The sequence below is a fragment of the Gossypium hirsutum genome, chromosome A02 (genome assembly GCF_007990345.1).
Source record: "Gossypium hirsutum isolate 1008001.06 chromosome A02, Gossypium_hirsutum_v2.1, whole genome shotgun sequence".
Lineage (NCBI taxonomy): Eukaryota > Viridiplantae > Streptophyta > Magnoliopsida > Malvales > Malvaceae > Gossypium > Gossypium hirsutum.
Genome location: NC_053425.1, coordinates 70,020,274 through 70,092,362, shown reverse-complemented (window position 1 = coordinate 70,092,362; position 72,089 = coordinate 70,020,274). Strand labels below are relative to the sequence as shown.

The window sequence follows — 72,089 nt, the reverse complement described above, 5'->3', positions numbered from 1 at the left end:
AAAATCAAGCATTTTCTCATAGGAAAAAATAACACAATCAATATCAATAATAACATTCTTATGTAACATGATCATGACATAATGCACATGTGAGTTCCTACCCAAACCAACTATTGCGCACTACGAGTTCCCCAAAAACTGTCATCCAACCTGCAAAATAGTATGTGCTTAAGCTTGTTGTGGTTAAAATCACCAATAATAGTATGCAGAAAATTCTGCCAGTAATAATGCAGACACACTATTAGTAAAAGTGCGATAAATCGTTGTTCCCCTAGGTACTCCAGGTGTAGTACATTGACTACATGTGTATGCAGACTTAATATGCCACCAGTACTCTACAGAACTCTTTCGTTGACCAAAAAATAACTTGTCCCATTGCACATGCAATATGTCATGCAGTCTCATACATAGCCATAAATCATTACTTTCACATTTTATTGACAATTTCAACATATGCCCTCATTTATCAAGTACTATCAGTAAATGGAAATAATATTCCAACTTTCAATTTACCAATAAAATGGTACCATTCAAAAATCACAATTGCATGTTTGTTTACAACTTTTCTTTGTGTGCACGCATAGCAATTTTTCGAACATATCATAACAAATCACTTGTATGAATATATCATGCATAAGCCTTATTTCGTTCATAATCATGCTATACATACAACCCAAACATATATCAAATTAACCAACCAACCATGACAAGGTTAATCATCCGAACATTCAGTCAAACTAGCAACAATGCAACCATGCCAAATAGTTAGGGCTTAAAACGTACCTGATTCGGCTACATAAATATTAAATTATTTAGCTATTAACTCAAGCCCAGTCAGCAAGCTAAATCATCAATTTCATCATAATATTTATTATTATCAAACAAGTTTTTGAGTTTAGATTCCACACCTTATTTACACTTTTTCGTAGCACATTAGTGAATCTTGCAGTTTCTTTAATATGCTTTATAACAGACATAATTAAATTAAATTAAATTAAATAAATATAAAACTTAATTAATACATCTCTTAAAAAAACCTTAAACACCCACTTATGTGTTCAATCCAAGCATCACAATTACAACTATTTTTCAAATCCAAATTAGTTAGATTTCTTACACTGTTTTGATGCGAATCGTACACATAAATGTCTCTAAGCTTTACTATTGATTTGGAGCGTTTGGGTCAACACCCAACACATTTAAATACTGGAAAGTTAGCAGCTAATATTGATTAAAATCCTTCATTTAGTCAATCTATAACCTTTTCCAAAAATATATGTCGAAACAACAAACTAGTTTACGATTACACACACTTTCTCTTCTTGAATTGTCAGATCTAAATTGTCAGATCTGAATTGTTGATTCACCCTCATTATCACGTTATTAAAGTCTAATTATCAGGGTTTCAAGAACCCAAAATCATGATGGAAAAATATCGGAAAGAATTAAAGAAAAATAGCCCCCTTTCTTGCCCATAGGCGCGCGTACCACCACCTGCGGTGGCCAATTTTGGGGTTGATGTAAAACCACTTTTGCAATTGATTGAAATGCTAAAAAATACCCATTATATATTTAAAAATCCCACAAATTCCAGATCTGAAATTTATGTTTTAATTAGCAATGTTTAACAAGATATCTAAAGAGAAAGAGATCTTACACAAGCTAGATGCTATGGGCGACAATGGAACTTCTTGGCAACATTAGGAATTGATATTGAAGGTTCAAGATTTTAGATTTGGGGATTTAATTAGAGAAAAATGGTAGCAATATGATGGAGGAGATGATGCAAAATCTTGTGGCAAAAAGTGTGACAGCCCATTTTTTAGTGAAATCAGAACAGTGGTTTTGGGACCACAAATCTGACCCGAAAGTTAAAATTTATTTTTATTTTATTATAGAGTCCATATTATGATAGATATGTCGTGTGAAAATTTTGATACGAAAATTTTATCGATTAAGTGTTTAATTACGAGGACTAAATCGCATAAAATGTGAAAGTTGAATTTGTAACACCCCGAACCCGAGACCGACACCGGAGTCGGACACGAGATGTTAACAAACTTTGAAAAATTTTTCCAGACACTGCCCAGTCTGAGTACTAGTCGCTTCAAAAATCATATCTTGAGTTTCACAACTCAAAAATCAGTTTTGTGATTTTTCCCTGAAACTAGACTCATGTCCCCACCTATGGATTTTTTTCTAGAATTTTTGGGCGGGCCAATTAGTACAGTTTATTAGTCAAAGTCTCCCATGTTACAGGGGTCGACTACACTGACCTTTTCCCATTACTACTGGGATATCTCTCTGCACAGAGCTTCAATACTGATGTCGTTTGTTTCTATGGAAACTAGACTCAGAGAGGAATCCATACATATATGGTATGACCCCTAATTATCTCTGGTCAATTTATAGTGAATTTCCAAAGGCGGAACAGTGAATCCAGAAACTGTTCTGGCCCTGTTCCACAAGAACCCGAATATCTCTTTCTGTACTGTTCCTATAATTGTTTCGTTACTTCCATATGAAAGTAGATTCATCAAGGTTCGATTACATAATTTATTCACTATTTAATTCCACTCCTACGAATTCTTGTGATTTTTCCAATCCACACCACTGCTGCTATCAGCTTCTGTTTTCAAAGTGAACCTTACCTAATTTGGGGTTTCATGGACCAACTAGGGCCTTGTCATACATAAGCCCACATATGATCATACTTAGCCATTCTAGTGGCTGATCATTTGCTCAACACTTCCATTCCAACATAGTTACATCATGAAACCATCTATACATTCATAAATACGAATGGTCTAATGCCATACTCCACTTCTACAAGCCATTTTCGCATGGCTGTACACTTATACATTTCATAAAGTACTCGAAAGACAACAACGGGTAGTCCTATACATGCCATAACAAAATTCAACCAAAATAGTACCCAAAAGAGCCTTTGATAGTGTGGGCGACTTCGACTTCAAGATCCCGAGTCCGATAGCTGGAGAACCAAAAATCTATAAAACAGAGGAGCAATGTAACGAGTAAGCAATTTATGCTTAGTAAGTTTGAGCAAGGAATTCCAGCATGCACAAAGAATATCACACATTTAGCTAAACGGAATATTTCATAATATGCAATTTATCGATTTTAAACTTGCTTCACAACATTAACAACCCTTATACACATACACAATAGACTAACTTAGCCGAAGGCCGATAGCTCGTTTATCAACTGAGCGAACATTTATTTGTAAGGGCTCGATTTAATTCAACACATACGTAACATATCCCCATATTGGGATGTTTTTCGAATATTCGCTGGAATTTTACAGCAAGCTCATTCGTTACCAATTCGCGTACCTTCGGGATTTAACCGGATATAGCTCCTCGTTCACATGCCTTCGGGACATAGCCCGGTTTTAGTAACTCACACCATGCCTTCGGGACGTAACCCGGATTTAACAACTCGCACGAATGCCTTCGGGACTTAACCCGGCTTTAATAACTCGCACGAATGCCCTCGGGACTTAACCCGGATTTAACAACTCGCACGAATGCCTTCGGGACTTAACCCGGCTTTAATAACTCGCACGAATGCCCTCGGGACTTAACCCGGATTTAACAACTCGCACGAATGCCTTCGGGACTTAACCCGGCTTTAATAACTCGCACGAATGCCCTCGGGACTTAACCCGGATTTAGTATCTCGCACAAAGGCCTTCGGATCTTAATCCGGATATATTCACTTAGCACAAAGCCTTCGGGACTTAGCCCGGACAGCATTCAATTAATCATGCACATCTAACAATAATTCATAGCACATTCATATTTCATTTTCGTTTACGAAACTCAAACACAAGGCACATATTGTCCTTGCACATTCGGCTCAATAGCCACACATAGAGCATGATTTAATCACATCGAAATTTAAGCTCTCTTACTCAAGAACTTACCTCGGGTGTTGTCGAACGATTCCGCTAGCTATTCAACCACTTTTTCCTTCCCTTGATCGGTTTTATTTCCCCTTTGCTCTTGAGCTTAATCAAACAAATAAATTGATTTCATCATTTTAGGCATCAAAAGATGAACACAAGGCACTTAGCCCATATTTATACATTAGACATTAAAGTCTCATACATGCAAAAATCATGCATCAACACAACATATTAGCTAATTTCTTGCCCTTGGCCGAATATGCATGTCCATTTTTGGGGTTGATTTCAACACTTAATACACACATGTACACACTAGTAAAGCATCCTCCCCCTTTTCATCAATTTAACACATGCATTGCTCATTAACATGCAAAGTTACATTCGGCCTTAGCACACATCTTGCTAGCCGATTCTTCTCCATTTAGCAACCAATGCACATATGTGCTCACACAACAAAAAAAATGCTAAAAAGGAGGTTCAAGAATCATCAAGCCATCATCACATGCATCATTAACAAGCTTCATATTTTGCATGCAATGGCATTAACACAACCTCTACCTAGGCCGAATCTTAACTCATCCTCATGCCTCATCACCACAACATCAAACATCAACCAAGAATGATTCATCCATGGTCAAGTGCCATTTCCATCACATAGCAAGATTTAGACCATGGGTTAGGTAGAACTCAAGCTAACAACTAAAACATGCATGCCTCTCATGGAACATCATCAAACATACCTTAGCCTAGCTACATGCATGGCCGAATCTCTTCACCTTTCTTCTTCTTTCCTCATTAAAATTTTTGGCCAAGGATGAACCAAAGGATGAGAAAATTTTTCTTTGTTTTTCTTTCTAGTTTTTGGCAAGCATGAAGATGAGAAAAGGATGAACAAAATTCCCCCTTTCCCTTGTTTAGCTCACGGCAATGGGGGGACAAACACCACACACACATTTTTTTTTCTTTTGTTTTCCATTTCTTTATTACCCATACTCCTTATTTTATTCTTCCACTAACAAAACATGTTTCATGACATGTTTTGCCCATCATTCTTTGTCATGGCCGGCCACTACTCATTAGGGGGGGAAATTTGACATGCAAGTCCCCCCTTTGTCCACATGCACTAATAGGTCCTCACACATTGACCTATCACATTTTAGAATTTTCTCACATAAGTCCTATTGACTAAATTCACATGAAATCGACCAAATTGAAGCTTGAAATTTTCACACATTCATAATTACATATTCCAGACAATAAGTATCACATTCAAACATTTCGATGACTCGGTTTAGCGGTCCCGAAACCACTTCCCGACTAGGGTCAACTTTGGGCTGTCACAACTCTCCCCCACTTAAGAAATTTTCGTCCCCGAAAATCTTACCGGTAAATAGGTTTGGGTATCGTTCTTTCATCGAGCTCTCGGTCTCCCAAGTTGCTTCCTCGATCCCGTGTTTGAGCCATAACACCTTTACTAGCGGAACTCTTTTGTTTCGCAACTCCTTCACTTCACGAGCTAGGATACGCATCGGTTCTTCTTCATAGCTCATGTCAACTTGAATTTCAACCTCTGATGGGCTAATTATATGCGATGGATTAGATCGATAGCGTCGAAGCATCGAAACATGAAAGACGTCATGAATCTTTTCAAGCTCCGGGGGCAAAATCAATCTATACGCAACCGGACCAACTCGTTCGGAGATTTTGTACGGCCCAATGAATCTTGGGCTCAACTTGCCCTTACGGCCGAACCTGAGTATCTTTTTCCAAGGTGAAACCTTAAGGAACACTTTGTCTCCCACCTGATACTCGATGTCTTTTCGTTTCAAATCTGCGTACGATTTCTGACGATCCGTGGATACCTTCAGACTTTCACGGATTACCTTTACTTTCTGTTCAGCATCTCTAATCAAATCAACTCCGAAAATTTTGCTTTCACCGAGCTCGGTCCAAAACAATGGTGTACGACATTTACGACCGTACAAAGCCTCATAAGGTGCCATCTTAATACTTGATTGAAAACTATTGTTGTAAGCGAATTCAATCAAAGGTAAATACCGTTCCCATGAACTACTAAACTCGAGGATGCAACATCTCAACATATCCTCAAGTATCTGAATTATCCGCTCGGATTGACCATCGGTTTGGGGGTGAAAAGCAGTACTAAAATGCAGCTTAGTACCCAGAGCTTCTTGCAATTTCTTCCAAAACCGTGAGGTGAATCTCGGATCTCTATCCGACACGATAGAAACAGGTACCCTGTATAATCTCACAATTTGATAAACGTACAATTCAGCTAGTTTATCCAATGAAAAATCCGTACGTACGGGGATGAAATGAGCCGACTTAGTCAGTCTATCATCAATAACCCATATCGCATCCTTCTTACTTGCTGACAAGGGCAGTCCGGACACAAAGTCCATTGTGACTCGATCCCATTTCCACTCGGGTATCATGATCGGCTGGAGTAATCCTGAAAGCACTTGATGTTCCGCTTTCACTTGTTGACATATTAAACATCTCGAAACAAAGTCGGAGATGTCCCGTTTCATACCATGCCACCAAAATTGACGTTTCAAATCATTGTACATTTTCGTACTCCCCGGGTGAATTGACATTCGGCTACAATGGGCTTCGTTCAGAATCATCGAAATGAGTTCCGAATTCCTTGGAACACACAAACGATTTCTAAACCTCAAACAATCATCATCATCAATTTGAAACTCCGATTCCTCGTTCGGAAAACACTTAGCCCGTTTTGCAACCAATTCATCATCGACTTTCTGAGCTTCACGAATTTGGTGGGTCAATAATGATTTAGCTTTTAATTCAGCTACTAACACACTGTCTGGTAGAACAGACAAATGCACATTCATCGCTCGTAAAGCAAACAATGACTTCCGGCTTAAGGCGTCCGCAACCACGTTAGCCTTTCCCGGGTGGTAATCAATGACAAGCTCGTAATCTTTCAACAACTCAAGCCAACGTCTTTGTCGCAGATTCAAGTCTCGTTGAGTCATCAAATATTTGAGACTTTTGTGATCCGAAAATACATGGCACTTCTCACCAAACAGATAATGTCGCCATATTTTTAAAGCAAACACGATGGCAGCTAGTTCGAGATCATGGGTCGGATAATTCCTCTCGTGTGGCTTCAATTGTCTCGACGCATAGGCCACGACTCGACCTTCTTGCATCAATACGCGACCCAACCCAAGTAGGGATGCGTCACTATAAATGACAAACTCTTTACCTGATTCGGGTTGCACCAAAATTGGAGCTTCAGTCAAATGAGTTTTCAGTTGGTTGAAACTTTTCTGACATTTCTCCGTCCACTCGAACTTAACATCCTTTTGAAGTAGCTTCGTCATTGGTGTGGCTATCATCGAGAAACCTTTCACAAATCGTCGGTAATAACCGGCGAGCCCCAAAAAGCTCCAAACTTCAGTAATATTTCTCGGAGGTTTCCAGTCAAGTATGGCTAAAATTTTGTTCGGGTCAACTCGAATACCCGACGCGGATACCACATGACCCAAGAAGCTAACCTCTCTTAACCAGAACTCGCACTTACTGAACTTAGCATATAACTGCTTATCCCGCAAAATTTGCAGCACTAGCCTCAGATGCCCAGCATGTTCGGTCTCATCTCTTGAATAGACCAAAATGTCATCAATGAATACAACTACGAACTGATCCAAATACGGTCTGAAGATCCGATTCATCAAATCCATAAATACCGCAGGGGCATTAGTGAGCCCAAACGGCATCACTAAGAATTCGTAGTGACCATATCTCGTTCTGAAGGCAGTTTTGGGAATATCTGGATCTCGAATTCGCAACTGATAATAGCCCGATCTCAAATCTATTTTTGAGAACACTGAGGCTCCCTTCAGTTGGTCGAACAAATCATCGATGCACGGCAACGGATATTTGTTCTTTCTCGTCACTTTATTCAGCTGACGATAGTCAATGCACAACCTCATGGTTCCGTCCTTCTTTTTCACGAACAATACTGGTGCACCCCAAGGTGAGAAACTTGGTCGAGCGAAACCTCTATCCGTCAGTTCTTGCAACTGAGCTTTCAACTCCTTTAACTCGGTTGGTGCCATACGATACGGAGCTATCGAAATCGGCGTAGTCCCAGGTACAAGCTCAATACCAAACTCTACCTCCCGAACAGGTGGTAAACCCGGTAATTCTTCCGGAAAAACATCCGGGTATTCACAAACCACCGGCACAGATTCGGGTTTCTTTTCTAATTCTTTGTCATCAAGCACATATGCAAGGTATGCTTCGCACCCTTTTCTTACATATTTCTGTGCCAACATTGCTGATATTACAGCTGGCATCCCCTCCAAGTCCGCAGACTCAATTCGGACTACTTCGTTATTTGCGCACCTCAAATCAATAGTCTTGCTCTTGCAATTCACAATCGCATCATGTGCGGTCAACCAATCCAACCCAAGGATAACATCAAATTCATCAAACGGCAAAAGCATCAAGTCCGCTGGGAAACAGGAACCTCGAATTTCCAGGGGACATTTCTTACACACTTTGTCGACAAGCACGTAACGACCCAAGGGATTTGACACCCGAATTACGAACTCAGTAGACTCAATAGGTAAAGTCTTACTGGATGCTAAGGTTTCACATATGTAAGAATGAGTAGAACCGGGGTCAATCAAAGCAATTACATTAGTATCAAAGAGGGTGAATGTACCGGTAATAACATCAGGCGAAGAAGCATCCTCGCGGGCACGTATAGCATAAGCTCTAGCAGGCGCACGGGCTTCGGATCTGGTTATATCATCTCTAGATCCTCTCTGACCACCACCAGCATTGCCCATATTTCCAGATGGTCTACCTCGAGCAGTGGTAGCACCCGGTCTCCCACTCTGATTTGCATTCTGTCCCGACAACCTCGGGCAATCTTTAATGAAGTGGTCCACTGATCCGCATTTGTAACAGGAGCGGTCAGGAAATCTACAACTCCCCGAATGCCATTTACCGCAATATCGGCATTTCGTCCTGTCTCGACGTTCATTCCCAACACTGGCGACCGAAGTGCCTCGTGTACCCACAGGGGGTCGATCACGATCTCGTCCAAAAAGGCCCGAAGTGCCTCTAAACTGGCCCGCATCATCTCGAAATCTCTTCGATGTCTGTTGAAGAGACCTCCCCGAGGATCTTTTACGAAACTCTCCAGTTCCCTCATCAACTCTTTGCTTTTCTTTTCTAAGCTCTTCGGCTTTACAAGCTCGTTCAACAAGTACCACGAACTCTTGTATTTCAAGAACGCCAACGAACATTTTTATATCTTCATTCAGCCCATCCTCGAAGCGTTTACACATAATAGCTTCGGACGAAACACATTCCCGAGCGTATTTGCTAAGTCTAACAAATTTTCGCTCGTAATCAGTAACCGACATGGAGCCTTGCTTAAGCTCAAGAAATTCCTTCCGTTTTTGATCAACAAATCTCTGACTGATATACTTTTTCCGAAACTCAGTTTGGAAAAACTCCCAAGTTACTTGCTCTCGGGGCACAATAGAAGTCAGAGTACTCCACCAATAGTAGGCAGAATCACGTAGCAAGGAGATAGCACACTTTAGGCATTCATCGGGTGTACAAGATAGCTCATCGAGTACCCGGATAGTGTTGTCCAGCCAAAATTCAGCTTGCTCGGCATCATTGCTATCCATAGCCTTAAATTCAGTAGCCCCATGTTTTCGGATTCTGTCAACTGGGGGCTTATTTGACCTTATTTGGTCCGTTACCGGTGGTATTGTAGGTGCGGGGGTAGTATTTGTCGGGAATGGAGGTTGTGGAACAGCCATATTAGTTCGAATGTATTGGTTAAACCAATCATTCATCACGCTATAGAATGCTTGTCTAGCTTCATCATTCGAATTACTAGCATTAGGTTGAGAGTCTGCCGGCACTGTCCCTTGTGCGGGAGCAGGCGCTACACTCTCAAGATCATCAGCTACCTCTCGGTCACGATCGGGATCCATTACTATAAACACATTTACAATTTTCAGAAGTCACCACACTATCAAGTAATCACATAAAATGGCATGTATAGCTAGACCCAACACATTAAGGTAGTCCTAGAATCGACTAAACCGTAGCTCTGATACCAATAAAATGTAACACCCCGAACCCGAGACCGACACCGGAGTCGGACACGAGATGTTAACAAACTTTGAAAAATTTTTCCAGACACTGCCCAGTCTGAGTACTAGTCGCTTCAAAAATCATATCTTGAGTTTCACAACTCAAAAATCAGTTTTGTGATTTTTCCCTGAAACTAGACTCATGTCCCCACCTATGGATTTTTTTCTAGAATTTTTGGTCGGGCCAATTAGTACAGTTTATTAGTCAAAGTCTCCCATGTTACAGGGGTCGACTACACTGACCTTTTCCCATTACTACTGGGATATCTCTCTGCACAGAGCTTCAATACTGATGCCGTTTGTTTCTATGGAAACTAGACTCAGAGAGGAATCCATACATATATGGTATGACCCCTAATTATCTCTGGTCAATTTATAGTGAATTTCCAAAGGCGGAACAGTGAATCCAGAAACTGTTCTGGCCCTGTTCCACAAGAACCCGAATATCTCTTTCTGTACTGTTCCTATAATTGTTTCGTTACTTCCATATGAAAGTAGATTCATCAAGGTTCGATTACATAATTTATTCACTATTTAATTCCACTCCTACGAATTCTTGTGATTTTTCCAATCCACACCACTGCTGCTATCAGCTTCTGTTTTCAAAGTGAACCTTACCTAATTTGGGGTTTCATGGACCAACTAGGGCCTTGTCATACATAAGCCCACATATGATCATACTTAGCCATTCTAGTGGCTGATCATTTGCTCAACACTTCCATTCCAACATAGTTACATCATGAAACCATCTATACATTCATAAATATGAATGGTCTAATGCCATACTCCACTTCTACAAGCCATTTTCGCATGGCTGTACACTTATACATTTCATAAAGTACTCGAAAGACAACAACGGGTAGTCCTATACATGCCATAACAAAATTCAACCAAAATAGTACCCAAAAGAGCCTTTGATAGTGTGGGCGACTTCGACTTCAAGATCCCGAGTCCGATAGCTGGAGAACCAAAAATCTATAAAACAGAGGAGCAATGTAACGAGTAAGCAATTTATGCTTAGTAAGTTTGAGCAAGGAATTCCAGCATGCACAAAGAATATCACACATTTAGCTAAACGGAATATTTCATAATACGCAATTTATCGATTTTAAACTTGCTTCACAACATTAACAACCCTTATACACATACACAATAGACTAACTTAGCCGAAGGCCGATAGCTCGTTTATCAACTGAGCGAACATTTATTTGTAAGGGCTCGATTTAATTCAACACATACGTAACATATCCCCATATTGGGATGTTTTTCGAATATTCGCTGGAATTTTACAGCAAGCTCATTCGTTACCAATTCGCGTACCTTCGGGATTTAACCGGATATAGCTCCTCGTTCACATGCCTTCGGGACATAGCCCGGTTTTAGTAACTCACACCATGCCTTCGGGACGTAACCCGGATTTAACAACTCGCACGAATGCCTTCGGGACTTAACCCGGCTTTAATAACTCGCACGAATGCCCTCGGGACTTAACCCGGATTTAACAACTCACACGAATGCCTTCGGGACTTAACCCGGCTTTAATAACTCGCACGAATGCCCTCGGGACTTAACCCGGATTTAGTATCTCGCACAAAGGCCTTCGGATCTTAATCCGGATATATTCACTTAGCACAAAGCCTTCGGGACTTAGCCCGGACAGCATTCAATTAATCATGCACATCTAACAATAATTCATAGCACATTCATATTTCATTTTCGTTTACGAAACTCAAACACAAGGCACATATTGTCCTTGCACATTCGGCTCAATAGCCACACATAGAGCATGATTTAATCACATCGAAATTTAAGCTCTCTTACTCAAGAACTTACCTCGGGTGTTGTCGAACGATTCCGCTAGCTATTCAACCACTTTTTCCTTCCCTTGATCGGTTTTATTTCCCCTTTGCTCTTGAGCTTAATCAAACAAATAAATTGATTTCATCATTTTAGGCATCAAAAGATGAACACAAGGCACTTAGCCCATATTTATACATTAGACATTAAAGTCTCATACATGCAAAAATCATGCATCAACACAACATATTAGCTAATTTCTTGCCCTTGGCCGAATATGCATGTCCATTTTTGGGGTTGATTTCAACACTTAATACACACATGTACACACTAGTAAAGCATCCTCCCCCTTTTCATCAATTTAACAATTGCATTGCTCATTAACATGCAAAGTTACATTCGGCCTTAGCACACATCTTGCTAGCCGATTCTTCTCCATTTAGCAACCAATGCACATATGTGCTCACACAACAAAAAAAATGCTAAAAAGGAGGTTCAAGAATCATCAAGCCATCATCACATGCATCATTAACAAGCTTCATATTTTGCATGCAATGGCATTAACACAACCTCTACCTAGGCCGAATCTTAACTCATCCTCATGCCTCATCACCACAACATCAAACATCAACCAAGAATGATTCATCCATGGTCAAGTGCCATTTCCATCACATAGCAAGATTTAGACCATGGGTTAGGTAGAACTCAAGCTAACAACTAAAACATGCATGCCTCTCATGGAACAACATCAAACATACCTTAGCCTAGCTACATGCATGGCCGAATCTCTTCACCTTTCTTCTTCTTTCCTCCTTAAAATTTTTGGCCAAGGATGAACCAAAGGATGAGAAAATTTTTCTTTGTTTTTCTTTCTAGTTTTTGGCAAGCATGAAGATGAGAAAAGGATGAACAAAATTCCCCCTTTCCCTTGTTTAGCTCACGGCAATGGGGGGACAAACACCACACACACATTTTTTTTTCTTTTGTTTTCCATTTCTTTATTACCCATACTCCTTATTTTATTCTTCCACTAACAAAACATGTTTCATGACATGTTTTGCCCATCATTCTTTGTCATGGCCGGCCACTACTCATTAGGGGGGGAAATTTGACATGCAAGTCCCCCTTTGTCCACATGCACTAATAGGTCCTCACACATTGACCTATCACATTTTAGAATTTTCTCACATAAGTCCTATTGACTAAATTCACATGAAATCGACCAAATTGAAGCTTGAAATTTTCACACATTCATAATTACATATTCTAGACAATAAGTATCACATTCAAACATTTCGGTGACTCGGTTTAGCGGTCCCGAAACCACTTCCCGACTAGGGTCAACTTTGGGCTGTCACAGAATTCTAGTAGCTATAAGGATTAAATAGCTATGGGATTCAAAACTTGAGGTCCTTATATGATAATTAGACCACTAAAGAAAAGTATGCATATTTTTGATGACTCATCAATGGAAATTTAGAAAAAGGGTAAGGACTAAATTGGAATTAAAATAATTTAATCAATTAAAAGATGATAAAAAGAACTATCATCTTATTTTTCTCATCTTCGACCCCAAAATTATATGGAAACCCTAGGAGAGAGAAGAAACTTTCAAGGCTTAATTATGTAAGTTTCCTTGTCCCATTTTTAGTAATTTTAATATTATTGAAACCATAATAGTCTAATCTATCTATTTGGGGGATTAATTTGAAAAGTTATCAAAGTATGGAAAATGGGTCACGGATGTATATGCTAAAAATTAGAAATTTATGGTAGAAAATGAAAGTTTGTTGATAGATAAGCAACTTTTACAAAGTGATTTTTGATGAAAACATGATTTAGGGATTAAAATGTAAACTTGTGAAATTGAAGAAAAATTTTGAATTTTTAGAATACATGTGCTGTAAATTTTATAATGGGATTTTGGTTAGGCTTGGAATAGGGAGTAAACTGCATAAGTTTCATCTTTCGAGCCTAGGGATGAAATTGGAATTTATGGAAAAGTTAGAGGCAAAATGGTCATTTTGCCTAGGACGTAAATTGAGTCCAAATAAATGTGAAATATGTGAAATTGATGTCTAAAGCTATTTATATAGATCCAGACAACAAAAATTCGAGGTTAGACATAGGAAAAGAAAAGGTTTCGAATTAGTAGATTTTATACGCGAACAAGAGTCGAGGTAAGTTCGTGTAACTTAATTGGGCATGTAAATATGTTTAATTGAATGTTGTGTTGTATGGATGTGACTTATATTGATGTAAATTACTTGAATGCTATAATGAGAAATTTAATACATGCTTGATATGGTGAAAAAGGGTTAAGTCCTGATTGAATATTGAATTCTGATGAATATATGCATTTTCCCGAAATGAATAAGGTCCTGCATTTGTTGCGGATAGGATTTAGTTGGGACGAGTAATCCTATTGACCTTGTTATAAAAAGGATTTAGCCCAAACGAGTAATGCGGATAAGAGGTCCTATTGACCTCTTAAGTATACGTTATGATTAGGGTTTAGCCTGGACTGGTAATCCTAATTAAACTCTTTTGAGCATACATTATATAAAAGAATTTAACCTAGACTAGTAATCCTGTTATATGATATGTGGCTCGAGAGTGTGTTCCTTGATTAAGTGCCCTAATGGGTACCTTTGAATAAGAAATTGGCAGATTATTGAATCATACACCTCAAGTGTACTACTTGAGCATCCATCGGAATTTTAATGATTCAGCAGACATAAAACTCTTGACATGGCATGAGAATTTTGAGATGAAACGATAATGACTTGAAAGAATATTGCATGACGAGCTCATCTATGTTTACTTGATTGATATGAAATTTTTGTGACTAACATGCTTGATTGAATGTATGTGTTTAGGCAATTTAGCCAAACAGATGGAAAACATGATATTATACGCTTAGATTTAATAAACGAGATTGGTAAGTTTAGTTTTCATTATATGAACTTCCTAAGTATGTAATGCTTACTCCGTTTATTTCTCCATTGTTTTATAGTGCTCAGAAGCTCGCGAAGGTTGGAGATTATTAGAGCATCGTCACACTATCATCTAGCTTATTTTGGGTATACTTAGTAAAATCATTTTGGTATAATGACATGTATAGGACAACTTGACCATTAGTTGCTTGATAATGATGCTTGTAATCTAGCCATTGGAATAGCTAGTAATGGTTGTTTTGATATACTTGTAATGTCATGTTATGGTAGTTAAATATATGTTAAGTAGTTGATCAAATTATGTCTAATATATGGATTGAATCAAGGTAAGATTGTGAGCATGTATGCATGTAATGGTATGCCATGAAAAATTGCTTAATTTGAATGCTTGAATTGGTTGGAATGTGTTTGGTATGTTTTAGTGCAGGAAAATGGTAAATTTGGGTGACAAATGAGGCTAGGAAATGGCTTTATTTTGTCCACACGGGCGTCTATCTAGACCGTGTGTGACACACGGCCTGGTACATGGGCATGTGGTTAGGCCGTGTGTCCCCTGCATCTTAATTTTGAGAAATAGAATGCTCAGAATTGAGCACACGGGTAGAGACCTGAGCATGTGTCTCAGCCGTGTGTGCTACACGGGCGTGTGTCTTGGTCGTGTGAAACCTGCATCTAATTTTGAATTGAATTAATTAACTAATGGCCTAGCACATGGGCATGTGGCATGGCTGTGTGCACAAGTCAAAGAGTTACACGAGGTCGAACATGGCCTGTAGCACAGGCGTGTCCCCTGGACCACACAGGCGTGTGAGCCTTGTACCTTGGAAAATTTTTGAAATTTTCGCAAAAAATTCTTAGAGCTCCTGATTAAGTCTCGACTCGATTCTAATGCTCATATTGGGCCTCGAGGGTCCAATCAAGGGATGTTGTGAATGGACGTTGTGAATGTTCTAAGTTAATGAATATTAATTTACACAATTTATTTAAAAAATATTTTGAAAGTTTTGGTAATGCTCTGAAACCCTGTTTTGACGACGGATACGGGTTAGGGGTGTTAAAAAAGAAAGAAAAATATGAAAAAACTAGGTGTTATGCGCGACAGCAACAATGGAGGAAGAAAGAAAAAATAAAAATCAAGGAGGGAAAGAGAAATAGAGGGACGACAAGGGTGGAGAATAAAAAAATCAAAGGTGGATTATTTTGTGTAAAATTAACATTTATACCTAGGTTTACAAGTGATAAGGAATGAGACGGATGAATGCAGAAGCAGGTCATAAAGTTTGTCAAAGTCACAAATTTGACTTAGGCTCTAGACGTTCAGAAAGAAACTTGGATTTTTGACACAACCTGAAACACAATAAAATCCAAATTAAATGAGAAAAATTAAAATAAATAACTAAGAAAATTAAAATAGAATAATAAATCTACGATTAGAACAATAAGGAAGAAATTAAGGAAGTTAGATGGAAAGAGAGAATGCGGTATGTAGAAGTCCTAAGAAGCCCTAAAAACACGAACAATCCACAACCCCCTTCAAGCGGCTCTAATTTCCCTCTAAGAAAGAAAACCTGGCAAGAAAATGTTTGAAGATGATCCCTACAATCTGAAAAGATGGTTAAAACTCTTATAAAAAAATTGAAGAGAAATTCTTAAAAAGAAAACTCAAAGAGAATTTATTAACTTAAATCAAAACTTGAATAATAACGAATTGTATCATTTGTGCCCAATGCAAAGGCCTATGTATAGGCTAACTAAATAAATCTAAATAAAACTCTTAACTATACTAGAACCCTAATTAATCTAAATAAGAAGTAGTTTTAAACTAAACTTTCTTGTTGACATAAAACTCTAAATAAATTAAACTACTTAATAATTATTAAAATTTCGAAATAATAAAATAATAATGTAACACCCCTCATGTAACACCCCTTACCCGTACCCGAGGCCGGGATAAGGTACGAGGCATTACTGGACAAACATACAAACATTAAACTAAAATACGGGCCATAAAATTTCATTCATATTTCAAAACGTTCATTCACTTACACATAGTCCCTTATTTGAGTCTACGGAGCCCAAAACATACTTTAAAAAGGGTTTGGGCCGAGAACTTACAAAAATCTTGGAAATTTCATGCTTTAAGGCTCCACACGCCCGTGTACCAAAGTCGTGTTCCATACACGACTGAGACACATGGTCGTGTCTCTGCCTGTGTAGAATATACCTAGGCTATTTTCCAAGCTTTGGTCAACCTTAATCTCTTACACACTTATACATTTATACCAAGATTATCATCTTACCAAATATCGTCAGCTTAATCATCAAGCATTCATATTTAAAGCTAGATCATATCTTTATAAAATACCACAACTCATATGCGCAGAATAACATGTTTGCCTGAAACATTTCAATTCAACTCTATACCCAACAAGCATTACATTGAGACTAGTCATATATATATATATACATGTCATGATGCATATCATTCTCTTTCTGTTTTCTTATAAACACATCATTTATTTCATTATATCAATATTTCATATACCATAGTTTCCATGTATTCCACATATATTTATTTTCCACCTCCTCCTCTCCATTCCACATCCTTAATGTATATATCATTCTTGTAAGTATGATTTCACAATTTACTAACAAATGCTCACATCAAACTGTCCACACGAGTCATAGTCACTTACTTATTTATAATTTGAGCTACAGAGCTCCAAATTAAGATCTGTAAATTTCCCCTGAAACTATACTCACATATCTTTCCACCATAAAATTTTCATAATTTTTTGTTTAGCCAATTAGTACAGATTATTCATTAAACTGTCCCTGTTTCACTTTCTGACAGTTATGACCTCTCTTCACTAAAAATTAATTATCTCACAGTACAAAACTTGGATAATGTTATTGTTGATTTATATTTAAAATATACTCATTAGGGATTTTAAAAATATAAGTTTGAGCCTCTAAATATTTTTCTCCAAATTTTTGTGATTTTCCAAAGTCAGAACAGGGGATCAAGTAATCATTCAGAACCAGTCTCACAAAAACATAAATATCTCAAAATATAGAACTCCTTTGCTTGATATGTTTATTTTATATGAAAATAGACTCATTAATATTTAATTTGATATCTCATTAAGTCTCTGATTAAATTTATACTATTTTTGGTGATTTTTCAAAGTCACGTCACTGCTACTGTCCAAAACAGTTTTATTGCTAATTCACTCTTTCACACTTTCTTTGTATTAACCTCATTTTAACATACATATCACAAATCATTTTCACCACATTTCATACATCACAAGTATAGGCCCATGATCACAAGGTCACCATAAAATCATCCTCACATATAACTTACTTGTTTATAACCTTACCACATCCCGTTCACTTAATGTACACATCATTCACATAACCAAGTTCCTCCACTTATTCATCACAAAACTCACAAAGCAATACATAGAGAGTCTCCCGTTGAACACTTCGGATCAATCCTCGATACTTGGTGGTTTCAGCACATAGCTCCACCCATCATATAGTTCAGATCTCTTGTACACATGGTGAACACTTAGTACCACCCATGTGACCTAGCCAGTTTATCTCGTAGCTCTCTTGTCTACATGGTGTCCTTCACCTGGAACCACGCATGCGACCTAGCTACATATATCCTGTAGCTCTCTTGTCTATATGGTGTACACATAGTACCACCCATGCGACCTAGCTACATCATAATGTCTTGTAGCTCTCTTGTACACATGATGTGCACTCAGCACCATACATGTGACCTAGCTACATACCATCTGTATCATCCAATCTTTCCGAAGGTTCAACCGGGATTTCTCTCTCTTTTCCAAGAATTTCACCAATCAAGTAATTATCAACAAGCATATTTCCAATATTATTATAAAATATCATAATACAAGTAAAATTGATGTATTACTTACATATAAACTTACATCTCATTTAATATCAATGCAATAACATTAAATTACACATTGCCTTATTAAAAATCATATGAACTTACAATTTCCCATAATATCCATAATCATAGAAATCACATTTATGTATGATAATTCAATGCACTTCATGTACCATAGACATATTTTTAAATCAATTCATAAACTGGGCACCATAAACATTTAATTTAACATAATTCAATTAATTCACTAAATTTAACTTTCAAATATAAATTACAGCATTATTGCTGTATTATTATCACACCAACTTACATACTTTCAACACCTCGGCAATCATAGTAAATATATCAATTTTACATTGAAACATGCATAAATTAATGCTTATTATACATAAGAACTTACCTCGATACTAAAACGGCCATTTTACCAACTTTTCCAATTTTCGATTTTTCTCTCATTCGAGGTTCAAATCTCATTTTCCGGGATCTAAAACATCATATTTTACTTATTTAATTAATGTACTATTCAAAACATTCCTTAACTCAAACTTTGGAAAAATTACAATTTTGCCCCTAAACTTTTGCATATTTACACTTTTGCCCCTAGGCTCGGGAATTAAACTTCATCCCTTATTATTATGTTTTATGACATGCTGATCACTTTTTCCTTCTATGGCAACATCAAATTCTCACTCTAACATATACTTGTGACTATTAGGTATTTTTACCGATTAAGCCCTTTTACTCGTTTTCACTCAAAACCGAGTAGCACAAGTTGTCTAACATAATTTAAAACCTCATATTCTTTCATAAAATAGAAAAATAAATACATTTCACCTATGGGTATTTTTCCAAATATGAACCCTAGCTTAAATTATTGCTAGAATAAGCTTAATCAAACTACCGGGATTCCAAAAACGTAAAGAACTTGAAAAACAGGGTTAGAACGGACTTACTATTGAGCTTGGAAAGCTTGAAAACCCTATCCATGGCTTCCCCCATGCTAATTTCGGCCTCCATGAAAACGATGAGTCAATTTTGGCTTTATTTTTCCTTTTTATTTCTTTTAATTACCAAATGACCAAAATGCCCTTCCTTACTAAACTTTCAAAAATTCCATCCCTGTCCAATTTTTGTGCATAACTTAGAAATTGGTCAAATTGCTATTTAAGACCTCCTAATTAATATTTCAAAGCAATTTCATACTAGAAACTTCTAGAATGCAAGTTTGCAACTTATTCAATTTAGTCCCTAACTTCAAATTGAGCACTTTATGCATAGAATTTCTTCACGAATTTTCACACAATCATGCAATCATATCACAGACCTCAAAATAATCATAAAATAATTATTTCTATCTCAGATTTTGTGGTCCTGAAACCTCTGTTCTAACTAGACCCAATTTTGGGCTATTACACCTCACTTGTATTCAATGTCAGAATAGGGTTACAAAACATTATTGAACTTGTCACACATTTAAACATACATTTCTAATACAATTAGTCAATTTAAATACAATTCATTCACAGCCAAACATATTGTCCCTAGTATGAGCCTACGATGCCCATAACATGCATTCGGAGTGGTTCGGGACTAAAACGGTAACTTTAGAAGCTTTTAAAACACTTAGAAGATTTTCTCAAAAAAAGAGGCCACCGTCCGTGTAGCCCAATCATGTCTCTTACACGGCCAAAGACACGCCCGTGTCGGAGGCCGTGTAGACATTTGAAATGGAAGCACATGGCCGTGTCCCAGCCCTTGTCTAACCCCGTGTAACTCTTTGACTTGGGTCACACATCCAACACACATGCCTATGTAGCTCATGTGCCCTAAAAATGGCCACAAACGCCCGTATGCCATGCTGTGTGCTAGGATGTGCCAATCCTATAAGGTTTACTGACTTATGCCATACAGCCAAGTCACACACCCGTGTGTGAGGCCATATGGAGCATACTGACTTGATTTTAATTTCAACACCAGGGGAAACATGGCCGTGTACATAACTGTGTATTACACACAGCTAAGACACAGGCCAATGTCTCTTCCCGTGTCGACAAAAATAGGCTATTTACCAAGCCAATTTGCCACCTAAATTTGAGGACACCTACACCAAACTAAATGGTACCAAAATATATCATAAATGAGCATTTAAATCAACTCCAACCAAGCATAATCCATACCATTTCATTACCCACCAATATAAAACAAAAATACCACAATGTTCCATTCAATTTCATGCCATATTTTACTTTATCAAATCATCAATATAGTCAATTTTTAAACATGCATTGTTTTACCTAATTTCATAAACATGCCAAGTTCATTATTCAATGATTTAGTACTTCTAAATACCAAATACCATCTCTCATCACATATCCATGTTCAAGCACATAATAAGAGCCATATGCACAAATGTATAAATAATCAAACCAACCAAGTTAAGCCAACTTTCATGGCTATATACAAAACCAAACTTTAAATATATACAAGCCAATTAAAATGACTAAATTCATTACTGATACTTACCAAAATGACCCAAAATCCCTATACATGTCATATATTCAAAATACTTAAGTTTAAAAGTACCAAAGTGATAGTAGGATAGTGTGACAAAGTCTTTGACGATCCTTGAATCTGAGCTAGCTTTGAAATCACTATAAAATAGGGTAAAATAAATAGAGTAAGCTTTATAGATTAGAAAGCTCGTATGAATTAAACTCAATTTGATTATAAATATACAATTCAATAAATTGAATATATCAACATGTAACTCATATTAACTAACAAACCTTTCATGTATTCAATCATAAGATTATACGTGTCTTTCACAAATTTCTTCGATTTAAAGCTTATACAGTTCATGTACATACCTGTACCATCTCGTACCATTCTCATACTCAACCACGTCTATCATTTACCTGTTGAACCATTCAAAATACTATCCGATACACAAGAAACTCACACTAAAGTGCCACATACATAACCAATGCTATCACAATCTCATATCACATACATGTTCACTCTCGAGCTACCAACGGGCCTACTCACACAAGTTGTGGGTCAAGACGTAGCTATACGGTGCTGCTCACACAAGCTGTCAAGTAACCACAACACATGCCAGTATACTCAGCCACCGGTAGGACGTACAGGACCAACACCCGAATCACAATATTACCCTAACCCCTAATGACATGTCATTCGTATCCTAATCTATTCTTAAGGTTCAACCGGGATTTTCATGTACCATCATCGATTATTTTTATAGTCTTGTATTCACAATTTATGCATATCAAAGCATTTAAAATATATTTATAATAAAACTTATTACATACGAGCTTACCTTGATTAAAAAAATTGACTCTTTATTCTATTTTATACTTATTTCTTTAAAAAATAAAATGAATAAAATAAAAACAAAAAGAGAAAACGAATAAAAAGAACACCCTTTTAAAATTTTCTTCTATTTTTGATTGCTCTGTAAAGAAAAAAAATACATTGGTTGTTAAGGCTTTTATAGCCTAAAAAAATACAACGTTTTTGCTATATATTTTTTGTGCTGTTGTGCTCATTTTTTTTGTTGTCCTCTTTTTTTTGTCTTTTCTTGTAGGTAGAGGGGGGTTGGGACAGCACATAGAGGCGAAGGCTCGAAGAGGCGGTGGCTAGCAGCTAGGGTTTCTGCCTTCCTTTGTTTTTGGCTGAAAGTTACTTTAGTTGTGGGCCATTCGGGCTTAGGATTTTTGTGTTATTGTTTTGGGTTTGTAATTTTGTAATTGGGCCTGCTATTGTAAATGGACAATTTTTTGGAATTTATTATTTTTTGTTTAAATTTTGTAATTTGGGCCCAGGAAAAATTGGGCCATTACATGTATCATTGGTGGAAAACATTGATATCAGTAGTTTCGAAGGAACATGTCACCTGGGAGTTCTTTCAATCCAAATTTCGAAAGAAGTATATAAGCCAGCGATTTCTCGATCAGAAACATAAAGAGTTTCTAGAATTGAAATAGGGCTGAATGACTGTCATTGAGTACGAAAGAGAATTCGTGCGATTAAGTAAGTATGCTCGGGAATATGTCTTCACTGAAGAGATCATGTGCAAAAGGTTCATTGATGGATTGAATAAAGATATAAAACTGTTAGTCGGGATACTTGAATTGAAGGAATTTGTAGTACTGGTTGATAGGGCTTGTAAAGCCGAGGATCTCAACAAAGAAAAGAGAAAGGCTGATTCAAAGGCAAGAGATTCGAGGAAGAGATCAATGAATAAATCTTATCATTCCTCGTTGAAAAAATCTAGAGACTATTTTAACCGATCGACAACTTCAGCGGGATATCAGAATAGAGATCGCGGAAAGCAATACACCAATCCTAAAGCTCAAGCCATATCAATATCGAGTGTTGGCAATGTAAAAGATGCTAAACATGAGTGTAAAAAATGTGGAAGGCGGCATTATGAAGATTGTTGGGTGAAATATAATAATAGAACTTGTTACAGTTGTGGTTTACGAGATCACTTTATTAAAGATTGCCCAAGGTTACTAAAAAAGATAATGTTTAGAACATGAGACTGAGTAACATTACAGTTAGAGGGAGACCATCCCATAATGTTGGAAATGTGAGCGGTGGTAGAGGTGTGACACGAGACACTGTTGCGAGATCTCATGCTAGAGCATCTTCACCAGCCTACGCTATTCGCACTCACGAAGATGTGTCATCTCCAGATGTTATTACCGGTACTTTTACTCTCTATGATACTAAAGTTATCGCATTGATAGATCCAGGATCAACTTATTCGTATGTATGTGTGAATTTAGTATCCAGTAAGACTTTGCCTGTAGAGTCTACTGAATTTGTAATTAGAGTATCAAACCCCTTAGGCAAGTGTGTTTGGTTGATAAAGTGTGCAAGAACTGTCCATTGATGATTCAGGATAATTACTTTTTGGACGATTTGATGTTGTTGCCATTTGACGAGTTTGATATAATTCTAGGTATGGATTGGCTAACATTGCATGATTCTGTTGTGAATTGTAAAAGAAAGATGTTGATTTGAGAAGCCAGAATAATGAGATTATTCGATTTGAGTCAGATGATTTGAATGACTTGCCACTAGTGATATCGTCAATGTTGGCTCAAAAATATGTGAGAAAGGGTTATGAAGCTTACTTTACTTATGTGCTAGATACGAAAGTGACTGAATAGAAGATTCAATCAGTGTCAGTTGTGTGTGAGTATCCCAATGTATTTCCTGAAGATTTATCGGGTTTACCGCCGATCTGAGAAGTTGAATTTGGTATTGAGTTTGTGTCGGGAACAACTCTGATATCGATAGCTCCATTTAGAATGACACTGACAGAGTTAAAAGAATTAAAAGCTCAGTTGCAAGAATTAACTGATAGAGGATTTGCACGACTGAGTTTCCCGCCTTGGGGTGCTCTTGTGTTGTTTGTGAAAAAGAAAGATGGCACAATGAGAATGTGTATAGATTATCGACAACTTAATAAAGTGACGATCAAGAACAAATATTCTCTATCGTGAATTGATAATTTGTTTGATCAATTGAAAGTGGCTACAGTGTTTTGAAAAACCAATTTGAAATCGAGTTATTATCAGTTGTGTATTAGAGACTCTGATGTGCCAAAGACAGCTTTTCGAACGAGGTTCTCGGATACTATGAATTTTTTGTTATGCCTTTCGGACTAATGAATGCACCTGCTGTCTTTAAGGATTTAATGAACTGAATTTTCAGACCTTACTTAGATCGATTTGTGGTTGTGTTCATAGATGATATTTTGATTTATTCAAAAGATGAAACTGAGCATGCCGAGCATGGAAGAATTGTATTGCAGACCCTGTGTGATAAACAATTATATGCAAAGTTCAATAAATGTGAATCCTGGTTGTGTGAGGTTGGTTTTCTAGGACGTATTGTGTCAGCATCGAGAATCCGAGTCGATTTGAGCAAGATTTCTACGACTATGGATTGGAAGCTACCAAGAAATGTATCTGAAGTCTGTAGTTTTCTGGGACTAGCTGGCTATTACCGACAGTTTGTAAAAGGCTTTTCAATGATTGCGACCCCATTGACGAGATTGCTTCAAAAAGATGTAAAGTTCGAATGGTCTGAGAAATGTTAGAAAAGTTTTGATTAGTTGAAAGCTCTTTTAACTAAAGCTCAAGTATTAGTACAACCAGAATCGGGTAAAGAATTCATAATCTATAGTGATGCATCGTTTAATGGTTTGGGTTGAGTTTTGATGCAGGAAGTCAAAGTCATAGCTTGTGCCCCTAGAAAATTAAAACCACATAAAAAGAATTACCTGAGCATGATTTAGAGTTAGCAGCCATTGTGTTTGCGTTGAAGATTTGGCGCCATTATCTGTTTGGTGAGAAATGTCATGTTTACTCAGATCACAAGAGTTTGAAATGTCTAATGACTTCGAAAGATTTGAATTTGCGACAGCGAAGATGGTTAGAATTGCTAAAAGATTATGAGTTAGTGATTGATTATCATTCGGGAAAGGCTAATGTCGTTGCTGATGCTTTGAGCAGAAAATCCTTGCTTTACATGCAATGAACACTTAGTTAACTCTATCTAATGACGACCCAATTGTAGCTGAGTTGAAAGCGAGACCGTTGTTTTTACAGCAGATTTTTAAAGCTTAGAAAGTTGATAATGAAATGTTAGCAAAATGAACTCAATGTGATTCAAACCCTGCTTCAACGTTTCAAGTTGATACTGATGATTGTTTAAGATTTAGAGGCTGAATATGTGTTTCAAGAAATTCAGAGTTGATTCAAATGATTTTGAATGAAGCACATAGTAGCCGATTGTTTGTTCATCCATGAAGCACGAAAATGTATAACGACTTGAAACGACTCTATTGGTGGCATGGTATGAAACGTGACATTTCAGAGTTCGTTTCTAAATGTTTGATTTGTCAGCAAGTTAAAGCTGACCATCAAGTGCTGTCTGGTTTATTATACCCGATTATGATCCCTAAGTGGAAATGGGATAGTGTAACTATAGATTTTGTTTCAGGTTTACTCCTATCTCCAAGAAAGAAAGATGCGATCTAGGTTGTTGTTGACAGATTGACAAAATCAGCTCATTTAATTCTTATACAAACAGACTATTTGCTTGAAAAGTTAGCTGAGTTGTATATTTCCAAGGTTGTGAGATTACATGGAGTACCTGTGTCTATTATTTTGGATAGAGATCCGAGGTTTACATCGAGGTTCTGGAAGAAACTATAAGATGCACTGGTACAAAGCTACACTTTAGTGTTGCATTTCACCCACAGACGGATGGACAATCTAAGCGGATTATTCAGATACTCGAGGATATGATGAGATGTTGCATTCTTGAGTTTGAAGGTATGTGGGAATGATACCTGCCATTGATTGAATTTGCATAAAATAATAGTTTTCAATCCAATATGAAAATGGCACCTTATGAAGCATTGTATGGTTATAAATGCTGAACACTTTTGTACTGGACTAAGCTAACCGAGAATAAGATTCATGGGATTGATCTGATCAGATAGATTGAAGAAAAAGTTAAAGTGATTCGTGATAGTTTGAAAGTAGCATCGGATCGATAGAAATCTTACGCAGACTTGAAAAGAAAAGATATTGAATTTCAGATCGGGGATAAAGTGTTCTTGAAAGTATCTCTGTGGAAGAAAATACTTAGATTTAGTAGAAAAGGCAAGTTAACTCCGAGTTCATTGGGCCGTATGAGATTATCGAGCATATCAGGCCAGTTGCTTATAGATTATTATTTCCACCTGAGTTAGAAAAGATTCATAATGTGTTTCATGTATCAATGCTTCAAAGATATAGATCTGATCCTTCGTATATTATTTCCCCGACCGAAGTTGAGATTTAGTCTGATTTGTCGTACAGTGAAGAACCGATTCAAATCTTAGCTCTTGAGATAAAAGAACTGATAAATAAAAGAATTGCATTAGTAAAAGTGTTATGGCATCGACACGGGGTAGAAGAAGCTACATGGGAACCCGAGGATGTAATGAGAAAGTAATATCCAAACCTATTCACTGGTAAGATTTTCGGGGACGAAAATCTCTAAGGGGGAGAGTTGTAACAACCCGATTTTAACTAAATCAGAATAGTGATTTTGGAACCACAAATTCGAGGTCAAAAAATTATTTTAATATTATTTTTGATGTTTACAGTATGTGATTATATATGTATGAAAACTTCGTGAACTAATTTTATTGTTTAATAACTCAATTTAAGAAAAATGATTAAATCGCATAAAATGTAAAAGTTGCATTCTATATGATAAAGGTGTTTATTTGCCATGGCTTATTAAATGGGAGGTCCTTATGTTGTAAATAGACCATTGATAGTGGAATTTGACATAAATGGCCTTGAATTATGTTATTTTTAATGTTTTAATTAAAGGTTAATAAAGTAAATTATGTATTATGTGTAATAAAATAAAACAAAAATGTAAAATGATTTACATCTTCACTAGCTTCAATCGAATATTGAGAATAGAAACATCCATTGAAGCATTTTAGGGTTCGGATTTTTAAATCTTTGATTAAGATATGCATTTTGTTCGGTTTTTGATGATTTCTACGTTTTTGTGATTGTTGCTTTGTATTCTAGCTAGCCCATGTCTCAATTTTTGAAAGTGTTGATGATTTTGAAAGTTTCTATTGATGAATTCATGTGTTTTATGATGTTTGATGATGAATTATGAAAGCTTGGTGTTTGATATACATGTTTTATAAAGTGAATTTGAGTAAAATGCATATTAGGGATTAAATTGAGAAAAGTGTAAATTGAGGGGTTAAATTGTAAAATAAATAAAAGTTTTAGGCTGCTAGTGTAATATCTTGATTTTGGGCCTAGTCAGAATAGTGGTTTCGTGACAGCAAAATCCGAGATAGAAATAATTATTTTATGATTATTTTGAGGTCTATGATATGATTGCATGATTGTGTGAAAATTTCGTGAAGAAATTTTATGCATAAAGTGCTTAAATTGAAATTAGGGACTAAATCGAATAATTTGTAAAACTTGCATTCTAGAAGTTTCTAGTATGAAATTGTTTTGAAATATTAATTAGGAGGTCTTAAATAGCAATTTTACCAATTTCTAAGTCTATGGACAAAAATTGGACATGGATGGAATTTTTGGAAAGTTTAGTAGTAAGGGCATTTTGGTCATTTAGGGGTAAAATGAATTAAAATACAAAATTAAAAGCCCATTTTGCTCATCCTCAACCCCATGGTCGAATATAGCAAGGAGAAACCATGGCTAGGGTTTTTCAAGCTTCCAAGCTCGATTGTAAGTCCATTCTAGCCCCGTTTTTCAAGTTCTTTACGTTTTTGGAGTCCCGGTAGCTCGATTAAGCTTATGCTAGCAATAAGTTAACCTAGGGTTTGTATTTGGAAAAATACCCATAGGTGAAATTTGTGTATTTTTATGTTTTATGATAGAATATGAGGTTTTAAATTATGTTAGACAACTTGTGCTAATCGGTTTTAAGCGAAAACTAGCAAAAGGGCTTAATCGGTAAAAATACCTAATAGTCATAAGTACATGTTAGAGTGAGAATTTGATGTTGCCATAGAAGGAAAAAATGATCAGCATGTCATAAAACATAAGAAAATAGGCTGAAGTTTAATTTACGAGCTTTGAGGCAAAAGTGTAAATATGCAAAAGTTTAGGGGCAAAACTATAATTTTGCCAAAATATGATTTTGGGTCAATTTGAATAATGTGAGTCCTAATTAGACTATATTTTAAATGATAGAGAAAGGAAAACTAAAATTCGGGCTAAAATGGGGAAAATACCAAGTTGTGGACGAAATGGTAAAAGTAGCCATTTTTGCATACGAGGTAAGTTCATGTGTAAATGTAGTAACATAATTGTCATTTTAAGCAATTTAATGTTGTTTATATGATATGATGCTGATTATTATCATGAAATATTATGCTTTGTGGTTATTGTTGAATAATATGTAATTATGTGAATTACTTGATGAGTATGAACTATCACCGAAGTATCAATTTCGATATTCCGTGGAAGATGGCAAAGATGTGTGATCGAGGAAAATGCCCGTTTGAACCTTAGGAATAGATTAGGATACAAGTGACATGTCACTAGGATGGTTGAGCATCCGAACTCGTTGAGTTGAGTCCGAGTTCACTTATGGATGCGAGCGTCCGAACTCGTTGAGTTGAGTCTGAGTTTGTGAGATGTAACTAGGCATCCGAGCTCGTTGAGTTGAGTCCGAGTTCACTTATGGGCGGGTTACATGTTAGCTTGGCTACATATGTGGCACTTATGTGCAAACTTTCTATGTATCCGAATTATATTCCGATGTGTTCAACGGGTAAAGTTCTACTCAAATGGAGAAATACTCAAGATGAAAGGGACGTATTGGTAAGTGTTGTGAAATGGATACTTTGAACAGGTATGTACTTAACCCTTGGGTTGAAAACTCGATATAACAACAATATGGTAAGATGATAAATGAAAATGTGATATGAATGTCTTGGTGATGATTATGCAAATGATGTTTTATGTTTGCTTATATGGTTATGTTACTTGCTATTTGCATGTGAACTTACTAAGCATTTATGCTTACTCCCTCCTTTTCATTCCTTGTAGTGTTGACAAGCCAGCTCGGAAATTAGAAACGGTCGGAGGCACGCTCACACTATCCGTATACCATCTTGGTATAATGGCTTGTATATTTTGAGTATGTCATGTATAGCATTATAATCATTTTGTGTATATGGTCTTATGATATGGTTATTGAGTGGTATGGAAATGCTTGGTAATGATTAGCCATTGGAATGGCTAATCATGATCATATTTGGTGTTATGTATGCTAAATTGCTAGCTAATCCATGGAAACCTTGAAATAGGTAAAATTTACCATAAAATAGATTCAGACAGCAGCAGTGACGTGAGTTTGAAAATTCACTAAAAATAGTAGAGATACAATTAGATGATGAATAATATATGGAATTGAATAATTATGAGTCTATTTTCATATGGATGGAACAAAACAGGTATATGAGTTATATTTTATGAGATGTTTAATTTTTTGTGAAACAGGGCCAGTGCGATTTCTGGATCCCCTGTTCTGACTTTGGAAATTCACCATAAATTTTTAAAAGATAATTATAAGTCATTATTTATATGTACAGATTCCTTATTTAGTCTAGTTTTATTAGAAAGAAACGGCATAGTCATTGAAACTCTGTACAGGGAGATATCTGATTCGTAATACACAGAGGTTAGAGCAATCAAACTCTGAAATAGGGGAGACTTTAACTAATAAACTGTACTAATTTGCTTGACCAAAAATTCTATAAAACAAGTAGTAAATAGATATATGAGTTTAGTCTCAGGAAAAATTTACGGAATTGGATTTCAAGTTTCGTAACTCGAGATATGAATTTTTAACCGACTATGATGCAGATTGTTAGCTTGACTGAAAATTTTAAAAATAAATTGTTTGAGCTGTTTAAGTAATGAATTAAGTCTATTAACACCTCGTGTTCGACTCCGATGACGGTCTCGAGTATGGGGCGTTATAGCTAGGGGTCCCAAGGAAATTTGGTTAGGCTTGGGTGTAATTAAATTTTGTGTAATTGGTGTTTTTATCAAATAGGGACTAAATTGAATAAATGTGAAACTTTAGGGGCTAAAGTGAAAAAATGCTCAAATATGTGTTTGTGGATTAAATTGAATAAATATGTGATTGAATAAGTTAATTTTGAATACATCTAGATTAAGAAAGGAGGAGTTCGGATCTAGATTGGGGGAAAACTAAAGTTTTTGACTAAACAATTCAATTCACCGTTTCAGTATCGAGGTAAGTTCGTACGTGATAAATATTATTACAATTATGTTGTAACACCCCAAACCCGGCCCCGACGTTATGGCCGAATCTGACGTGTCAAATTGAAGTGTTTTAGCAAAAACCTCGTTTTCATTGAAAACCCTTCCTTAAAAAGTTACATCTCAATTACTTAGTAAAATCTCTTTTTTGTTGCGAAGCTTTGCTTAAAAAATTTGACTTAAGAAAATTTATCCTTAAAAACTTTAGTTGCGGAAACGTAGCATTAAAAGAAAACTATAGCTTAGAAAATCCATGTTCCACATCTTATAATTACAACGCACGAATTTAATAATCCAAACAATAATAAAAGGGGGAGGCCTTATTACAATCCATACTAAATGAAAATTACTTAATAAACAAGTAACTTATATATTTTTAAAACGAATCCAAATTGTCTTGCTAGCTGGCCACCTAGAGTCCCTCCAGACATCGAACCTCCTACTGAGCATCACTTGAGAAAAATAAAATAGGGGGTGAGTTCTCGCAAACTCAGTGTGTACAACCCTCGACAAGTAACAAGCATCCATCATTCATCATACAACATACATGCAATGCAATGCAGTGCAACCCACCCCAATAATCCAACCGATACACATCATCTTCGTCCCCCGTTACACATCATGTAGGGATATAAAAATCAACCTACCCAACCAATACACATCAATGGTATCCTGGTTGCGGAACTACCTTCATTGCAGCAGGCTGCCAATCATATAATGGGCTTACAAAGCCGTCGTTGGATCCACGGTTGTCAAGCAACCATGCGACCCTCATATACTTCCTCCTTTCCACAATTCCCATCCCATATGCATCCTAAATAGAATATCATATGAATGTAGCAGATATACATGTAGCAATCCTAAATCTTACACTCAACGCATAGGGGTATTTTAGTCATTTTCGTCCTTAAGGGCATTTCTGTAATTTTCCTTTATTACTAGTTTTTACTTACCTTGGTTCGTTAACAAATCCCGTGAGCTAAGATGAACAAATACTATGCACCAGGTAGGATTCCAAAGAAGAAGAGGTGGGTCATTAAGACCGCTTAAATACCAAGCTCTCCCTAGATCCAATCCTAGACATGCACATACTCGTTGCCACACCTTAACCCTATGACTTGTCCATGGTCTTTAATAAATTAATTAAGTTTTATGCACTCATCATATACTAGGCCTAAAACCTCTTACGAAGCCTAGACAAATCCACATACCTGTATATGGCCCACTAGGCCCAATCTCCTTCATATGGCAAATTAGGCCCAATCACAATTATGTGGCCCATTAGGCCCAAATCACATTTATACGGCCATTAGGCCTAATCACATTTACCGTTATGCTCACATACAATTTTTCATCACATAACATCAATTATCAATTTTTGACTATTATGGGCCCAACAGCCCATCGGGCCCATTTTTAGTACATTCCGATCCTTTTGGCCAATTCAGAACCCAAGTCCATGGAATCGCCCCTGGACCTCAGGCAACCTATCAGTTTCCCCCTTATGAGTGTTCGCACACTCGCAAGACTACCGTAGCCAAACTTTCGGCTTTTCGGCATTTCGGCTTTTCAGCATTTCGGCTTTTACCGATCTACTTGTGTGTGCAGTGTATGTACACACCTGGTAACAAAACATGCTGCGATTTCCTTAGCCTCAAACCTATAATTGATATCACCCTTCAATTAATCGCATGCTTAATACATATCTTTACAAAAATCGAAACCTCACCTTTCACCTTACCTTGCTCGACAACTTATAACAGCCTATTCTTTAAGCATTAACCATGATCAACTCCTAGATCTGCACCAATATTAACTATTAAAACCAAAATAATAGGTGACTTGTATCCAACATAAGTCCCCCTTACCTTAACTATGACCATTCGGCCAACTAAGCAAAACAAACCGATTGGAAGAGATCCAAAGACTGAGATTCGATACCTATTCCTACCCAAGGCCGATTAGAAGAAGTGATGGACAATAATTGATACTTAGCAAAACAAACCGATTGGAAGAGCGAAAACTTACACTAGAACCGACTGAGTGGAAAGGGTAGTGGCGGCACCAAGGGTATTCGGCAAAAGAGGTGTTCGGCCTTTAAGATTTGAATGGAAAACAAATGATTATTTGGCACCAAGGGAAAAAGGAAGAAGAAGTCAACTAAACCAAAAGTGAAACAAAGAATATTGTGTAGAGGAAGGAGGGGAAATCAACACAGAGAAAAGAGAGTAAAACAAAGGGTTTTCAGCTTTTAGGGAAAAGGGTTTCTGGCAACAAGGTGAAGGGAATTCGGCATTAGCCTGGCCACCTCCCATTCAGCACCTATTTATAGCCCTCTATAGCCGAATTTCTCAAGCCCAAGTTCCCAATTCGGCTCCACCTCATCCTTACTCCTCATCTCCTCGTTTTTCTCCCTGATAACCCCTTAATCCTCTCTTCAAATTTCTCCTCTTATCACTCTCTATAGAGTTCAAATCCAACGCCATCTCTTTCCATCTTTTAAGCAAAAATAAATCCCTCTCTTGAGTAGAGTGGGATTCGAACCTCAGACCTTTGACACTAGCAACATGCCACTTATCCCTTGGGCCAGCAGGCTCTTTTCTGTCCAATTTTCCCTTCATTTATTCAAAAGCTCACCTACTTGCCATTAGGGTTCTTTTAATAATTAAACTATAATTTCTTTTACCCCTAGGTTCAAACTCAAACCTTGAGCAAGACCTACCATCACACAATTAACACTTAGCCGGAAATGCTAAGCACAAAAAAAAATCGAGATTTATGGATTTTTGGGGCGTTACAACTTTACACCCTAAAAGAAATTTTGTCCTCAAAATTTTACCTAATTCAAACAGTTGAGGATATTGACATTGCATCACTTCCTCAGGTTCCCAAGTAACTTCCTCAGCCTTGTGATTACGCCAAAGCACTTTGACTAATGGAACGGACTTCCTGTTCAGTACCTTAACATCACGACCAATTATTTGTATTGGCTCTTCCTCGAAAGTTAGGTCTGGCCTGACCTCGATTTCCTCAACCACTACGACATGTGAAGGATCTGAGTGATACCGTCTCAGCATGGAGACATGAAACACGTCATGGATTTGGCTCAGTTTAGGAGGTAATTCCAGATGATAAGCGACTGGCCCAATTCACCTTACAACCCGATATGGCCCAATGAACCTTGGGCTTAGCTTCCCCTTCCGTCCAAACCTTAACACCTTTTTTTCATGGAAAGACCTTAAGGAAAACTAAGTCCCCTACTGCATACTCTATCTCATGATGCTTAAGGTCAGCATATGATTTCTTTCTATCCGAGGCCTCCTTCAACTGATCCTGAATCAACTTTACCTTATCCTTAGTATCTGCTACTAACTCAGGGCCCAAAACTCTTCGTTCACCTAAATCCATCCAACATGTTGGAGTTCGACTCCTTCACCCATATAGTGCTTCATACGGAGCCATCCCAATACTTTCTTGATAGCTATTATTGTACGCGAATTTGGCTAACGGCAAATAGTCTTCCCAGCTACCTCAGAACTCAATCAGACATCCCCTCAACATATCTTCCAATACTTGGATCACCCTTTCTGAATGTCCATCAGTTTGAGGGTGGAATGCTGTACTGAAGTTTAACCTAGTACCCAACGCCTCATGCAACTTCTTTCAAAATTGCAAAGTCAAACATGGGTGCCTATCAGATATTATGGACACTGGCACTCCATGCAACCTTATAATCTCCACCACATACAACCTAGCCACCTTTTGTAACGAGTAATCGGTGTGAACCGGTACGAAATGGGCAGACTTGGTTAACTGATCCACTATAACCCATATCGAGTCTTTCTTAGTAGGCGTTAAGGGTAGCCCACTAACAAAGTCCATAGTGATCCTTTCCCACTTCCAAAGTGGAATCTTTCCTGGCTGAAGCAACCCTGAAGGCAACTGATGCTCTGCCTTCACCTTTTGACAAACCAAGCATTTACTTACGAATTCCATAACCTCGTGCTTAAGTCCAGGCCACCAATAAAGCTCATGCAAATTCTGATACATCTTGTTTCCACTAGGATGCATAGCATAGAGGCTACTATGTGCTTCCTGCAGAATAGACTGTCTTAGACCATTGTCCTTAGGTATACACATTCTCCCACGGAAACACAACACTCCTTCATTGTTTAACCCAAAGTCTGATGTCTCCTCATTCTCTACTTGTCTAAGACGAGCACCCAAGGTCTCATCCATCAATTGCTTACTCCTTATCTGCTTGATCCACATCACTTTTACTTGAATCTCAGCTAACAAGCTACCATTATCCAACAAACTTAAACGGGCTAGCATAGCCCTCAAGTCTGACTTAACCCTACGACTCAACGCGTCGGCTACCACATTTGCTTTGCCAGGGTGGTATTCAATCATACAATCATAATCTTTCAAAAATTCCACCCACCAACGCTGCCTAAGATTGAGCTCCTTCTAGGTAAGGAAGTACTTCAAACTCTTATAGTCTGAATAAATTGTACACTTCTCCATGTATAAGTAATGCCTCCATATTTTAAGCGCGAAAACCACTGCAGCTAGTTCCAAGTCATAGGTTGAGTAATTCACCTCGTGAGTCTTAAGTTGTCGTAACGCATACGCAACCACCTTTCCTTCTTGCATCAATACACATCCTAAGCCCACATGCGATGCGTCACTATAAACCGTAAACTCCTTCCCAGGCATTGGCTGAATCAACACAGTGGCCTCAATTAAAACCTTCTTAAGTTTTCCAAAACTCTCTTGCTGCTTGCCCGTCCAAACAAACGGTACCCCCTTCCTTAACAACTTGGTTAAGGGTGTAGCAATTACTGAAAAGCCCTCAACAAACTGCCTATAGTACCCTATCAGGCCTAGAAAACTTCAGATTTTTGACACCGACTTGGGTGTTTTCCATTCTAACACCGCTTCAATTTTTCGGGGATCCACCTTAATCTCCTCCGCTGAAACCACATGTCCTAGAAAAGTAACCTCCCTCAGCCAAAATTCGCACTTACTAAATTTGGCATACAACTGCTTCTCCCTCAAAGTCTGCAACACAATCCTTAAGTGCGTATCATGCTCACCCTCATCTCTTGAGTACACCAACATGTCATCTATAAAAACTACCATGAATCGGTCCAGGTAGGGTTGGAAGACCCGATTCATAAGATCCATAAAAGCGGCAGGTGAGTTCTTCAGCCTGAATGGCATCACCAAGAACTCGTAGTGCCCATAACGGGTTCTGAAAGCTATCTTATGAACATCCGCCTCCTTAACCCTCAATTGGTGATACCCCAAACGCAAGTCAATCTTCGAGAAAACGGAAGCTCCCCTAAACTGATCAAAAAGATCATCGATTCTTGGCAGGGGATACTTGTTTTTAATAGTTAACTTGTTTAACTGCCGGTAGTCGATGCACGTTCGCAACGTCCCATCTTTCTTATTCACGAATAACATCGGTGCTCCCCACGGAGACATACTTGGATGGATGAATCCTTGATCCAATAATTCCTGAATTTATGCCTTATGTTCCACCAACTCCTTTGGTGCCATCCGATAAGGGGGAATGGTCACCGGAGTCATATCAGGTAACAATTCAATTCCAAATTCCACTTCTCGGTTGGGCGGCAACCTTGGCAGCTCCTTGGGGAAAACATTAGGGAATTCCCTAACTATTCTCAACTCCTCAGCAGTAGGGCTCTTAACCTCCGTGTTGCTAATATAAGCCAAATAGGCTTCGTATCCCTTCTGCACAACTTCTCAGCCCTTAACACCGTAATCACGTCCGACAGATAATTTCGGCGTTCACCAATCACCACCACCTCCTTGTCCTCCACCGCTCTTAACACCATTCGCTTTGCAGCGCAATCCAAGATGGCTCGATGTTTCGCCAGCCAGTCCATACCCAAGATTAAATCAAACTCACTAAATGGCAACTCCATCAAGTCCACTAAAAAGGTAACCCCTTGAACTACTAAGGGTACCTCCCTAAACAACTTACTCACTCCCACTGACTGACCTAACGGACTTATCACAGTCATCTCATTCATAGTAATTTCAAACAAATCACCCAAAGGTTTAGTCATATTGCATGCAACATATGAATGAGCCGATCCAATGTCAATCAATGTAGTGTAAGGTATCTCATAAATAAAGAACATACCAATTATCATATCTGGGCCATCCCCGTCTTCTCGGTGATGAGCAGCATAAACCAAAGCTGGCTGCCTCGCCTCAGCATGGCCTGCATTTCCACCTAGTGCCCCACATCCACGTCCATTGTCGTTACCCACCCTTGCCTACCCACGACCCCTTGGCTGTAGTTGACCACCCCTTGGTGGCTGAGCACCACCTCGGCCTATGGCTGGTACTTGTCCTAGCATTTTAAGGCAATTCCTGATCCTATGCTCTATAGACCAACAAGATAAGCAAGCTCCCGTCCTCTTCCAACACTTGCCTCCACGGCTTCTCCCACAATCAGCACAAGGTGGCACCCTTGGATTAGCAGCAGAGGTCCCTGCTCTAACTGGCCTAATAACTCTGGCCCTAGGCCTTTGTCCAACACCAAGAGTCTCAGCCTCCCTTTTATTCTTACCCCTTTCCGTGTCTCGATTCAAGCACACCGTGCGCTTCACCTCCTCTGCTATCTTTTCTTTCTCTACCAACTCCGAGAAAACTTGCTCCCTTTGTGGGGCTATCAATACCCTGAGGCTATCTCTTAGTCCATCCTCAAACCTAATGCAACACTCATAGTCCATTGCCACCATAGCTCTTACATACCTACTAAGGTGCAGAAATTCTGCCTCATACTCCGCCACCGATTTGTTTCCCTTAGTCAAGTTCAGGAACTCCTTCCTTCTAGCATCCACATAACTTGCTTCTACATACTTCCCTTGGAACCCAGCTTTGAAGAACTCCCAAGTGACCTGCTCAGGTTGAGTGCCCTCTTTCAATGTCAGCCACCACTGATAAGCTTCTTCCCTAAGCAGTGAGACTGCCCCTTTCAACTTCTATTTCAGTGAATAGTCCAAGTCCTCCATTATCCTTTCCGTGGCTTCCAACCAATATTCAGCCACGTTAGGAGCCACACCAGCCACGCCCTTAAAGACCTCAGCCCTATTTGATCGAAGTCACTCCGGAATGGACTCCCGATTTCCCGTGCCATTATTGGGCCCAACGACCCTCTCTAAATTCCTTAGCATTGCTTGTGACAATGCATCATCCCCCGCGGCCCGGTCGTACTATCCATTCTCAGCCACGAGTGAGGCCAGAGCCTCTTCTCCTCCAACATCAGGCACATTGCCCGATGCCGAAGATTTAGCCCTCACACTTCCACAGCCTCAGCCACAGCCTCTTGCACCTCTTCTAGCACCCATCGCCGTTTCACGTATTTTCTGGATTAAAAATTTTATGAATTTTTAGTTAGTTTCAATAATTAACCTGATGTTTTTGAAAAGAAAAGGTTGTTTTTGAAAATCCTCTACAGTTTCAAGATCCTACGGGCTTCTGTTTCATTCTAACATAATTGTCTAGAGTAGCCCTCTAACTATCTATTGTATAACAATTTAAACAGGCTTAAGTACAAAAGAACTTACTTGGTTCGATGAAGAAGACTCAGTGTGCTGCTCAGCAAGACTTCCCCTTTTCTAAAATATTGTAATTCAATTTTTTTTTAAAAACACAAAAAAGAAATCAAGTAATAAGGCCTACTTCACAGCCTGAGTTTTGTAACTTGGGCTCTGATACCACTAAATATAACACCCCAAACTCGGCCCAGATGTTATGATTGAATCTGGCGTGACACATTGAAGTGTTTTAGCGAAAACCTCGTTTTGATTGAAAACCCTTCCTTAAAAAGTTACATCTCAATTACTTAGTAAAATCTATTTTCTGTTGCAAAGCTTTGCTTAAAACATTTGACTTAAGAAAACTTATCCTTTAAAACTTTAGCTGTGGAAACGTAGCATTAAAAGAAAACTATAGCTTAGAAAATCCATGTTCCACTTCTTATAATTACAATGCACGAATTTAATAATCCAAACAATAATAAAAAGGGGAAGGCCTTATTACAATCCATACTAAATGAAAATTACTTAATAAATGAGTAACTTATATACTTTTAAAATGAATCTAAATTGTCTTGCTACCTAGCCACCTAGAGTCCCTCCAGACATCGAACCTCCTACTAAGCATCACCTGAGAAAAATAGAAGAGGGGGTGAGTTTTCACAAACTCAGTGTGTACAACCCTCAACAAGTAACAAGCATCCATCATTCACCATACAACATACATGCAATGCAATGCAGTGCAACTGCCCCAATAATCCAACCGATACACATTAGCTCCGTCCCCCGTTACACATCATGTGGGGATATAAAAATCAACCCACCCAATCGATACACATAAATGGTAGCCTAGTTACAGAACTACCTTTATTGTAGCAAGCTGCCAATCATATAATAGGCTTAACAATCCGTCGTGGATCCACGATTGTCAAGCAACCATGCAACCCTCATATACTTTCTCCATTCCGTAATTCCCTTCCCATATGCATCCTAAACAGAATATCATATGAATGCAGTAGATATACATATAGTAATCCTAAATCTTACACTCAACGCATAGGGGTATTTTAGCAGTAATTTTCCTTTATTACGAGTTTTTACATACCTTGGCCCGTTAACAAATCCCGTGAGCTAAGATGAACAAATACTACGCACTAGGTAGGATTCCAGAGAAGAGGAGGTGGGTCATGAAGACCGCTTAAGTACCAACCTCTCCCTAGATCCAATCCTAGACATGCACATACCCGTTGCCACACCTTAACCCTATTACTTGTCCATGGTCCTTAATAAATTAATTAAGTTTTATGCACTCATTATATACTAGGCCTAAAACCTCTTATGAAGCCCAGATAAATCCACATACTTGCATATCGCCCACTAGGCCCAATCTCCTTCATATGGCGCATTAGGCCCAATCACATTTATGTGGCCTATTAGGCCCAAGTCACATTTATACGGCTATTAGGCCCAATCACATTTACCGTCATGCTTACATATAATTTTTCATCACATAACATCAATTATCAATTTTTGACTATTATGGGCCCAATAGCCCATCGGGCCCAGTTAGCCCATTTCGGCCCGTATGGCCAATTCACAACCCAAGTCCATGGAATCACCCCTGGACCTCAGGCAACCTATTGGTTTCCCCCTTACGAGTGTTCATGCACTCGCAAGACTACCGTAGCCAAACTTTCGGCTTTTCAGCATTTCGACTTTTCGGCATTTCGACTTTTGTCGATCTACTTGTGTGTGCAGTGTATGTACACACCTGGTAACAAAACGTGTTGCAATTTCCTTAGCCCCGAACCTACAATCGATATCACCCTTCAATTAATAACATGCTTAATACATATCTTTACCAAAATCGAAACCTCACCTTGCGCGACAAGTTATAACAGCCTCTTCTTTAAGAACTAACCACAATCAGCTCCTAGATCGCACCAATCTTCACTATTAAAACCAAAATAACAGGTGACTTGTATCCAACACAAGTCCCCCTTACCTTAACTATGACCATTCGGCCAACTAAGATACAGAGTACTTACCAAAGTCTCTCCCCTGAGCAGCAAATCGGCAGAGATCCAAAGACTGATATTCGATACCTATTCCTACCCAAGGCCAATTAGAAGAAGTGAGGGACAATAATTGATACTTAGTAAAACAAACTTATTGGAAGAGTGAACACTTACGCTAGAATCGACTGAGTGGAAAGGGTAGTGACGGCACCAAGGGTAATCGGCCAAAGAGGTGTTCGGCCCTTGAGATTTGAATGGCAAACAAATGATTATTCAGAACCAAGGAAAAAAAGGAAGAAGAAGTTGACTAAACCAAAAGTGAAACAAAGAATATTGTGTATAGGAAGGAAGGGAAATCGGCACAGAGAAAAGAGAGTAAACCAAAGGGTTTTTGTCTTTTAGGGAAAAGGGTTTCTGGCAATAAGGTGAAGGGAATTCGGCATTAGCCTGGCCACCTCCCATTCAACACCTATTTGCAGCCCCCTATAGCTGAATTTCTCAAGCCCAAGTTCCCAATTCGACTCCACCTCATCCTTACTTCTCATCTCCTCGTTTTTCTCCCTGATAACCCATTAATCTTCTCTTCAAATTTCTCCTCTTATCACTCCCTACAGAGTTCAACTCTAACACCACCTCTGTCCATCTTTTAAACAAAAATAAATCCTTCTCTTGAGTAAAGTGGGATTCAAACCCCAGACCTCTGACACTATCAACACACCACTTATCCTCTAGGCCAGCAGGCTCTTTTCTGTCCAATTTTCCCTTCATTTATTCAAAAGCCAACCTACTTGCCATCAGGGTTCTTTTAATAATTAAACTATAATTTCTTTTACCCCTAGGTTTGAACTCAAACCTTGAGCAAGACCTACCATCACATAATTAACACTTAACAGGAAATGCTAAGCATTAAAAAAAAAGGAAAATTTGAGATTTCGGGATTTTTTGGGTGTTACATATGTTCTTAATGCTTTAATAATGTATAAATTGTATATATGCGATTATGACTATGTATGACGAAAAATCTACTATATTTGGCACTTAGTGTGCGTTTCGAGATTGCTTCAGCTATATACAACACTTAGTATGTGAATTGGAATAGCTTCGGCTATATGTGGCACTAAGTGTGCAATACCGATATAGCTTTCATTTAATGTGCTGGTAGTAAGTGTGCAATATTGTTATAGCTTCAGCTAATCATTTATACAGTAAGTGTGCGAGTTCTTAAAGCATTGAAAGATTTTCGAACGATTTAATATAGTGAACAAAGAGGTGTGAATGAAATAAATAAATACGGGAAAGTACAGGTATGTACGATACTTATGTAGTAGTTGATATTATGTGTATGAAGCTTGATGATGTTGTATAAACATGATAAATGGTCATGGATTAGAATTGAATGATGATATGAGAGCTACTAAGAGTTTATTAGTTGTTAATTTGAATATTATGAACTGTTGAGTTTATTAGTACGAACTTACTAAGCTATGAAGCTTTATATGTAATATTTTTTTTATGTTTTATAGATTATCAAAGCTAACTCAGACTCAGGGATCGTCGGGAAGCGTCATCACACTATCGATCATCTTGTTGGTATTTTCGAAGCTTGTATATATGGTATATGACATGTATAGGCTAGTGTCATTTTAAGTATGTTTTGAGTTGTGAATTTAGCCATGAGATGTGACTTGTAAATGGTGTTGTTTATGAATGTAATATCTCAAATTAGGGCCTAATCGAAATAGTGGTTTTGTGACCACAAATCTGAGATAGAAATAATTATTTTATAATTATTTTGATGTTTATGATATGATTGCACAATTGTGTGAAAATTTCGTGATGAAATCCTATGCCTAAAGTGCTTAAATTGAAATTAGGGACTAAATCAAATAATTTGTAAAACTTGCATTCTAGGATTTTTTAGTATGAAATTGTTTTGGAATATTAATGAGGAGGTCTTCAATAGCAATTTGACCAATTTCTAAGTCTATGGACAAAAATTGGACATGGATGAAATTTTTGGAAAGTTTAGTAGTAAGTGCATTTTGGTCATTTAGTTATTAAAATCAATTAAAAACAAAATTAAAAGCCAATTTTTGTCCATCTTCTTCATTAGGCCGAAATTTCAAGGGTTCTCCATAGTTAGGGTTTGTTTCAAGCTTCCAAGCTCCATAGTAAGTGATTCCAAGCCCCGTTTTTAATGTTCTTTACGTTTTTAGAATCCCGGTAGCTCGATTAAGCTTATGCTAGCAATAATTCAACCTAGGGTTCATATTTGGAAAAATACCCATAGGTGAAATTTATGTATTTTGGTGTTTTATGATAGAATATGAGGTTTTAAATTATGTTAGACAACTTATACTACTCGGTTTTAAGCGAAAACGAGTAAAAGGGGCTTAATTAGTAAAAATACCTAATAGTCATAAGTACATGTTAGAGTGTGAATTTGATGTTGCCATAGAAGGGAAAAATGATCAGCATGTCATAAAACATAAGAATAATGGATGAAGTTTAATTCCCGAGCCTAGGGGTAAAAGTGTAATTTTTCCAAAGTTCATATTAAATGCTGTTTTGATGAATGTATGTATTAAATAAGATTAATTTGGCATTATAGATCAAGAGAAATGAGATTCAAGTCGCGATCGAGGGAAAAATAAAGTTTACGAAGAATAGGCTCAATTGCTAATAATTTTGTACCGAGGTAAGTTCATGTGTCAATGTAGTAACATAATTGTCATTTTAAGCAATTTAATGTTGTTTATATGATATGATGCTGATTATTATCATGAAATATTATGCTTTGTGGTTATTGTTGAATAATATGTAATTATGTGAATTACTTGATGAGTATGAACTATCACCGAAGTATCGATTTCGATATTCCGTGGAAGACGGCAAAGATGTGTGATCGAGGAAAATGCCCGTTTGAACCTTGGGAATAGATTAGCATACAAGTGACATGTCACTAGGATGGTTGAGTTCCAAACTCGTTGAGTTGAGTCCGAGTTCGTGAGATGTAACTAGGCATCCAAGCTCGTTGAGTTGAGTCCGAGTTCACTTATGGATGCGAACGCCCGAGCTCGTTGAGTTGAGTCTGAGTTCACTTATGGGCGGGTTACATGGTAGCTTGGCTACGTAAGTTTCGCAGGCTATTGAGTTTGTCTAGCTGCAGGTATGGCTCTTATGTTCATGAGATCTGCGTATTCGAATTATATTCCAATGTTTTCAACGGGTGAATCTTAAGTGAATAAGAAGAAGGCCTAAAATGAAGGTGACATGTTGGTAAGTAAGGTAAATGAGAAAATTTGACAGGTATGTGCTTAAACCCTCGGGTTGAAAACTTGGTATGATGAAATCGTAGAAAGATATTAAATGTAAATGGAACATGAATGTCTTGGTGTTGTTTATGCAAATGATGTTTTATGTGAGATTGTGTGATTATGTTACTTGCTATTTGCATGTGAACTTACTAAGCATTTATGCTTACTCCCTCCTTTTCTTTCATTGTAGTTTTGACAAGCCGGCTTGAGAATCGGGATAGGTCGAAGACTCGTTCACACTATCCGAAGGCTTAAATTGGTAAAATGGCTTGTGTATTTTGAATGTGGCATGTATGGCAAAACACTCACTTTGTGTAATTGATCTTATGATATGGATATGGTTTGGTATGAAAAGGGTTTGTAATTGATTAGCCATTGGAATGGCCAATCTAAGTCATATTTGATGTTATGTATGTTTAAAATGCTATTTAGTCCATGAAAATCCTTAGTAAAGTGAAATTTGCCATAAAACAGAATCTGACAACAGCAGTGATGTAAATTTGAAAAATCACTAAAAATAGTAGAAATGGAATTAAATGATGAGTAAGTTATGAAATTTAAGATTAATTAGTCTATTTTCATATGAATTGAACAAAACAGGTATATAAATTATATTTTAGGAGATATTTGAATTTTTGTGAAATAAGGCCAGAGTGATTTCTAGATCCCCTATTTTGACTTTAAAAATTAATCATAAATTTTAAAAAAATAATTAGAAGTCATTCCTTACATGTACAGATTCCTTATTTAGTCTAGTTTTAAGAGAAACAAACTTCATAGTCATTGAAGTTCTGTACAGAGAGATATCTGATTCGTAATATACAGAGGTCAGAGCAGTCGAACCCTAAAACAGGGGAGACTTTAACTAATAAACTGTACTAATTTGCTTGACCAAAAATTATAGAAAAAATTTTAGTAAATAGATATATGAGTCTAGTTTTAGGAAAAATTTATGGAATTGGATTTCTAGTTTTAGAACTCGAGATATGAATTTTTAAGCGACTGTGACGCAGATTGCTAGCTTGACTAGAAATTTTAAAAATAAATTGTTTGAGCTGTTTAAGTAATGAATTAAGTCTGTTAACACCTCGTGTTCGACTCCGGCGACGGTCTCTGGTACGGGGCGTTACATTTGGTGGTATCAGAGTAGGTTTAGTCGCTTCTCGGACTAATGTGTTGTATGTACGGGTTTTGCTATACATGCCATATATATATTGTGATAGTGTGACGACTTCTGACCTTTTAAATGATTTTTTTATAGTAAATGGATCCCGATCCAGTTGCGGCTGATGATGTAGAGAGTAATGCACCAGCTCCGGCTGAAGGGGCGGTGCCAACTGAAAATCCACCTCCTACTGTTGGTCAAGGAGGAGGAGAAGGGGCTCGGGAAGCCTTTCTCCAAATGATGAGTGCCTGGTATACTGAGTTCGTTCGTACGAACCTGAATGCACAACCTCCCCCACTTCCCCCGATTTTTTAACCTGTAACCCCGATGCCTCAAGGTGTAGATCTGATGAAATTTCACAGAACTCCAGTTGACAGAATACATAAACAAGGGGCCGAAGAATTCAAGGCAAATATTGATGATGATGCCGAGAAAGCAGAGTTTTGGCTCGAGAATTCTATTCGAGTATTTGATGAATTGTCTTGTACACCTGAGGAATGCTTGAAATGTGCTATATCATTGTTGAGGGATTCAACTTATCATTGGTGGAAGACATTGATTTTAGTAGTATCGAAAGAGAAAGTAACTTGGGAGTTCTTTCAAGAAGAATTTCGGAAGAAATATATCAGTGAAAGATTTATTGATCAGAAGCGTAAAGAGTTTCTTGAGTTAAAGCAGGGGAACATGACAGTTACTGAATACGAAAGGGAGTTTGTCAGGTTGAGTAAGTATGCTAGAGAATATATTCCTACAGAAGCTAAAATGTGCAGATGATTTGAAGACGGACTCAATGAAGACATCAAAGTATTTGTTGGGATTCTTGAATTAAATGAAATGGTAGTACTGGTTGATCGAGCTTGCAAAGCTGAAGAACTACATAAAGAGAAGAAAAAGGTAGAGGCTGAGACTAGAATTGGAAGAAAAGACCGACGAGCAGTTCATTCTCACAGCAATCCAGAAAATCTAGAAATATGAATCCTCGTTCACAGGTTTCGGCTGGACAATCATATGGAAATTCTAAGAAGCAAAATGTGGGTCCTAAATCTCAAACTACTTCTGCGGCTAGTGTGGGAAATACGAGATTTGTTAAGCTTGAATGCCAACGGTGTGGCAGAAATCATTTTGGCTCATGTAGAGCGAATGAATGTTTTCGGTGTGGTTCTCCGGATCATCTTATTAGAGACTGCCTAGAGAGAGCTGAGAAAGAAAAATTTCAGAATGTAAAAGCTAGTGGTGCAGACTCGAGGGAAAGATATTCGAGAAAAGCTGGAAATGAAGCAAGCAGCAAAAATGTAGCAAGAGATTCAGTAGCTAAATCTGAAGCAAGGGCTCTAGCTAGAACTTATGCTATAAAGGCACGTGAAGATGCTTCATCACCCGATGTGATTACTGGTATATTTTCTCTTTATGGTGTTAATGTTATTGCTTTGATGGATCCCAATTCTACTCATTCATATGTATGCATGAAACTGGTGTCTAGTATGAATATACCTGTTGAGAACACAAAATTTATAACTAGAGTGTTGAATCCGTTAGGCAAATGTGTGATAGTTGATAAAGTATGCAAGAAATGCCCTTTAATGATTCGGGGTCATTACTTTCTGGCCGACTTGATGTTGCTGCCATTTGATGAATTTGATATTATTTTGGGAATGGATTGGTTGACATTGCATGATGCTATAATAAATTGCAAAGAAAAGGTTATAAAATTAAAGTGTGAAAGTGGTGAAATTTTGCGGGTTGAACCAGACAAATCAGAGGCATTATCTAGTACGATTTCTTCGATGTCAGCTCAGAGATATTTGAGAAAGGGTTATGAAGCTTATTTGGCTTATGTAATTAATACAAAAGAAGTTGAAAAGAAAGTTGAATCAGTGCCGGTTGTGTGTGAATTTGCAGACGTATTTCCAGAAGAATTGTCGGGTTTGCCTCCAGTCAGGGAAGTAGAATTTGGTATTGATTTGATACTGACAACAGCTCCAATCTCAATTGCTCCACATAGAATGGCACCAGCAGAGTTGAAAGAATTAAAGTCTCAGTTGCAAGAGTTGACTGATAAAGGCTTTGTGAGACCGAGTTTTTCACCTTGGGGTGCTCCCGTGTTATTTGTGAAAAAAAAGGATGGTTCTATGAGATTGTGTGTTGACTATCGACAGTTAAACAAGGTGACAATAAAAAACAAGTATCCGTTGCCAAGGATTGATGATTTGTTTGATCAGCTAAAAGGAGCGACATGGTTTTCAAAGATTGACTTGAGATCTAGGTATTACCAGCTGCGAGTAAAAGAGTCGGATGTGCCTAAAACTGCTTTTAGAACAAGGTAAGGTCATTTTGAATTTTTAGTTATGCCATTCGGGTTGACAAATGCTCCTGCTGTGTTTATGGATTTAATGAATCGTAAATTTCGTCCATACTTGGACAAATTTGTTATGGTGTTTATAGATGATATTTTAATTTATTCAAAAGATGAGACAGAGTATGCTGAGCATTTGAGGATAGTTTTGCAAACTTTGAAAGATAAGCAGCTGTATGCTAAGTTTAGTAAAAGTGAATTTTGGCTTCGGGAAGTTGGATTTTTGGGTCATATTGTTTCAGGTGATGGTATACGGGTTGATCCTAGTAAGATTTCAGCCATTGTTGATTGGAAACCACCGAAAAATGTAACTGAGGTTAGAAGTTTCTTGGGGCTAGCTGGGTATTATCGGCGGTTTGTAAATGGATTTTCTATAATTGCTGCTCCTATGACTAGACTTGTAACACCCCGTACCCGAGACCGTTGCCGGAGTCGGACACGAGGGGTTCACAGACTAAATTCGCTTACTATCGCAGTCCATTTTAAAATTTTCCAGGCAGTTGGCTAACTGCGACACTGTCACCTTAAAAATCATATCTTGAGTTTCACAACTCTAAAATCAGTTTCGTAATTTTTCTCTGAAACTAGACTCACATGCCCATCTACATATTTTTTTCTAGAATTTTTGGTTGGGCCAATTAGTACAGTTTATTAGTCAAAGTCTCCCATGTTACAGGGATCAACTACACTGACCTTCGCGCATTACGACTTGGATATCTCCCTGCACAGAGCTTAAATACTGATGCCGTTTGTTTCTATAGAAACTAGACTCAGAGAGGAATCTATAAATATATGGCATGACTCCTAATTATCTCTGGTTAATTTATAATGAATTTCCAAAGTCGGAACAGGGAATCCAGAAACCGTTCTGGCCCTGTCTCACAATAACCTGAATATCTCTTAACATACTGTCCATATGATCGTTTCATTACTTTCCTATGAAAATAGATTCATCAAGGTTCGTTTACATAATTTATTCATTATTTAATTCCAATCCTGCCATTTTTAGTGATTTTCCAAATCTACATCACTGCTGCTGCCAGCATCTGCCTTTAAGGTAGACTTTACCTATTTCATAGTTTCCATGATTCAACTAGCCCTTTTAGCATAAATAGCACAAATTATGATAGTGATTAACCATTCCATACCAAATGATTATAACATTATGCTCAAACATATATAAGCCATTTTCGCATGGCTATATACATTAACCAAAATATTCTTCCGCCACTAGTCTATTTTATACATGCCATAAGATAATCCAAAACATAGCAGTACCAAACAGTGGATAGTGATAGTGTGACTAGTTGCTGACGATCCCCGAGCCTGTAGCTTCGCAATGAGATCTATAAAACAGAGGAAAAAGAGTAAACGGAGTAAGCATTACAATGCTTAGTAAGTTTTAAGCAGTGTCAACAGATAACAATCAAATTATAACATAGTTGTTCGTATTTTTGATAAAATTCACTTACTATTAACAAAATTCAAACATGAAATTTTCACACATGCATATGTACATATAATGAGCATCAACTATGACGGTTAATTATCTTTATGACTCGGTTTAGTGGTCCCGAAACCACTTTCCGACTAGGGTCACTTTAGGGGTGTCACAACTCTTCCCCCCTTTAGGGATTTTCGTCCTCGAAAATTTCTACCGATGCATAGTTTAGGATAACGTCCTCTTATTGAATTATATCCATATAAACATTAGCTCATCGTTAGCAATTGTAATTCATTACTGATTTCGCATCGATCCATAAAATCATTTTCTTATCTTAAAACAAATACATAAACATTTCTACAAGTATGCACATATATCTCATTTTCTTGATTTCATAAGCAATAATCACTTAACTTAATTCACAAATGCATTTCAAACACATATTGAGCACATATTAACATGTATAATTCACATCATCAACCCACATATTTGTAACCCACATTTTCATTCATGAATAAGCTGTAACCTAACCGAAAGTACACATATACTCAAACATCCCAATAAATATCCTTTATAACTTTATCACATCTCAATATTCAACTAAACTCATTTCCAAAAGAAAAGTCAACTTCCACGTACCTGAACATTTAGTTCATTTAGCACATTCAATCATAGTTAACGTTACCCGTATACAGTCGAATAGGCATAAAGCCTAATATAATACACTGGCATGAGATTTATTCTAGCGCATAACTCGTATATCCAAAATTATCAACATTCATCAAAAATTCTTTCAAACTTTCGAATGTCGAAACTTAATCAAAATAATTTCTTGAACAAGATAAACAAAATAGTGTCCATTCAGCAATAGCACATATAGCTCTTACAATGCCATATCCTAGATATGGTCTTACATATTCTCACATATCGAGCCGATGCCATGTCCCAGACATGGTCTTACACACTATCTCAAATCAATGCCTTCGTCCCAAACGAGGTCTTACATGAACTCCACTTCACACACTTAGTGCCCACTGACCGATCTCGCACTCATAGTGCTCGGTTAAAGGAATTCGCACACACACAGTGCCTCTAATCATTCACATACATAGTGCTCTTATTCATTCGTTAATACACATTGATATGACTTAACCAAGTCTATAAACATCATGTATGTACACTTTTAAACATATCATCTCATTTAAATTTGAATTCGTATAGTAATGAGCACTTAAACTTTGCTCAAATTACCGGCACGAAGCCTACTAGGCACGAAGGCCCGAATACACGTCACCAGCATGATTACTCTTCGGGACCTAGCCCGGATATAACACCAGCACGAATGCTCTTTGGGGTTTAGCAGGGATATATCACTAGCACGAATGCTCTTCGGAACTTAGCCCGGATACATCACTAGCACGAATGCTCCTCGCGACTTAGCCCGGATATATCACTAGCATGAATGCTCTTCGGGACTTAGCCCGGATACATCACTAGCATGAATGCTCTTTGGGACTTAGCCCGGATACATCGCTAGCATGAATGCTCTTTGGGACTTAGCCCGGATTTAGTAACTCGCACCAATGCCTTCGGATCTTAGTCTGGATATGGTCACTTAGCACAAAGCCTTCGGGACTTAGCCCGGACATCATTCGAATAACCATGCACATTTAACAATAAATCATGACACATTCGTATTTCATTTTCATTAGCAAAACTCAAACACAAGACACTTATCATTCTTGCAATTTCGGCTCAATAGCCACACACAAAGAGCATGATTTTGATTTGCTTAAAGCATGATCTAATCAAATCATAATTTAAGCTCTATTACTCAAGAACTTACCCCTTTCCGCTGTCCGAAATCAACTTGGTAAGGTCGCACCCTTAATATAAATAATTGATAGAAAATATAAATATAGTGGGTTCGCACACATAGTGCTTAATAATCAACCACGCACACTTAGTGCCATGTACTTTAAACTCGCACACTTAGTGCCATGCATTTCAAGCCCGCACACTTAGTGCCAATCTCACAACCGTGAACACTTATTGCCCGCACACTTAGTGCCAATCTCACAACCGTGAACACTTATTGCCCGCACACTTAGTGCCAATCTCACAACCGTGAACACTTATTGCCCGCACACTTAGTGCTGAAAACCAACCACTCTATACGCTTCACTGCCTTTTTACATTCGACAATTTCGTCTCTACATACATATACACATATAGCAATACACATTAGTATATCATTTACATTACTTGAATACAAACACAACATGCTTATCGACCATTCAACTTCCAGTTCCATAGCCACATACAAAAATCACATTTATAGTCATAACACTCCTTCAAAATTGCATCACTTATACCCTTATAATTCAATCCAAATCGAAATTCAAATACGAGTACATGATACGTACCTGATCAACTTAATAATTTAGGCATATCTAAATGAAGTTATATCGCAAATTCTCCTAGTCAGAAGCTTGCTACAGCTCGATCGGGATCAAGATTCATTACAATACAGCAAACATATTTTAATAGCCAAAAATCATCACACTATCATTTTATCACTTTATGGCATGTATAAATAGACTCACGCGTGCTACGTTAGTCCTAGAATCGACTAAACCGTAGCTCTGATACCAATAAAATTGTAACACCCCGTACCCGAGACCGTTGCCGGAGTCGGACACGAGGGGTTCACAGACTAAATTCACTTACTATCGCAGTCCATTTTAAAATTTTCCAGGCAGTTGGCTAACTGCGACACTGTCACCTTAAAAATCATATCTTGAGTTTCACAACTCGAAAATCAGTTTCATAATTTTTATTTCACTCTTCCTTCGGGCATACCATCCCTTTACCGAATATGCACATCTCATCATATACAATAGGCAGATAAACTTTCACATAAAAGTGAGCTCATGTGACATAGATATATCGTATGATTTCACATAACCTCTCACTCTGATCCGATGTCACATAATCATAGGAATAGTCTCATAGATTGCTCTCGTATGCGTCACATAACTACCTTATGATTTAGTGCAAATCAAGCTCACATATAAACTTGGAGTACATACCTGTTTAACCTTTCGCATTGAATATATTTATAAGCAATTCTTATTACGAAGTCTTACCCGGACATAATCTCCACACGAAGTTATCGGGTCTTACCCGGACAAAATCCCCACACGTAGTCATCGGGTCTTTAGAGCTCGGATATACTACGAGCACGAAGCTTACGGACATTAATCAGTGCTAATATTCTCGCATAAAGCCTGCGGGGTTTTAACCCGGATATAGTACTGACACAAATGCCCTTCGGAACTTATCACATTCATCACATCGGCCATTAGGCCCTATCACATATATATACACTTTCACATTCATCACATCGGCCATTAGGCCCTATCACATATATACACTTTCACATTCATCACATCGGCCATTAGGCCGTATCACATATGTACACTTTCACATTCATCACATCGGCCATTAGGCCTTATCACATATGTACACTTTCACATTCATCACATCGGCCATTAGGCCTTATCACATATGTACACTATATACACTTTCACATTCATCACATCGGCCATTAGGCATTATCACATATATACACTTTCACATTCATCACATCGGCCATTAGGCCATACTATCATTTCATATTCGAATACTCATAAACTTACAATATCACGATTTAGAATTCAAGTATGGGTTTAATCAATAGCTTGTGAGCAACTAAAACAAGTTTATCAAGGTTCACAACATAATCTCAAATTCAGCACAAGCTGTTTTTCCTGAGCAATAGTCACTAAATTATTTATGACTGGAGCTACAAAACTCCAAATCACTTTCTGTTAATTTTTCCTGAATATAGACTCGTATATATTCCATCCATAAAATTTCCAGAATTTTAGGTTTGGCCAATCAATACCAGATTTTTCTTAAAGTTTCCCCTGTTTCACTATTTGACTAATCTGACCACTCTTCACTACGAATCAAATTTCTCATTTTACAGAATTCAAAATGTGTTGTATTTGATTTCATTTGAAACTAGACTCATTAAGGAGTCTAAGCATATACATTTTATCTTATAACCATTTTTGTACAATTTATAATGGTTTTCTAAAAACAGAACAGGGGATTTCGGACTCATTCTGACACCGTCTCACACAACTTTAAATATCTCATTATCGGAAATTCCTTTGCTTACACGGTTTCTTTTATAAGAAACTAGACTCATTAAGCTTTAATTTCATGTCTCATTCAGCCTCTAATTCAAGTCCATAAGTTTATGGTGATTTTCTAAAGTCACGTTACTGCTGCTGTCTGAAGCAGACTATTTCAAATTACCCTTATATTCCCAAGCTCAAACACTTAAGAACTTACCATTTGAGCTTAGAACATATCGTGGCCACATCATATCTTACTAAATCAACTCATCATGTCCTATTATAATTGAATTTACTCAACGTTTAAACACTTGAAACTTACCTCGGAAGTTGCCGAACGATTACGACGGCTCTTCGATCACTTTTTTCCTTTCCCTTATCCAACTTTGATCCTCTAGGCTCTTGAGCTAAATCAAACAAATTTACTTCTCAATCAAACACATATATATGGCAACCATATACATTTCAAAAACCAATTCGTTCGTATCATTTGTCCATATATTAGCTTTTAGCATATTTGGTCATTAGAGTGACCTATTTAACTTTCAAGCATTCATTTCTAATTTTAATTAAACAATGCCGAATGCCATTAGCTACTAATGCCACACACACACATGTGCATAAAATTCATCCATACATAACCTCTAGCTCATTCGGTCATTCATCTCTCAAACCTATCAAAGTTTCATGTCGAACTTCCCTGGCCGAATACACATATAAGCACATAATGCACATTTAGAATTTTTTTTATTTACTTCATGATACATTCGGCCTTGGCAACAATTTCATTAGAAATCCCTATTAGTCACTTCATCAATCAATTATATCATCTACTTAATATTTCATAACTTATCATGCGAGCTGAATATTATTTATTCAAGTTCATCATCTTCATATTCGGCATTAGCATCAAATATAATAGCCCATTTCTTCCCACTTTGAATCTATGCATCCATTTAATCATAGTTTGTTCAAGCACTCATACAACAAGATTCATCCAATTTAACAAGAAACAAAAACTTTATTCCTCCATAGCTACAATGGCCGAAAGATCTAGACATCTCAATACCGAAATTTCTAACATGGGTTGCCTAAAGAATTTGGTAGGGAGTTCAAATTTATCTAGCATTTCAAGTAACTTAACACATCCATATAGCTAACATGCTAATAGTCTCAAGGCTTCAACTAAAACTTTTGAAGCCTCTTAGTCGAATACTAACTCTCTAATAATCCCAAATCCATCCATGAGATAGTTAGAATTTAGACTAATCATCCAAGGGATGTATGAACTTTCAAAGCAACACTAAACATACCTTAATCTAGTGAGCCTTCATAGCCGATTTTTCTCCAAGCTCATTCCCTTCCTTTCTTTCTTCTATTCGGCCAAAGATGTTCAAGGATGAACACTTTTGTTTTCTTTGTTTCCTTTCTTCCATTCACGGCAAAGGGGGGGCATGGATGAGACCATTTTTTTTTCATCACTCCACCTTTTTGCATTACTTTAATCCTAACCCCTTTTTTTATTCTTTCTAACATAACTCACTAACACAACATGTTTGCAACATGTTTCCACCCATAGCATGGCCGGCCACTATGCTTTAATTTTGGGTAATTTGACATGCAAACCCATCATTTCACAACATGCATTATTAGGCCACTTTACATTTGCCTAGCACATTTCCAAATTTTCTCACATAAGTCCTATTTGATAAAATTCACTTACTATTAACAAAATTCAAACATGAAATTTTCACACATGCATATGTACATATAATAAGCATCAACTATGATGGTTAATTATCTTTATGACTCGGTTTAGTGGTCCCGAAACCACTTTTCGACTAGGGTCACTTTAGGGGTGTCACAGGACTACTCCGAAAGAATGTTAAATTTGAATGGACGGAAGAATGTCAACAGAGTTTTGAAGAATTGAAAAAGTTATTAACTGAAGCACCAGTGTTGGTACAACCCGAATCAGGTAAAGAATTTGTGGTGTATAGTGATGCTTCTCGAAATGGCTTAGGATGTGTACTTATGCAAGAAGGAAAAGTGGTGGCTTATGCTTCGAGGCAGTTAAAATCTCACAAAAGGAATTATCCGACTCATGATTTGGAATTGGCTGCTATAGTGTTTGCTTTGAAGATTTGGCGACATTATTTGTATGGTGAAAAGTGCCGAGTATATACCGACCACAAAAGTCTTAAGTACTTGATGTCACAAAAAGACTTGAATTTGAGACAGCGAAGATGGTTGGAGTTATTGAAAGATTATGAGCTTGTTATTGATTACCATCCGGGAAAAGTGAATGTGGTTGCCGATGCTTTAAGCAGAAAATTGCTATTTGCTTTGAGAACTATGAACACTCGGTTAAAGATATCAAATGATGGTTCGATTCTAGCAGAGTTAAGAGCAAGACCGATATTTTTACAAGACATTTCTAAAGCTCAGAAAAATGATCAAGATTTGCAAGCCAAGAGAAAGCAATGTGAAGCTGATACGGGATCAGATTTCAGAATCGGTTCTAATGGTTGCTTGATGTTTAAAAATCAGATTTGTGTACCGAAAAATGATGAGTTGATTCAAAAGATTTTGCATGAAGCACATAATGGTTGTTTGGTGGTTCATCCGGGCAGTACGAAAATGTATAATGACTTGAAGAAAATGTACTGGTGGAGTGGAATGAAAAGAGATATTTCCGAGTTTGTATCAAAGTGCTTAGTATGTCAACAAGTGAAAGCTGAACACCAAATGCCTTCGGGATTACTCCAGCCTATCATGGTTCCTGAATGGAAATGGGATCGGATTACTATGGATTTTATATCAGGGTTGCCGTTAACTCCGGGGAAGAAAAATGCCATCTGGGTAATAGTTGACAGACTGACTAAATCGGCTCATTTTATTCCGGTACGTACGGATTATTCTCTTAATAAGTTGGCTGAATTGTATATCCGTGAGATTGTTAGACTTCATGGAATACCTTTGTCAATCATTTCGGATAGAGATCTGAGATTTACTTCACGGTTTTGGCAAAAGTTGCAAGAGGCATTAGGTACAAAGTTAAATTTTAGCACTGCCTTTCATCCACAAACTGATGGACAATCAGAGAGAGTAATTCAGATTCTTGAAGACATGCTCAGATGTTGCGTATTGGAATTTCAAAGTAGTTGGGAAAGGTACTTACCGTTGGTAGAATTTTCTTATAATAATAGTTATCAGACAAGTTTGAAGATGGCACCTTATGAAGCATTGTATGGTTGTAAATGTCGGACGCCATTGTATTGGACTGAACTCAAGGAAAATCAGATTTATGGAGTTGATCTAATAAAAGAAACCGAAGAAAAGGTGAAAGTGATTCGAGATTGTTTGAAAGCTGCTTCAGATAGACAGAAATCTTATGCGGATTTGAAACGAAGGGAAATCAAGTTTCAAGTTGGTGATAAGGTATTTTTGAAAGTGTCTCCATGGAAGAAAGTCCTTAGATTTGGACGGAAGGGCAAGTTAAGTCCGCGTTTTATTGGACCATATGAAATAATTGAAAAAGTTGGACCGGTAGCATATCGGCTAGCATTACCACTTGAATTAGAGAAGATTCATGATGTGTTCCACTATCTATGTTACGTCGGTATCGTTCGGATCCTTCACATATAATTTCACCGAAAGAAATTGAACTACGACCAGATATGACTTATGAAGAAGCACTGATCCGCCTAAGGAATACCTGAACAGTTAAAACAAATGGGCGAGTTTACAAAAAAACTTAGTGTGTAATCCCAATAACAAACAAACAGTGAATAACAAAGTCTAGGCCTAAGCCCTATTTAGTATCAGTATAGTTTGGGCCCTAGCCCTATACAGTAGCAGTGTGGGACTACAGTATAGTGTAATGCAATTATGCATCCCACCTAAATCCAAGTAGCACACCATCCGTACCAACCAACACACCATGTGGGGATAAATCTGTAACACCCCGTACCCAAGACCATTGCCGGAGTCGAACACGAGGTACTAACGGACTTAATTCCTTACTTAAACAGCTCATACAATTCATTTTTAAAATTTCCAGACGAGCTGGCTAACTGCATCACAGTCACTCTAAAAATCATATCTCGAGTTCCGAAACTCGAAATCCAATTCCGTAAGTTTTTCCTGAAACTAGACTCATACATATATTTAATAATTTTTTCTATAATTTTTTGGTCGGGCCAATTAGTACAGTTTATTAGCTAAAGTCTCCCCTATTTCAGGGTTTGACTACTCTGACCTTCATGCATTACGACTTAGATATCTCCCTATACAGAGCTTCAATACTTATTCCATTTGTTTCTAATGAAAATAGACTCAAAAAGAAGTCTGTACATATAAACCATGACTTCTAATTATCTCTGGTTAATTTATGGTGAATTTCCAAAGTCAGAATAGGGGATCCAGAAATCGCTCTGGCCCTGTTTCATAAAAACTTAAACATCTCATAAAATACGGCTCATATGGTCGTTTCGTTTCTTTCATATGAAAATAGACTCATCAAGATTCGATTACATAATTTATTCATTATTTAATTCCATTTTCACTATTTTTTGTGATTTTTTAAATTCACATCACTACTTCTGTCAGCATATATTTAATTTTACCTATTTCATAGTTTTCCATGAATCAACTAGTAATTTGACATTCATTATTTCCAAGTATAATCACGATTAGCCATGACATACATAGCACCAATAGGACCATGATTGGCCATTTTAATGGCTAATCATTACCAAACATTTCCACACCACTTAATAACCATATCATAAGACCATATATACAAAATAATCATAATGTTATACTCAAAATATACAAGCCATTTTCGCATGGCTATACGAATATACATTACCAAAAGATACTTAATTATCAACAAGGGTCAGCCCTATACATGCCATTATCAAGTTCAACTGAAGAGTACCAAAAAGTGGCTTAGATAGTGTGGATGACTTCTACTTTGACATTTCCGAGTCCGGTAGCTGATGAACAAAATCTATAACACAAGGAAACAAGGTAACGGAGTAAGCAAAATGATGCTTAGTAAGTCTTAAGTAATTTTAAACAGGTAAAATTTAACATATAAGTCAACATTCAAAAATTAAACTCGAATTAGTTGTATACCTTTTTTTGCCCGAAATTACGTATATATATATACACTAACATACAAAGAGATCACAACCTGAACCTCGATCATAAACATGAATTATAGAAATAATTTAATCGTATACCTTCATATAAATAAAGACATCGTCCAAGTAGTTATTTTCATATTCATAGATGCGATATTCATCCATACGTATATCTATACATACATATGTACATTCCATTCCTTATATATGAAACTTCAATCTAAAAGTGGGTTTGCTTAAGTGTACGAAATGCGTACCTGTTTTTCATACTGTATAGTACATTCAATTCATAACCTTACTCGAATTATCGACATTAAGCCTGCTAGGTTAGAACCTGAATCCAGTCACTAGCACAAAGCCTTCAAGACTTTAAATTCAGATATATGTCCAGCACGTAGCCTGCGGACCTAAAGTCCGGATATAATTCTCGTATATAGCCTGTCGACATGAAGTCCAGATATAATTCTCGCATATAGCCTGCGGACCTGAAGTCCGGATATAATTCTCGCTTATAGCCTGCGGACCTGAAGTCCGGATATAATTCTCGCGTATATATATTCACATGGTAACACATTTCACATAGCCTATCACATTGGTAATTCAATTGCTCCATTCGTATATAAGGGCAAAATATACACCATCATTTTCATTTCGTTTTGAAGATCATACAAACAAATCACATCTACCTTTCATCAATCAATTTAACCCGAATTAACCATTCAACTAAATGTCATATAATTAAATTAATTACCACACATCTTAGATCAAATAGGACTAAAAGATAATGTTCATCTAGCATATACATATCAAGGCATCGTAAATCTTATACTAAAAGCGATTACTCAAAACTTACCTTATATCCTTCTGAACAAGTCTCGGTTTGGCTATTCCGTGACTTTAGCTTTTCCTCTATCCGATGTTGCCCCTCTATGCTCTTGAGCTATGTTAAACAAGTTTAGTCATATTAAACCTTTTCATCAACTCATTATTCATGACATAAAAATCATTAAGAGCCGAATAGGTGGCCACTTAATAAGCTTGAATTCATAGGAACTAAATGCCAAAAGAAAATGTCTATGAAACATTTACTCAAAATCTTCTATCTTTAGTTCAACTTCTTAGCTCCTAATCGGTACACTAAGACCATATTAATTCATTTCTCATATTATGAACATAAGCATAGCAAAGCAATTCTCTATAAACAATTTTTATCAATTCATCCATTCACTAGGGACATAGCCGAATGTTCACTAAGAAATTTAAGCACACAAAGTATGGCTTCTTCAATTGACTTACCATTTTTAATTATCCAAATTATTTAAACATTCAATAACAAACTCCTCTATTATCAAACACACATTCGGCAAGAACATTGGTAACTTATACTACATCAATTCTAAGCATATAATATTCAAACACAACCAAATTCACATTCGGCCCTAGTTCATAACAAGATAGCCGATTCTTTTCCCTTAGTATCTAATGCTCACCTATGATCTTTTTTTATAGTTCAAACACTCATCTATCATCATTCATCTAACTTTAACATGAAACAACAAAATTCACCATTATTAACTACCATAGCCGAAAGCCCTATTCATTCCAAAAAATCAAAATTTCAACATGGGTTAAAAAAATAACTTGATATCTCACTCAAGATTAACCAAAATTTCAAGAACTAATATAAACTTCTTACCTTAATATTAACCTAAGATGACCGAATGCTTTCCTCCCTTCTTCCTCTTTACATTCGGCCAAGAAGAACCAAATTCTAACTTTGTTTTTTTTTCACCCTTATTATTTCTTTTATTTATTTCCTTTCTTTTACATAAAATAATAACCATTTAATTAAGATTTAATACATATTTTAATATATGTCATCATCATGGCCGGCCACTATTTATAAAAAGGAGTATTTGACATGCAAAACCATTGTTTTCAATACATGCTTTAATAGATCCTTATAGATTAACCTATCACATTTCAAAAGTGTCACACATAAGTCCTATTAACTAAATTCACATGCAATCGACTAAATCAAAGTTTAAAACTTTCACACATTCATATTCACATATAATAAACATAAAATATAATGGCTAAATATTTTTATGACTCGGTTTTGTGGTCCCGAGACCACTTCCCGACTATGGTCAAATTAGGGTTGTCACAACTCTCCCCCTCATAAAGAATTTTCGTCCCCGAAAATCTTACCAGTGAATAAATTTGGGTATCTTTCTTTCATAGAGTTTTCAGTTTCCCAAGTAGCTTCTTCGATCCCGTGTTTGAGGCATAACACCTTTACTAAAGGAACCTTTTTGTTTCGCAACTCTTTCGCCTCACGAGTTAGGATACGAATCAGTTCTTCTTCATAACTCAAATCAGATTGAATTTCAACCTCTGATGGACTAATTATGTACGAAGGGTCAGATCTATAACGTCTAAGCATCGAGACATGAAAAACATTGTGAATCTTTTCAAGTTCAGGGGGTAAAATCAATCTGTAAGCAACTGGCCCAATTCGTTCGGATATCTCATACGGCCCGATAAACCTCGGACTCAATTTGCCTTTACGGCCAAATCTGAGCACTTTTTTCCAAGGTGAAACTTTAAGAAACACTTTATCTCCGACCTGGTATTCAATGTCTTTTCGTTTCAAATCCGCGTACGACTTCTGACGATCTGCAGCTGCTTTCAGACTTTCCCTGATTACTTTTACTTTCTGCTCAGCATCTTTAATCAAATCAACCCCGAAGATTTTACTTTCCCTAAGCTCGGTCCAAAACAACGGTGTATGGCATTTACGACCATACAAAGCCTCGTAAGGTGCCATCTTAATACTTGATTGAAAACTATTGTTGTAAGCGAATTCAATCAAAGGTAAATACCGTTCCCATGAACCACTAAACTCAAGGATGCAACATCTCAACATATCCTCGAGTATCTAGATTATCCGCTCGGATTGACCATCAGTCTGGGGATGAAAGGCGGTGCTAAAATGCAACTTGGTACCCAAAGCTTCTTGCAATTTCTTCCAAAATCGCAAGGTGAACCTCGGATCTCTATCCGACACAATAGAAATAGGTACCCCGTGTAATCTTACAATCTGAGAAACATACAATTTAGCTAGTTTATCCAGTGAATAATCCGTACGTATGGGAATAAAATGAGTCGACTTAGTCAGTCTATCAACAACAACCCAAATCGCATCTTTCTTACTTGCTGACAATGGCAACCCAGATACAAAATCCATCGTGACTCGATCCCATTTCCATTCAGGTATCATGATCGGCTGAAGTAAACCTGTAGGCACTTGATGTTCCGCTTTCACTTGTTGACATATTAAACACTTCGAAACAAAATCGGATATGTCTCGTTTCATACCATGCCACCAAAACTGACGTCTCAGATCGTTGTATATTTTCGTACTCCCCGGGTGAATTGACATTCGGCTACAATGAGCTTCGTTTAGAATCATCGAGATAAGTTCTGAATTTCTTGGAACACACAAACGACTTCTGAACCTCAAACAATTGTCATCATCAATTTGAAACTCTGATTCCATATTCGAAACACGTTCAGCTCGTTTTGCAACCAATTCATCATCGACTTTCTGAGCTTCACGAATTTGATGAATCAACAATGGTTTGGCCTTTAATTCTGCTACTAACACATTATCGGATAGAACGGACAAGTGTACATTCATCGCTCGTAAAGCAAACAGTGATTTACGACTTAAAGCATCCGCAACCACATTAGCCTTTCCTGGGTGATAGTCAATGACAAGCTCATAATCTTTTAACAACTCAAGCCAACGTCTTTGTCGCAGATTCAAATCTCTTTGAGTCATCAGATATTTGAGACTTTTGTGATCCAAAAATACATGGCACTTCTCACCAAATAAGTAATGTCGCCATATTTTCAAAGCGAATACGATGGCAGCTAATTCGAGATCATGGGTTGGATAATTTTTCTCATGTGGCTTCAATTGCCTCGACACATAAGCTACAACTCGACCTTTTTGCATCAATACACAACCCAACCCAACTAAGGATGCATCACTGTAAATGACAAACTCTTTGCCTGATTTGGGCTGCACTAGTACTGGAGCTTCAGTCAAATAAGTTTTTAGTTGAACGAAACTTTTCTGATATTTTTCTGTCCATTCAAACTTAATATCTTTCTGAAGTAGTTTCGTCATTGGTGTAGCTATCATCGAGAAACCCGTTACAAACCGTCTGTAGTAACCGGTAAGTCCCAAAAAGCTCCGAACCTCAGTAATATTTCTCGGAGGCTTCCAGTTAAGTATGGCTGAAATTTTGCTCGGATCAACTCGAATACCCGATGCAGATACCACATGACCCAAAAAGCTAACTTCTCTCAACCAGAACTCACATTTATTGAACTTAGCATATAACTGCTTATCCCGTAAAATCTACGACACTAATCTCAGGTGCTCAGTATGTTCAGTTTCATCTCTCGAATAGACCAAAATGTCATCAATAAACACAACTACAAACCGATCCAAATACTGTCTGAAGATCCGATTCATCAAATCCATAAATACCGCAGGGGTATTAGTGAGTCCAAACGGCATCACTAAGAACTCATAGTGACCGTATCTCGTTCTAAAAGCAGTTTTGGGTATATCTGAATTTCGAACCCGCAACTGATAATAACCCGATCTCAAATCTATCTTTGAAAACACTGAGGCTCCCTTTAGTTGATCAAACAAATCATCAATACGCGGTAACGGATATTTATTCTTTATTGTCACTTTATTCAGCTGACGATAGTCGATGCACAACCTCATGGTTCCGTCCTTCTTTTTAACAAACAATACTGGTGCACCCCAAGGTGAGAAACTCAGTTGAGCGAAACCTCTATCCATCAACTCTTGCAACTGAGCTTTCAATTCCTTTAATTCCGTCGGTGCCATACGATATGGAGCTATCGAAATCGGTGTAGTCCCACGTAACAAGTTCGATGCCAAACTCTACCTCCCGAACAGGTGGTAACCCCGGTAATTCTTCGGGAAAAACATCCGGATATTCACAAACCACTGGTACCGATTCAAGTTTCTATCCTGATTCTTTATTATCAAGTACGTATGCAAGATACGCTTCACACCCCTTTCTCACATATTTTTGAGCTAACATCGAGGATATTATTGTTGGTAATCCGTTCCAATTAGTAGACTCAACTCAGATTATCTCATTATTTGCACATCTCAAATCGATGGTCTTACTTTTGCAATCTACAATTGCATCATGTACTGTCAACCAATCCATCCCGAGGATAACATCAAATTCCTCAAACGGTAAAAGCATCAAATCGGCCGGAAAACAAGAACCTCGAATCACTAGGGGACATTTCTTACACACCTTATCAACAAGCACATAATGACCCAAGGGATTCAACACTCTAATAACGAACTCAGTAGACTCAACAGGTAAAGTCTTACTGGATGCTAAAGTCTCACATATATAAGAATGAGTAGAACCAGGGTCAATCAAAGCAATCACATCAGTATCAAAGAGAGTGAATGTACCGGTAATACATCAGGCGAAGAAGCATCCTCGCGTGCACGTATAGTATAAGCTCTAGCAGGAGCACGAGCCTCAGATCTGGTGGTAACAACTGTAGATCCTCTCTGATCGCCACTAGCATTCCCCGCATTTTTAGATGGTCTACCTTGAGCAGTAGTAGCACCCGGTTTCCCACTCTGATTTACATTCTGTTCAGACAGTCTCGGGCAATCCTTGATAAAGTGGTCAGCTGATCCGCACTTATAACAGGAGCCGTCATGGAATCTACAACTCCCCGAATGCCATTTACCACAATACTGGCACTCCGTCCTGTCCCGACGATCATTTCCAACACTGGCAACCGAAGTGACTCACGTACTCACAGGGGGTCGATCACGATCTCGTCTGGAAAAGCCCAAAGTGTCTTTAGATCGGCCTGGATCACTTTTAAATTTCTTCGATGATCGTTGAAAGGGATTTCCCGAAGACCTTTTACGAAATTCTCTTGCTTCCACTTCAGCTTTTCTTTTCTCCTTATTGAGCTCTTCGGCTTTGCAAGCTCGTTCGACAAGTACTACAAATTCTCTAATTTCAAGAATGCTAACATACAGTTTTATATCTTCATTCAACCCGTCCTCGAAGCGTTTACACATGATAGCCTCGGACGAAACACATTCCTGCATATCTACTAAGTCTGACAAACTTTCGCTCATAATCAGTAACTGACATAGAACCCTGCTTAAGCTCAAGAAATTCTTTCCGTTTCTGATCGAAGAATCTTTGACTGATATATTTCTTGCGGAACTCGGTTTGAAAGAATTCCCAAGTAACCCGTTCTCTCGGCACGACAGAAACTAAAGTATTCCACCAATAGTAGGCAGAATCACGTAACAGAGATATAGCACATTTTAAACATTCATCAAACACACGAACGGTATTATCAAGCCAAAACTCAGCCTGCTCAGCATCATCATTGTCAGTAGCCTTGAACTCAGTAGCCCCATGCTTCCGAATCCTATCAACCGGGGGCTTGTTCAACCTCGACGGGTCAACTCCAGGAGATATTACAGGTGCAGGGTTTGTATTAGTCGGGGGTGGGGGTTGTGGGACAGCCGTATTAGTTTGAATATACTGATTGAACCAATCATTCATCATGCTATAAAAAGCCTGCCTAGCTTCATCATTCTGATTACTAGCAATAGGTTGAGAGTCCACCGGCGCCATCCCATGTGCGAGAGCAGGCGCTACACTCTCAACATCATCAGCTACCGCTCGGTTGGGATCAGGATCCATTACTATAAATAAACACATTTTTAACTGTCAGAAATCACCACACTACCAGATAAACACATAATGGCATGTATAGCTATTCCCCTACTTATTATGGTAGTCCTAGAATCGACTAAACTGTAGCTCTGATACTAATTAAATGTAACACCCCGTACCCGAGACCGTTTCCGGAGTCGAACACGAGGTACTAACGGACTTAATTCCTTACTTAAACAGCTCATACAATTCATTTTTAAAATTTTCAAACGAGCTGGCTAACTGCATCACAGTCACTCTAAAAATCATATTTCGAGTTTCGAAACTCGAAATCGAATTCCGTAAATTTTTCCTGAAACTAGACTCATACATATATTTACTAATTTTTTTCTAGAATTTTTTTGGTCAGGCCAATTAGTACAGTTTATTAGCTAAAGTCTCCCCTGTTTCAGGGCTTCAATACTTATTCCATTTGTTTCTAATGAAACTAGACTCAAAAAGGAGTCTGTACATATAAAGCATGGCTTCTAATTATCTCTGGTTAATTTATGGTGAATTTCCAAAGTCAGAACAGGGGATCCAGAAATCGCTTTGGCCCTGTTTCACGAAAACTTAAACATCTCATAAAATACGGCTCATATGGTCGTTTCGTTTCTTTCATATGAAAATAGACTCATCAAGATTCGATTACATAATTTATTCATTATTTAATTCCATTTTTACTTTTTTTGTGATTTTTTAAATTCACATCACTACTGCTGTCAGCATCTATTTTAAGGTAAATTTTACCTATTTCATAGTTTTCCATGAATCAACTAGTAATTTGACATACATTATTTCCAAGTATAATCACGATTAGCCATGACATACGTAGCACCAATAGGACCATGATTGGCCAGTCCAATGGCTAATCATTACCAAACATTTCCACACCACTTAATAACCATATCATAAGACCATATATACAAAATGATCATAATGTTATACTCAAAATATACAAGCCATTTTCGCATGGCTATACGAATATACATTACCAAAAGATACTTAATTAACAACAAGGGTCAGCCCTATACATGCCATTATCAAGTTCAACTGAAGAGTACCAAAAAGTGGCTTAGATAGTGTGGATGACATCTACTTTGACACTTCCGAGTCCGATAGCTGACGAACAAAATCTATAACACAAGGAAACAAGGTAACGGAGAAAGCAAAATGATGCTTAGTAAGTCTTAAGTAATTTTAAACAGGTAAAATTTGACATATAAGTCAACATTCAAAATATTAAACTCGAATCAGCTGTATACCTTTTTTTGCCCGAAATTACGTATATATATATACACACTAACATACAAAGAGATCACAACCTGAACCTCGATCATAAACATGAATTATAGAAATAATTTAATCGTATACCTTCATATAAATAAAGACATCGTCCGAGTAGTTATTTTCATATTCATAGATGTGATATTCATCCATACGTATATCTATACATACATATGCACATTCCATTCCTTATATATGAAACTTCAATCTAAAAGTGGGTTCGCTTAAGTGTACGAAATGCGTACCTGTTTTTCATACTGTATAGTACATTCAATTCATAACCTTACTCGAATTATCGACATTAAGCCTGCTAGGTTAGAACCCGAATCCAGTCACTAGCATAAAGCCTTCAAGACTTTAAATTCAGATATATGTCCAGCACGTAGCCTGCGGACCTAAAGTCCGGATATAATTCTCGCATATAGCCTGCGGACATGAAGTCCGGATATAATTCTCGCATATAGCCTGCGGACCTGAAGTCCGGATATAATTCTCGCTTATAGCCTGTGGACCTGAAGTCCAGATATAATTCTCGCGTATATATATTCACATGGTAACACATTTCACATAGCCTATCACATTGGTAATTCAATTGCTCCATTCGTATATAAGGGAAAAATATACACCATCATTTTCATTTCGTTTTGAAGATCATACAAACAAATCACATCTACATTTCATCAATCCAATTTAACCCGAATTAACCATTCAACTAAATGTCATATAATTAAATTATTTACCACACATCTTAGATCAAATAGGACTAAAAGATAATGTTCATCTAGCATATACATATCAAGGCATCGTAAATCTTATACTAAAAGCGATTACTCAAAACTTACCTTATATCCTTCTGAATAAGTCTCGGTTTGGCTATTCCGTGACTTTAGCTTTTCCTCTATCCGATGTTGCCCCTCTATGCTCTTGAGCTATGTTAAACAAGTTTAGTCATATTAAACCTTTTCATCAACTCATTATTCATGACATAAAAATCATTAAGAGCCGAATAGGTGGCCACTTAATACGCTTGAATTCATAGGAACTAAATGCCAAAAGAAAATGTCTATGAAATATTTACTCAAAATCTTTTATCTTTAGTTCAACTTCTTAGCTCCTAATCGGTACACTAAGACCATATTAATTCATTTCTCATATTATTAACATAAGCATAGCAAAGCAATTCTCTATAAACAATTTTTATCAATTCATCCATTCACTAGGGACATAGCCGAATGTTCACTAAGAAATTTAAGCACACAAAGTATGGCTTCTTCAATTGACTTACCATTTTTATTTATCCAAATTATTTAAACATTCAATAACAAACTCCTCTATTATCAAACACACATTCGGCAAGAACATTGGTAACTTATACTACATCAATTCTAAGCATATAATATTCAAACACAACCAAATTCACATTCAGCCCTAGTTCATAACAAGATAGCCGATTCTTTTCCCTTAGTATCTAATGCTCACCTATGATCTTTTTTTATAGTTCAAACACTCATCTATCATCAGTCATCTAACTTTAACATGAAGCAACAAAATTCACCATTATTAACTACCATAGCCGAAAGCCCTATTCATTCCAAAAAATCAAAATTTCAACATGGGTTACAAAAATAACTTGATATCTCACTCAAGATTAACCAAGATTTCAAGAACTAATATAAACTTCTTACCTTAATATTAACCTAAGATGACCGAATGCTTTCCTCCCTTCTTCCTCTTTACATTCGGCCAAGAAGAACCAAATTCTAACTTTGTTTTTTTTTTCACCCTTTTTATTTCTTTTATTTATTTCCTTTCTTTTACATAAAATAATAACCATTTAATTAAGATTTAATACATATTTTAATATATGTCATCATCATGGCCGGCCACTATTTATAAAAAGGAGTATTTGACATGCAAAACTATTGTTTTCAATACATGCTTTAATAGATCCTTATAGATTAACCTATCACATTTCAAAAGTGTCACACATAAGTCCTATTAACTAAATTCACATGCAAACGACTAAATCGATGTTTAAAACTTTCATACATTCATATTCACATATAATAAACATAAAATATAACGGCTAAATATTTTTATGACTGGTTTTGTGGTCCCGAGACCACTTCCTAACTATGGTCAAATTAGGGTTGTCACAAAATCGGCCCACCCAGCCAGCACACTAATATCGCAGCAAAGCTGCCAACAATAATAATGTAGTATAGCTGCCAAAAACAGTAAATGTGGCAAAGCCACCAGTATCAGTAATTGTGGCATAGCCACTAGTAACAGTGAATGTGACATAGTCACCAGTACAGAACTTCCTCCATATCAAAATCCCAACCCATACAGTTTGTCGTGTCATAAATATTATGTGTATGCAAAGTCATACTTAGTACAATGATCTATGTAAATCATAAGCACATCAGTCATACGGAACATAAAGGCATAATCGTCATTTTACCATACAAGGGTACTACGATCATTTTACCCTACAGGGGCATTACGATCATTTTACTCTACAGGGGCATTATGGTCACTTTACCCTACAGGGAAATTACGGTCATTTACCCTAAAGGCATTACAGTCATTTTACTCTACAGTGGTATTATGGTCATTTTACCCTACAGGGGTATTACGGTCATTTTACCCTACAGTGGCATTATGGTCAAATAAGAACCTCCCGAAGGTCTACAGTCGCCTCGAGTGACACAGACAACCTAAATGATCATATCGGTGCAAGTGGCCCATAGGCCCAATACTCAGCCCAAGTGGGCCCACACGCTTGTGCAGCCCATTTAGCCCAAACTTAGATACGGATATGTGTACACCATAGCCCGGTTCATTAGTAGTCACTTACCGCAGATTTTATCCGTGTGGGGCCATGTGCCCATTTGGCCCACACGGCCTATTTCGGCCCAAAATAACCTAAGTCATGTGCGCGACATGACAAGTCCAACTACTTCCCACTTAACAGTGAAATTTACCCACAGGGGCCCACTGGCCCATTGGGCCTATTTAGCCCATTTTATGGCTCAAGTGGCCCACTATAGCCTAAGCCCACGAATTTGTTCATGGTGGCCTTACTCATCGTACGCCCACGTTCCGTGAGCTCGGTTCACCATACGCGTGATCGCATGCTCATGTGGTATCATACGCCATATTTTTGGCTTTTCGACATTTTGCTGATCTACAGTCGTAGCAGAGTAAACAAGACACACGGTTTCAGCTTTTCAGCCAGTTATCAAAACAAGGCATACGGTTACACACCTGCTTACGAAAATGTGCGAAGGATCCGCGAGTACTCCAACCTACATCCATCCCAAACATTCAATCAATCATTCACTTATTAGACTTCATAGGCTTTTAATTCCCAAATCAATAATACTATCTACCTCAACTGTTCTACTAAATCGTAGTAGACTAGAACCGATCCCACTTTACTTGTCGATAATTTGCAATATCAAAAGATCTTACTAGGTGAGATTGCCTAGGATCACGACATAAATCTCACAGAGATGTAGGGGCATTCGGCCTATGCTCAAATAATAAGAAAGGTAATGCTCTTACCTTAATAGAATAATGGAAGAAAGGGGTTTGATGACTTGCGTACTTCTGCACTTCACCACTCCTTAGGAATATCTAAAACCCCACGATCACGTCTTGTCGAGAACTCTTGTAGAATTGGAATAGAGAGGGAGAGATGGGACAAGGAATGTTTGGCCAACTCAGAATAAGAAGAAATCAAAATATCGAGAGAAAAGGTGAACAGAAAATGGAGAAAAAGATGGGGAGAAAAGAGACTAAAATCGGTCAAGAAAATGAAAGGTAAGAAATGTGAAAGAAGGAGAACAATCGACAAAAGTTAAAAGAGGTATTCGGCAATACACATGACTTTACCCAAATGGTCAACTCGACAATGTCAATAACCAAAATAAGAGACTACTTTCAGCACCTCAGTTCATAACAAAATCGCAAAAAAAGGAAGGATTCCACCAAAACAAAAGTGACTAAAACTAAACAAAAGAGAGTGGAAAAACTAGCTTAGCCGAATTTCCACACCCCTAATGTCCATTTTGGCACATTTCCCTCAACTCATCAAACTCCTAACTTTTCTCCATAAAACCCTCCCCAATCTTCTCCTTGAATCTCTCCCCTTATCACTTCACAAATCACTCCAACCACTCCTCCATGACCGTTTCAACTTAGAGTCCCAAACCAAATCCAATACTAGTCGTCCATGTAGCAAAATAATATCCATCATAATTCTATGGTGACACTCAAACCCCTGACCACATGCACACTCCTAATGCCTCCTTGCCACTTGACCACATGCTTCTTTGTGTCACCTTCTAACCTTAATTAATTAAAAGGCTTACTACCTAACATTCAGGGTTTTATTCACTTAAAACAAAAAATTTTGCTAAAGCCAGGTTTGAACCCAGGACTTCTCCAACACTTCTCAAGACCCTTAACCACTGAAGCAAGCTTTCATTTATGTCACTTCTTACATAGAAATTCTTCACATGCCAACTTCCAAATGCTCCCTAAGCCCAAGGCCCATTTCTTCTAGGCTCAAAATTCCGGGCATTACAATTCTACCCTCTTAAAGAAATTTTGTCCTCGAAATTTCCAACCTTCAGAACAGTCGTACATCCTAGCCTTCCACACTATGCTCAAGCTGCACACTCTGATCTTAATAACACTAACACACTTTACCTTGAACTTGGAACCTCTTACACACACCCAACACTTACCCACTGGAGCAGATAGTCATCACACGTATACAATTTGTATGTCCAAATCATCACCTTTAAACAAAACATACCTGACTTAAAAGTGATTTGGCAATCCCAAGCCAGATGTTCTTTACACCTACATCTAAGACATGCTCCTAACTTCCTCCAGCATTCTCTTGGATGACGCCTTCTGTAATGCTCACAAGTCAAAAAATTTGGATGCATTTTAACATGCTTCACAGAACGAGGCTCTAGCCCTAGAGAACAATGATCTCTCTTTTTCTTGCAGTCCACACATCTAGCCCGGAGTGTTTCACCAATCTCCTTAACTTCCTCCAGCACTTCCCTTACTAACTGGGTTAGCGCCTCAGTACCAAGCTCTGGGTTATCGCTGCCCAAAGTTGGCGGACTTATCCTGACTTCCGTCTCTTGAACCATCTCATGTTCCGGTGAAGCTAGTGCCTCCTTAGCAGGCATGTGACCTGATGCTGAAGACCCAGCCCCAACACTTCTACGGCGTCTACCGCGGCCACGTGTACCCCTTTTGCGAGTAGCTCTAGTGCTCATTTCAATAACGAATTATCTACTTAAATGTCTTATGTATCAGTTTGTAATATCAGAGATTACTAACGAATGTGTTATGAATGACAGTAATTAGGGTTTGTTTTTGCAGAACGAGATCTTACTACAGTTTTCCGTCTTCTATAGTCTCAGTCTACTCTAACTAAAGAATTTCAGTATAGTCCTACTACCTATAGTAGTCCCTCAGTAATACCTTTTAGTTCAAGCAATCTACAGTAAAAGAAGAACTTACAAATTCGGCGCCGGAGACTCAGTGTGCCATACTGGTAAACCTTCCGAAAATATTGCAAAAACAGTTTTCCAAAAATTCCTAATATCTTCAAAACCCATTCCACAGTCGATTTTTGTAACTTGGCTCTGATACCACTAAATGTAACATCCAAACTCGGCCTAGACGTTATGACTGAATCTGGCGTGCCACATCGAAGTATTTTTCAAAAATTGATCTTTTCGGTAAAAACCCGTTATTAAATCTAAATCCTTTTATTATTACTTAATAAAAGTTCTCGTCAAAATGTTTACCGATTTGTTTTCCTTTGGTATATTACTTCAATTTAAACTGCGGAAGCATTTTGAAAACTTTGTTGTTGAAAGCTCATGTTCTTTAGAAAATCGTGACTATTTTGAAAACTCATGTTTTCCTAGACTAGCAATTTAATATAAGACATCAAAATCCCAATTAAAACTTAAAACCCACAATCGGCCTTATTACATAAATTAAAACTCAAAACGAAATCTAATAGCAAATAAAAGAAATAGAAGC

General features: G+C 37.4%; 1 protein-coding gene across 1 annotated transcript; it reads right to left on the bottom strand.

Annotated features, from left to right (window-relative positions):
- Positions 1-36,206: 36,206 nt before the first annotated feature.
- On the bottom strand, positions 36,207-37,456 carry LOC107941801 (uncharacterized). The gene is made up of 3 exons (XM_016875410.1): positions 36,997-37,456; positions 36,447-36,945; positions 36,207-36,405 (listed from the first exon to the last, which is right to left on the bottom strand). The coding sequence occupies exons 1-3, from the start codon at positions 37,454-37,456 to the stop codon at positions 36,207-36,209; spliced, it is 1,158 nt and encodes a 385-aa protein (XP_016730899.1).
- Between the last annotated feature and the right edge of the window lie 34,633 nt (positions 37,457-72,089).

Bases quoted from the DNA above. Each gene is read 5' to 3' on its own strand.
- LOC107941801 (XM_016875410.1), bottom strand. From the start codon at position 37,456: ATGGTGGCAATGGACTATGAGTGTTGCATTAGGTTTGAGGATGGACTA. The intron at 36,946-36,996 runs GTGGGTAGGCAA...GTGGGGCACTAG, and splicing joins TCAACTACAGCCAAGGGGTC to GTGGAAATGCAGGCCATGCT. The intron at 36,406-36,446 runs GTTGTGCAGAAG...GGCTTATATTAG, and splicing joins ACGGTGTTAAGGGCTGAGAA to CAACACGGAGGTTAAGAGCC.